Below are 72,089 nucleotides of genomic sequence, written 5' to 3'. Positions count from 1 at the left end.
CTTCTATTTTACCTTTTTTTTTTTTTTCTGACAGAAAGGGCATCGTTTTTGGATCTAATAGCTTTCTGTCATACCACATAAGGAACTTTTTCTTATATTGTGAAATTTTTAGTGCAACCAGAGAGATTTGAGGTTGAGCTTCGGTTTTTGGGGCTGAGCGTAACGTGCCCTGTGAGAAGGTACGACTCTCCCGGCGCATCCGGTTATTTGATTAGATCCAGAACTGATGTGGCTGGAACAGGGGCCTCCAACACCCAATATTTCAGATTTGTATACTTTCAGGCTTTATTTTCTCTCGCTGAAAACCTCTTTTCCTGTCTCCGCAGGAGGGGTAAAGGGAAGAATTGGCAATGACGTCTGACCAAAGGCTGTCGGGGGCTTCACGCTGCAGCTCTGAGAGGCGCAGCTTCCAGGCGTGCCACCCACAGCCCGTGCTTGGTGACTGCGCCTCCCAGAGCTGGAGCTGTGCTGGCCCGCCCCGCCTGTCCTCCTGCGGCAGGGGTGGGCAGGAAGCAAGGGGAGCCTGAAGCAGAGCTGGGCCCCCGGAGCACGCTGCTCAGCGAACCTTCCTGCGTGGTGGTTTTACACCCTGGCAGGACACACTTCTCAGATTCATTTTCCCCTGTGTTTTAGTTGCCCAGAATGAGGGCTGCTGCCCCAACCTTTTCTCAAAGCAAGAACTAGCCTGGAGCAGTGATTCTTGTCCCCAACCTCTCTCAGGGCAAAAACCAAGAAAAGAAGTTGCCTGAACCGTATTACGGGCTGATTAAAGGAAGAGAACTTTGCCTTTTTTAAAAAAGTGTATACTTCACATATATTAGAGGAGTGTGTGAGGGAGGAAGGGCATTGTGTGGTGTTCAGGCAAGGAAATAGACTCCACAATGACACCTTCTGACTCACACTTCAGTATCTCAGGAGGTTATCCACTGAGAGTGGCTTATTGTGGTTATGGATTTTCCTCCTCAGCAATTACAAATGTCCCAGAGATTCAGCTGGCTTGTCACTGCAGCCCATTGTACAGGTTCTTTGCTCTGCATTTAATTGCTGGTTGCTTTTTGTGCTGAATTTCAGATAAAGGTGGGGTGTGTGTGTGTGTATGTATGTGAAATGCTTTCATTTCAGACCTTTATTGGTAGAGAATTTTGGGATTAATCCTTGAACTATAGAACAGAGATTTCAAATTCTTTTAGTTGAGGATTTCTTTTTAAATCAAAACTTTCCTTCAGTCTTTGCCTGCTAACCATCACATTTTTAGTATCCGTTAAGAAAATACAAAATGGTACCATGACTTCAGTGTGTTGGAAAATGATTAAAAAAATAATACCAGCAATTAAAAACAGTGGTGCAGAGATGCAGATGCGTGAGGTAGGACTGCAGACTCTTTTGCCCTAGCTCCAAGGACCCTCAGGTTGTGGGAGCCTATGGGCTATAGTAAACGGATGGGCTGGCATGACATTCTTATTATTTTTTATTTTTTCCTTTGCTCCATTTATTTCTTTTGGAGCACTTACACTGCTGGCTGAGAGTACAGAATAAAGGTCATGGATCATAACACGTCTCAGCTGGAAGGAATCTCAGGCATCCTTTAGCCCAGGTACTTCATTTTATGCATGAAGAAACTGAGTCCAAGAGTGGGTAAGTGCCCTGCCCAATTTCAGGCAGCTGATCTTGTGATGGAGCCAGGAGTGTCCTCATGCCTCTTGACTGTCTGTTTCGTATTTTTCTTCTGTGGCAGTATGAAGAACAGCTGTTTGTCTCTCTAGTCCTATAATGCATTGGAAGCAGCCACACTTCGTGTTATCAGTCTAATGCATCTATTTTAAAATTCTTTTAGCGTTAAAAGCCTGATTACCTGAGAAGGCAGCTGAGTTGACCAGCGGAAACAAGGATGTTCTCTCCTGGTTGGTTGCTCCCTTCCTAGCGTGCTGGTGCCTGGGAGAATGTTGGTCAAGGACAAGCTCTCTTGTGGCCTTTACCTGAAAGCTAATGTGACTTTCCGACTCTGATCCTTCATCAACCTGTGTGCCTTGCCGCCTTCAGAAGCACCAGTTGTCATGCCCAGAGTGCCCTGCAGAGGGCAGCCTTTACTTTCCCGTGTTTTGCTGTTGCTGGAAAAAGCCCTGGCCTTTATCTGGAATGGAATGGGCTTGTTTGTCACCTAAGTGCAAATGTCATTTTAGCACTTCGCTGGCCACAACACCCTTTCTGGCCTTTATAGGAAATGACATATTCCTGTGTTCCTTGTCTCCAACACATGCTGCAGGAAGGCATGGGCAGTTATTACGCTTTAAAAGGTTGGAGAGAAAGTGGTGAGACCTGTAGGCTAAATACCAGGGAGCACAGAGAACACAAATCAGGTTTTGGTGTCACCTGGGACATGTGGAAAGCAGAGAAAAGAAAGCATTGGCTTTGTGTCCTGTTGCTATTAACAAGCTTCCTGCTGTCATATCTCTTCCTTGGGTCAGAGGGACATTAAAACAAGATCAGCAGTCCCCTGGCCAGATTGGCTTTCCTTTCTTCCATCTCGCTCAGCTTTGCCCCCAGCCCACCACTTCCCTGGTTGTGTGCCCCTGGCTGGCACTTGGGGCTCTTCATCAGTCCCGTGAGCTGTTCTTGGCACTGATGCAGCAGCCTTGAGGTGCTGCTGAAAGCTCTCCCAAATGACCGGCACTGGCAGGTGCCAGGGAGGCATTGATCCGGCGGCACGTGACAGCTTAGGGAAGGAAGGTTCTGTTACAGCACTGCTTTCTCTTAAGGCGCAGGCTGACAAGCGGCTTCATTCTACCTGGGTCTCTGAGACACTGAAACTTGCTTTTAATTACAGTTGTTGCCGCTCCTGGCCAGGCCTTGTCCACAATGGTCAGAGACGGGGGGCACATTCATCAGTGGGAGTGGTATTCACAGCTGGTTTTTCTTCCCATCCAACATCACATCGGGATAATACTGTTACCAAACCTCACCTCGCACGTCGCCTGTGCCAAGCACGCTCTACGTGCTATACACGTATTACCTCACTTACTCCTCACCTCCCAACGCTCCTTTGAGGGAGGTCCTATTACAATCCTTGGTTTTCAGATCAGGAAATGGAGACACAGAGAGGTTAAATACCTCGCTCAAGGTCATATAGCTAGTGATCGGCAGAGCCAAGCAGAGCTTTGAATGCAGGTGGTCTGGCTCTCCTCCCTGCCTCTCAGCACGTGCTCTGTTCTTTCCAGAGGCAGTAGTGAGCTCACTTTCTCTGAACAGGGAAGAAAGTTTACCTTTAAGAAAGAGTGAGATGTATAAAGTAGAGGAAGATGGGCATGGATGTTAGCTCAGGGCCAGTCTTCCTCAGCAAAAAGAGGTGGATTGGCAGTAGTTAGCTCAGGGCTAATCTTCCTCAAAAAAAAAAAAAAAAGAAAGTGTGAGAATGCTTTGCTGCCTCAGTTTCTCCAAGACAGTGTGTCTTGGGAGGCAAAATGGGTTGACTGCTACAGATGACAGTAAAGACCAGCATTATCAGCTGCCTCTTCCAGTAGGACCATCCTGACTTGCCAGGACTGTCTCAGCTGTTGACAATGCACATTGTGTCATTGGTTCATCATTGGAGACAAAAATATCCATCCTCAACAGTCCCAGGGGGCTGCTGAAGTGCTTCATAGAGCAAAGTCCTTCCCTCTAAGTTAAGTAAACAAAGACTGATTGTGTGTCTGTGACATGCCAGCGCTAAGCTCAGTTCTGGGATGTGAAAATTCATAAGACACAGTTTTGCCATCTAGGACCTCGTGGTCTAGATGGGGGACAGATAGGTCAGCTGAACCAGAAAGCCTGTCTCTGGACCCCAGGGCCACATTCAACGAGCTGGACATAACGCTCCTCTGTAGGGTTCTCATAAATGGGGTTCTCATAAACCCCATTTTTTTTTTACCCGAATCTTAGTACACAGGATGGTAAGTCCTGGACTAAAGGAATTGCCATCTCTGTAAGGAAGCTGTCCTGGCACATAGCAAACTGCACTTCCCCGTAAACTCCTAACAGAGCAAGGAGAGTGACTCATGACCATGTATGGACAGGATAGGGGAAGCTTTAGTTTAAAAAGCATTATACGCTGCTCATTTATCAACACCACCTGCAAAGAATCTCTGTGGAACATTTCTGCTGCAACCAAGTTTCGCTAGATCAGTCTTGCAAGTAGAAGTCTGTTCCCAGGTTTGGAATCTTGACATTTTGAGGAATGTGCACCTCATCGTCCTGTCATAGCTCACACATGCTACCAAGAGGAAGAGAAGAAAGAAAAGACGATACTGCTGGATTTGAACATGGAAGTGGAAGGGAGGGAGAGAGAAGAGAAGGAATTCATGAAGGAAAAAAAGCCAGAAGGAAGAGAGGCAGAGCCACCTGGAACTGTGATTAAAGCACTCAGGTGGTGCTGACTCCGGCCATGATGCTGCTCTGACAGGTGCGGCCATTCACAGCAAGCCTGCAGGGGAGGTTCTGTTATTCTCCCCCTTCATGGATGAGCGAACCAAGGTACACAGTGGCTAGGTAATCTTTCCAGGGGCACATAATAAGCAAGTGGCAGATCTAGGATTTGAACCCAGCAGCCTGGCTGCAGAGTCTGGTCTCCTAAACAGATACCACACTGCCTCTGGAAATTTTGTTCAGTTGCATGAAATGTTCTGCTCAGTAGGGCTCTTTTTTTTTCCTTTTTATGTGTAGGCAGTGGATAATGATGTACTGGTCTACTATTTCAACGTTCAGCTTCAAATTTGACCGAGTGCCTTGGGTGGCCCACTGTTTGGGAAGCAAGCAGGTATTCTTGGATCCTAGGTGAGTGGGGCCTCAGCTGTAACCAGGTCTACTGGCATCAAGCACATCAGTCAGGGACAACTCCTTAGTTTCAGGTCAGAGGAGTCCGTGATAGAAAGGGCTCGTGCACAGATTCTGCCAGGGGTCTCTGTCCAGGCAAGAAATGGGATTTGGAAAAGGAGAGCTCACAGCTCCTAGAGTCACACTGTGCTGGACCCAAGACCCAGGCTCTGAGGAAACCACAGTCTGATCAACACAGATGAGGGGGGCGACTTTTTCTCCCAACGATCCAGGGAAGTTCATCCTGACTTTACAGTACCCCTCACTTCCCCAAGTGAGTATCTGCCCTCTGTGGTAGAATAAGGCACTCTAGTTAATTGTTTAGGACTCTGCCTCCTCAGCTAGCCTGTGAATTTGGAAGCAGGTGACTATGTTTTATTCACCTTGACATTTCCAGAGCCTGCAATGGTGTTTGTCTAGTATTAGGGACTTCAAAATGTTTATTATGTGAATGGACAATGAAGGAATAGGTTCGTAGGTTAGTCCAAGAAGTGATTATGAACAGCAAAGCGATATGTGGATTATAAAGATAATTGTTGTTTTTCAGTAGATATTTTGCCCTGGGTTCTTAGAGAGGAGAGAAGCAGGCGGCGGGGAGGTGTAGACTCTATGCAATATGCATCCTACACTTGCGCGCGCGCGCACACACGCACACACACACACACACACACTGGTGTATTCGCATTCATTCCTGTGCCATTTTGGAATCTGGAAAGGAGGACACAACAGAATGTCACATCAGGCAATTGTGCTTTTGAGTGTTCTCTGTTCAAGAAGCCTGCCATGCTTGCAAACAGTTTGCATAATACCTTGTTCATTAAGACCCATAAATTAGCGCGGTTTTAATTGATTCCCCAGAGGCAGTAAATAAAATGACACAGAATGACATCAAAGGGAGAGAATGACACTAGGTAGATGTTTTTCTTCTTTCCCTCCCTGGATTCCCTGAGGTTTGACAACCTTTCCCGCTCACACACTCTCTGGCAGGCCTTTGTTCCAGCCCATTCCAGAAAAGGCCACCACCCTGAACAGCTTCCAGGGCTCTGAGAGAGCCTCACCTCCTGTCCTTGGCCAGGGCGGGCTGTGCTCGCCAAAGGAGGTGTGGTCAGGCTGCAAACTTGGGGCAGCAATTTTGCTAATTGTGGAAACACCTCTCAATGTGAAATCAAAGTCTGGATCCCTCATTAAAGCAATTTCTGCCATTATGTGCCAGTGTCATTAGAGTCACCCTAGCTCACTGGTCTCTGGCTGTAAACCAGGCTACTTTGGGCACGGAAAGGAAGCTAATATTTGTGAAGTCCATTCTGTGCCAGATCTTACTCTGTGGCTTCCACATGTGATCTCGCACCACAGTCACGGTAAATTGGGATCGATTTCTCTATTTCTGCAGATGAAAGCACAGAGATTCAGAGAGGTTAATTATCTGGCTCAAGAACACACAGCTTGCAAGGAATGGAGCCAAAATTTAAATCCATGTCTATATAACTGCAAAGTGTGTGTTCGTTCTGCAAAATTATGTTGTCATAATAGCTTTTGTGATTTGATCATAGGAGAACCAGAAAGGGGCCACTGTTCCTTAAATAGTTCCCTGTCTCTGCCTAGTGATGCTTGATGTTCACAGAGAAATCTGATGACATGCATGAATAATTCAGTGTTTATGTAAATCTATGTGCTACTTCTCAGCAATATTTGCATTTAAAGGGAGCCCTAATTGTGGAATAAAATATTTGTCTCATATTTTTATGTTTTGTTCATTGCTCTATCCCCAGCTCCTAGGACTGTGCCTGTCACATGTAGATAATCAGTATATCTTTATTGAATAAATTAAAGCAATGTTCATCATCATAGACAGTTTGGGAGAAATTTTTTGGGGTAGAGGAATGCAGAACTGGGGTGTGTTTTCCCCAGAACCCCTGAAATCACACCTTAGGCAGTGGCTCACTCTACTTATACATGAAGCTGAATTTGTGTCTTTAAACAACACTGATAGAAACCTCAGGGGTAGGCCCAAGGAATAGACAGAAGTATGTGAAAACTGCAGTAATTAAGACAGGAAGAAAGAGTAAGAAGGAGGAAAATATGTAGGAAAGGGTATGGGAAAAGGATGGAGAACACTGGAGGGCAGGAGCATGTCACAGTGTTTCCTGGTCTGTCTGTACTCTGCAACATGGATCATATTCCCTTCTGGTCTTCTTTTGGGGCAGTAAGGGGCCCTGAAATAAGGGATACAAGTACTGTATGGAGGCTGTAGGGCTTCCAGGATGGTATACTTTCAGGCCGGTGCGGAATATGACCACCAGAGGGCGAAAGAGGCCCAGGCTCACAAGTGCCTTCCCCCTCCGTTTCTCAGGGCAGTGATTCAGGAGAGACGCCTGGGGTGCGAATGGGGAGAGGGAGGGCACTGGTTGGAGTGGGAGGGCTGTGCCAGTGTTAAAGGTGGGGAAAGTGGAGCTCTGTGGGAGAAGGGGGTGATTTTGGAAAGGAAAAGGGTTTGATGGGGATTTGCGGTTAAATTCCTGTGTGTGTTAGGATAGCACCAGGTGCTGTAATAAATAGAACTCCAAAAGATATACTGGGTCGTATAAATGTCATATACAAAAGACATTTATCTCTTGCTTACATAATAGTCCAAGGCAGTGTCCCTGGTCAGCAGCAGTCATTGAGGGACCAGGACTTCTGTGTCTCTGCCATCTTCAGTGTGTGGCTTTCACTGTCACTCTATGGGTTAACATCACAGTCAGCAAGAAAGGGGAGAGTGTCAGTGCGTGAGGGAAGCTTTGAAGAATTGGACCTGAAAATGGCATATATTACCTCCTCCCACATTCAGTTGAGCTCAGTCACTCAAAAGTAATGTTTGCAGTGGAAGCTGGGCAGTGTAGTCCAGTGGTACCCAGTGAGAAGAGACAAAGGGTTTTGGTGAGCAGCTGATATGCCCACACATCTCCTCTGTTTATAACCATGTATATTTGAAGGAATACTCTTGGAGTGGTGGTGCCAGTGCAAAATTCTCGTGATTGATGATCTGAATCCCTCTTTCCTGAGACTCAAGACAATTTATAAAAGCTTGTTAATTATGGATAGTTGTGCCTCCTGCTTCAAATAACTCTCAGTGCCTCAGATTATTTTTACAGGGTTCCTGTCTACTTTGACAAAGTGGACTTTTCCTGGGGACAAGACAAAGTCTCATACATTTCCTCATCCAGAGTGGTCCCAGGAATCAGGAGATTGCAGGATATTTTAGCAGAGTATCCTAAATACACAGGCTCTGGCATTCCCAGTTCTCTTATTGGGAGGCAATAAGCATAGCAGGTAACATACCTGATTTAGCCTGGCTATGCAGTAAACTTGCAATCCAGGTTAGCCAATATCCTTACTGTCTTTCATTGATTTGAGAAAAATGACTTTTTGTCCCTTGTGCTGATGGCAAGGATAAGATTAGGCTGAGAAAAAGCAGAATAGAAGCAATAGATTTTTACGAGGAAGAGGAGGGGTTTAAGAAAGAAGAAATAATGGGTAGATGAGAAGTAGAAGAGGGAGAAAAGTCAGAAAATGGAAGGAGAGAAGAGACAAAGGATGATGAAAGCGGAGGAGGAGGGAGAAGGGGTAAAGATGTACAGCTCAAGACATTTCAATGCCGTCCTAATAACGCAGGACCCTTGGCCTGCATTTCTGTGCACTATTTCTACTTGCTATTATTGACACTTGTTTGTGCCTTAGTTCTGATTTATTTATCTTTTGAGCAGTCTTGAAGTATCATTTTTGTTTTTGTAATCTACCTGAAGTCTGAAGTGAGGTTATTGATATATAAATAAAATAGAGTTGCCTTAGGAGCCTAGTTAATTACTACTGCCATCTTTCAGTAACAGCTACTCTTAACAAATAATAATACTAATATGTACAGGTCACTCATCTGAAGGTCTCTCATTTATCTAATCAATCCCCACTCCTTCTTGGTCAAGTAGATAAAATATGCATTGTTACTCCAGCAGGGAAAGGATGTCTGAAGAATAACACTCTAATGATGAAACTCACCATTTGGCTGAGAGGTGGATTTCTTCATTAATGTGTCCCTGCATTTATTTATCTCTCTCTCTGTTTATTTATCTATTCATTCATTCTTTTTATAAATGTTTTTTGAGGCCTTGTTGTGTGCGGGATACTAGAAGGGATACAGAAAATGAAAGACAACTTTTTCCTTTAAGAGGGACCTGACTATTGGATTTCCACCGTGTTCCAAGGGCTGTGCTAGATGTGTCCCAAGCATTTAATTCTTCACATCCAGCCTGCAAGGCAAGATTTCATAATTTCTCAGGTAGGGAGAATTTGTACAATGTGCTTAAGGTCACACAGGAAGTTAAATGGAGGAGTGGAATTTGAACTCAGGTTTCATGGACCCAAGTCCATCTTTCTTTTACATTGTGTTGCTTTTTAGTTGCAAGGAGCTAATCTTATACCTATAAAAACAGAATTAACAAGCCAAGTCCACTGCTCATCTCCTTAGATCCGCACGTTAGTCAAACCAAGGTGTCGTTCTTGAGCATTCCACATGTTCTTGCTTCACTACCTCTGCTCATGCCTTAATTTTATCTTAAAACACCCTCCAATTACCTCCACTTATTATAACACTGCCCATTTGTTAATGCGCAGCTTAAATGTTATCTCTATCTCTTTTGTGATGCCATTTTTCTAACAAGTGATTTCTCCCTCCTTAAAACTTGTACTTATCACTTAAGATAATTTACCTAGTTGTTTTTGTGCTTGTCTCAGTGTCTTTGTGGTAGGCAGCCTCTAAGATGGCCCCCAATTTATTTCCACCTCCTAGTATTCATTCTTTTATATTTATTGATTCTATTCTAATGAATAGAATATGGCAGAAATGATGGAATGCCACTTCTGATAGTAGCTAATGAAAAGATTTTGATTCTATTTTAAACACCCTCTTTCACTCTTTTCTGGATTTCTTGTTCTGGAGGAAGCAAGCTGGCATGTAGAGAGGTCCATGTGGCAAGGGATCAAGGTCCATATGAGTGAGGATGGAAGTGGATTCCTTTCAGTTGAGCTTTCAGATGAGACCACAGCTGCAGCTGACAGCTTGACTGCCACCTCATTAAAGACCTTGAGGCAGAGGTGCACAGCTAAGCTGTACCCAGATCTGGACCCAAAGAAGTGGCAATACAGTACATATTTGTTTTCTAATGCCACTACATTTTGGAGAAACTTATTACACATCAATAGATAACTGATATAATTGTAGTAGACTGTAAAGTGCTTGGAGACAGTCCCTTTCCTCTTCATCTTTCATGTGCATCATCAAGCAGGACATTTTGCATCAGTGGCAGGACAAAATGCCACCTCTCATGTCTATGGCACTGGTGAGGAGGATTTGGAATTAAAAAGTGATGTGGGGTCGGTGAGCCGAGGAGTCGAAAGAAAGATTTCTTGGACTCTCAAGATCTGGCAGTAGTGCTCTTTTATTTAGATAATAGTGTGGAATAGCATGGGGACAGGACCCGTGGGCAGTCAGGCCGCTGCGTGGGGACAGGGCCCACGGGCAGGAGGAGCCGCTGCTGCCCTGAGTTGAGGGTCAGGGCTAATTTTATAAGGCATGGGTATGTGAGTCATCTCTTTACAAGACAAAGGAAAGAACATGAAAAAAAGTTAAAATGGTATCAGTGCAGGCGGGGGGTCTGGTCATTGGGTGATCCCATGACTTTTAGACAAGAATCAAATTGGATTAAGTAAAGGTCAGAAGCCACCACCCTAAATCAGTTACATGAGATTGCCAGACAGCAACCAACCCAAGTTCTTGCCTTCCCCATTAAGAGTTTCTAGAGACAAGATCATCTCCCTTCTTCCTGGTGCAGAGGGGGAGGCATGGAGATTTCCTTCACAAATGCAAATGTCTCTCCAAGGGCAAGCAAATTCTGCTCCTCGGAGCCTGCTTCTCATTTGCAGTTTTCCTCATCAAAAAGGATCTTACTGGAATTGATACCATTCCTTCTGGATTGCAAACAGAGAGCTCATCTCAATTACTATGGTGGCTCCTGTAAGGAAAGCTTGGCTCAGGAAAGAGCCAAAAATATCTAGTCCTGAAATACCAGGATGCTTGTTTCACAAAGGGTGGCATCCCAAGTCATGTTTGTAGGAGGGATGTATTTTCTTCATAAGTGATTAGATTTGATTGACTTCAGGGAAAAATTAGTGCTTACCTTGGCACTGCTCGTTTCATAAACTAATGAGAAAAGCAGTTCCAGCCCTCCCTGATAGGGTGGAGAAATGTAATTGGAGTGACTATTTTTGCTTTTCCTTGTGGCACTAGATCTCCCCTCTTCCCTTCCCCCTCTCTTTCTGAGTTTGCACCTGGGCACCTCGTTAAACACCTAGCTAAAGCCTGAGGACCCTAGTGTTTAAGCCACACAAGAAGCTACCAAGAGTTCTCCTTTTTCCAGAGGGGCAGTGAAATTTTCCAAGGGAGGGAGCAAGGTCTCAAGTCTGGCTTGATGAAGGGAGGGATTACTTGAGAGGATAAAGAGTTTAAGAGATGGTGAACATCCATGAACCGTAGTCTTTTTGTAGAGGTCAGAGACTGTAAGCCTTCCTAGGGTTACAAAACAGAGGTGAAGCTAAAATAAAGGAAAGAGGGTCTGTTCCTCCCAGACCATCTTGCTCCTTTGAGAGTTCCTTGACCGTTCAATAAGGATTCTGTGTATCTCCATTGAGTCGGGTGAACCTGAGTGGGTCTCGTGGAAGGTGCTCAGGAAGGTGGGGTCACTGCAATGCTTCCCAATCATTTTGCAAGAAGTTAGAAAGAGCGGGGCTGAAGGGCAGACTGCATCTACCCTCTCTCTCCCTTCTCTCCTTCCACTGTCCCCACCCGCAAACCCTCAACTCTGGGATTACTAGGAGAAGTCCTGTTAGATAAGTGCTCAAGTTCCTTTTTTCATTGTAGACTCAGAACAGTTTCTGGACCCGGTCCTTGCTGTTAGCGTAGGAGGGACTTAGGAGCTGGCAGTGGCTGCAAATATTCCAAAGCACAAAGAACAATGCAATCGAATACCCCAGTTTCTCTCTTTAGGTCAGTGTTCCCAAAGTGGAGGAATTACCACTTTTGGAATGTGCATCTCTGGAATGAGTGTGCAGTATGAATAATTTAAAAAATTCAATGGTTTATATGTTTTTGGCTTTGAGTCCGAGTGTACAGGAGCATGTTGCGCAGAGGAAGTTCATGTATGTTCAAAAGTTAACCCTAAAAATGCGCTAGTGAAAAACCCTTATTTTATTTTGTTTTGTGTGTTTATCACAGTTGTAGCTGAAGTTATCAGGCGGGAGATGTTCTATTTTTTCAATATGTTCTCATTTGTTTCCTGCCAATTTTTTGCAATATTGTGAACACATTTGTTGTGTGTGTATGTTTTAATTAAATCTGCCTTTGTCAGGCTAAGCAGTCTCTCATTATTGGCAAATATGGAAATACTAAAGTTAATACGCTATTTATTGACCATGAAAAGTTAAAGGATAAGATGTTTTATGGGGGAAAAATTCAATTTCTAATCTTCTACCCTTTATGAAGGATCTTGTCTTTGAACTGATCGTAGAAAGGAGAGGTTTTGCAGAGAAAGTAAAAAAGAAAGAAAGAGAAAGAAAACACCTACACAACAAACTTCTTTAACCTAAATAAGCACAGATTGAAGGAACAACCCACAAGAATTGTCTTCATTATTCCACAGCCAGCAGCCAAGGCTTATATCCCATTATGGAAATGAGAAAACCTTTGAACTTTGCATTGTACACTGCCAGGCAGCAGCACTTAAGGCTTAGGCAAACGATGTTTACAGTTGCTTTAGGGAATTGCTAGGATAATACCCCGGCTTGTATTTCTGAGTAGGCTTGATCCTGCCTTTCCACTCTGCATTTCCCCAAAGCAGAGGCTGGAAAGTCCTAAAACTGGATGAAAAAGAGGACTTTTAGGAGAAACACTTCAAGTGAGATTTCCCCCTGTGCCTTAGTCCTTCCCCTTGTTGCTAAGTGGTGGGTGGGCATAGAGGGAGGTCATGTGCCCTGTCCGGTCACGACAGTGCTATTCACTCTAAGTCTGGGCAAAAACTCCTTTGAGTTCATTTTCAGAATCTCTCAATACTCAGGAGGAATCTACATGCAGCTCGTCTAAGCATTGAAAGAACTGACTGGGAAGCAGTGCACCACAGTGGAAACCACGGGGCTGTGGAATCAGGTGGACCCAGGTTTGCTCTCAACCCGGTAACTGACCTTGAACCAGTTATTAATCTTTCAGCCTTTGACTTCCAATCTGCAAAATGGGAGAGGTAACAGGGAAGGGAATAGCATGTTCCGAATGTCAGTGTCTGATGAAGAGCAGATGCTTGTGCTTGGCAAATGGAATCTTCTAAGGAAATGGTCAATCCAATCAAATAGGATGTTTCAATGACTAATTGAATATGTTTAGTTTTAAAGCTGAACTAATTGGAAAGTTTGATTAAAAACCTGATTGTATATATGTGGATATGTATTTTTAGTGGAAAAATATCAACCAAACTAGTGATTTGCCATGATGGGCTGTAATGTTCACCACATAATACGTGGCTTATTGGCTGGATTTCTTATTTATTAACTTATGGCATTAACTACATCTTTAATCTTAGAAGTCCTTAGTTGGCTTGAATGAAGCAATGTGTCTCTGATTTTTAACCTCATAACCATGGAAGAAAGAGAGTATAAATAATATTAGTTCAAAGTTGTTATGTATGTATTTAACCTTGAGATATTGAGAGACATCACAGGGGACAATACTTAGGCCATGCTTAGAAGAAGAAGAAACACTAATTTATTATTGTCTAGTACTATTAAGTGAGTAAGAGATAATTTTCTGTTATATTAGAGCCATTATACATTTTGGGGCCTATTTGTTACAACAGCTAGCCTACTCTAATTATTACATATATTCTATTACTGTGGACTGGAATTTACATAGGAATGCCTCTAAATTTTATCTACCCAAATATTATACTTTTGTCAAGAACAAGATGCCTACTGGGTTTCATAGAGAAATGGAGGTTGAAAAAGGCAGAAAGAGATGTAAAAGATATTTCATAACTACGTTTTCTCAGCTGACACTATGCATAATGTTAAAATTTCTTTTGAAGCTCATTGAGATTATTTCCCTGTGTGGCTGGTACAGAACTGACCAAATTATTCATATAAGTTAAAATTACCATTGTGGTTGCTTCTGCCTGTTTTTCAGGATATAAAGAACAGTCACCAAGATCAAAGTGGAATTTCTTGCCAAGGGGAAAAAACAATGCAGAGAAAGGGAGAGCGAGCGAGCAAGTGGGATTCCACTGGATGTTGACTACATGCTAAGGTAGTGACAACTGAATAGAAGTCGAAGTGTTGAAAAAAGTGCTTTCATGATACTGAGTGCTGGGTGCATTGTCAAAGGAGATGGGTGAGGCCTTGACACAGATCAGATATGTGACTTTGATAAATCACTAAGATTCTCTGGGCCCCAGTTTTCTAATCATGAAAGAGGATCTGACCAGATGATTTCTAAGATATGTTAACTCTAAATATTTGATTCCAAGTCACGTAAGTGAGAGTTTAATGTGCCAAAAATTTTACATTGGTGCTGTAGTATAGTGAATGTCAGAATGCCCCCTCATCCCATTCCTCCTCCCTGAACACCCCATGGCTCATTAATATACATGCATAACACCATTTTCCAGGGCTTGGTGATGATGTTCAGTGACATCTTATGCGGCGCCCCATGGGCAAGGCGTCTGGGGCAGCTACATTCAATTTTAATTGAAACAAAGCAAAGTAGCAGCTGTTTGGCATTAAAGGGAATTTTAAGTCGATATTCCAATTCCACGAAGGGAAGGAGCAAACAAAAGTCAAAAACATTTTAAGCCAGCCAGTCTAAAATATTTAAGGCCTTCTGCATTCTCTCTACAAGTGGCCATCATCTGGAATGTGCTCTCATTTTCCTTTAAAAACAGAATTGACAACGATTTATGTAGGAGAAAAGATGTGTTGGCATTTAAAATACTGAATTCTTAGTTCATTGTCAGTCCCCCTTCCATAATTATGAGTTATTTGTCTAACCCTAATTTTCCATTATAGCTAAAAATATCACAATGAGAGATTCAAGTTGTATGTGGTGGGAGCAGAAGTGGCTCTTGTTTTTCCATAGCAACACGCTTGGCTTTATAGTGAAGTCTGAACCTAAAGGCATTCTTGTTCAAATGCCCAAACCCTGCAACTCTAGTACTGTGGGAGAGTGGGCATGCTCTGTGAGATTGTGCCTGACTTCTGTGTCTCAGACTATCAAAAGAGGCATATATAATTGCCTTATGCCAATGTACTCTTTAAAGTTAGGTAAAAACAGTGGAAGATGCTCACATTTATTCTGAACTCTGAGGCTGAGTACCATTTGTGCTCTTTGCACTGCTGTCCCCTTTTGCTATTTCCTAACTCATTCATTAAACAAATATTTCTTGAGAGACAGCTGTGTGCTAGGCATTTTAATAGGTGCTGGAGATACAGGGGCAAATAGGATAGATTTATTGCCTGTCTTTATCTAGTGGAGAAAACAGACACTGAGCAAGTAATTATAAACAGTAACTGAAGGGTTTGGGAATCAAGAAGGGGTGAGCTGAGCCTTAATGAATGAGTGGAAATTAACCAAGTGAAGTGGAAATTAGCCAGATGAAAAGGGTAGAGGAGGGAGGCATTTGAAGGGGTGGGGGCAGCTTCAACAAGTGAATTTATGCTGGTTTTATTCAGCAAACGTGTATGATCCCTTTGACGACTTTGGTGTTTATATGTCACTGGAATGTGAGAACGAGGAAGGAGGTGCAAGACATGGGGCTGGAGGCCTTTACAGGAGTCTGATCCCAGAAGCTCTCCTGTACCATTTTTGGGAGTTTGGACTGTATCCTGTAGGTAAAAGTCATTGAGGGTTTAAACAGGTAAATCAGATGGTCTTATCTTTTAGAAAGATCAGCATGTGGGAAACGGATGTGAGGGAATTGAAAAGAGAGCAGGACTTTCATAAGAAGCATTGTCTCTTCCCAGGCGACAGTCACAGCAAGGAAGAGATCCATACCTGATTCTCCCTGACAGAAGGTCTGCCTGTGAGCCTCCTCCCGTTCGTGCTTGTTGATATACAGCCCTATTTCAATGCCCAACCCAAATCCCAGGTCCTTTGTGGACCTTCTCTTCATCGTTCCCAGAAATTGCCTCTTCCTTTGAAATTCTATGCTTCTTGCTGGTTCTCTCATTGGGTGTAGAGTACCTCCAGCTTATAATGCTATTTATTTTTTTTCTCTATGAATCTTCTTTCCCTAAAAAACTCCTGAGGGATAGGGAAATATCTATATTTCTTTAAATCTGTAGCATCTAACACAATGCCTTGCAAAGATCAGAAGAGTCTTAGAGCTGGAAGGAACCTCAGAGATCATCCAACCCTCTTCATTTAATGGATGAAGAACTTGAGGCCCAGAGAAAAGAGTATCTTCCCAGATCTCACAGCTGCCAGTTTATTTTCCTTTCAGTTATCCAAACAGATAAGTATTTTTGTGGTGGATGATGATGAATTAGTTATCTATGACTTTATTAGGGAAACATCCTCTTGTTATTGTAGTTTAATGGGTAACATGATTCTTTGAGGATTGAAAGATGAGTATTGTTTATTAATACCCTTTTTCATTAATAAGGAAAGGCCAGGTTAATGTAATTTGTTTTCCTCCCATGAGAAAGCTCAGCAAATTCTACAAAATATTTGAACCCCAAGATGAAGTCATGCATTCAGTGTAATAGCAGCTGCTAACTAGATTAGGCATGTTCCACCCCCTACCCCCTCCAAGCATAGTTCTCAGAGAATAAAATAAGACACAATTTCTTCTTCCTAAATCATGAGTACCCTCACTATACACCCCCTGTCTTTACAAGCCATGATTCCTCTCTCCTATTCTCCCGTAAATAATGGTAAAGCCCATCCCAGTGCCTTCAAATTCGAGGTAAAGGGTGGAGGCCTTGCAGAATGCAAATTATCTGTTCAACCAGGAGCACATGGGAATTTGGAGATGATAAATGCTTTTTTACGATCTTAATGATTAAAACAGATTGCAAACTCTATACAGAGAGGACATGCAGGTAATGCAAATGAGTAAAGTTGGCTAGGTAGAGATGGCGAACTTAGTCAATGAATGAGTACGAGCTGACATGATAGCTCTTGCTCAACTTTAGTCATGTGTTGCTGTGAAAGAATTTGTACAAATTCTACCAGGTTGTCTGATTTTCCAAGGTAGTGCATAAATCTGGATTTTTATATGAAATATATCAAATCTCAACTAACGATTGTGGCTTTAAAAATTTAAAACTTTGTGCATTAAATATGGGAACAAGCAAAACGCTCTTGTAGTTGGGCCTGAAGTCTCATTAGTTTGCAACTTCTGGCTTCAAAAATTCCAGAAACTTACTTCTAGTTACTAGATATACAAACTAACTAATCTACCAGCAATAATTTTGGGGTACTTTGTGTCAAATATTATTCAAGATACTTAAGGGAACCTGTAGAGATTAATGACATGTTTTGGCTCACAATAGTTGGGAAGTATGAAACCATATATAAAAACAGAACTAGTGGCTTGAATTACTGTGCAAACTCAAAATGAGGCAGCCTATAAGTTAAATAAGAGTCCCGAGACCCCACCTCTTGAGGCCAAATTAGTGCCCCACCTTTGAGTCACATAGTATCCTCTGGAAACCCATATGGGTTTCCCTGCTATTCGAAAGTTTGCTTTGCACCACTTCACTTTAATGAAAGACCTACATAAGTAACTACTTTTGCAACCTGAAAGAAATCCAAAGAGGATTTTCCCTTTTACGAAAAAAGATGAAAATTGAAAATAGCATTCAGTGTTTGTTTTGCAGCAAGCCTTATAGAGGCTAAGCAGTCAAGCATACAGTCATATTTCAAGCCTGCCACATCAGCCACATCAGCCACATCAGCCACATCAGCCATGGCTGACAGGGAACTTCAACCTTTGACATCAAGGCAGGCAGACATAGAAGACGGTGTAGACATTAGTGACCTGCTTGCCCAGATGTATTCAGATGGTGATGAGATGTTAATAGTTGACCTCTTCCTCTCTCTCCTACATCCCAGTCTCCTGTACCCCCACCATCCCAACCTCCTGTACCCCCACCATCCCAACCTCTGACAACTCAGCCTAACACACCATCATCACCAACACCGCTTCTCAACCTTCCAGTGTGCTCACTGTCTTCCCAATGCTGGTAAGTGAAACTACACTGTACATACATTATTTCTACTTTCTATAGGCTGTGTATTTATCATATCATTCTTGATTTCAATATATATTAGTGTTATTTTAGGTTTCACGTGTTACTTGGTCTGATCTGGTAGGTTATTTTTTGGTCTGGGAATGCTCAAAATTTTTTCCCATATAAATTCATCCTAATTACTTCTTTGCTCTATGCCATTTTGGCTTACGAAGGTTTATAGTAATGCCCTACTTTCGGATAGTAGGGGAAACCTGTATGTCTCTCTAAATTCATTCAGCTCATTATAGTATAATTAAGAATTAAGAATCCACTTGATCCTCTTAAAATTTAAAACCTTGAGGTCATGGAATGCAATTTATATTTGTACCTCGTACATTTACCACAGTGACTATACATGATAGTTGCGAATTAAATGTTTGTGGAATGAGTCAGTAACAAATTGGAGCCTATAGGAGTAATTGATCACTTCAAAACACAGTAGAAACTCAGTATTTACTTGTTTAATAAGTGAATACATTCATTAAATGGCAAAGAAATGGTGCCAGATGGTAAAGAAAGACTTTGTGGAGAAAGTGACATTTTCACTTGACTTTGATGTGAGTGAATGGGATTTCCATACATAGAGACCCTCTCAAGGACATTTTAGGCAGGGGACAGTTTGAATGAGGTTATGATGAAACTAATTAGACTGATTTGGAATATGGAATTCCATTTTTATACCATAATTTTATTTGAATATGGTTTTTCTGTGGTTCAAATATTGTATCTCAATGTCCTGTGTCCATACATTTTAGGTTGTTCCCATCCCAGTATTTAGCACACTTAGTAACAAGCCTGTAATCCTCCAGGGAGATGAGGCTGAAGGTGGGGGGGGGGGGGTCCATGCCCCATTGCAGTGTTAGGCTTTCCTTCATCTACTTGTTTGGCTGGATGAATACTGGGCAAGGGGAACATGTGTGAATTATTTATGTCACTTGCTATGGTACTGATAAGAAATAATTCTTAGAGCTGTCTAATGTGGGAAACTAATAGCTTTTGGTGATTGGGTTTTATTCTTTCAAGCATTTCCCCATTTTCTCTACTCTGGCTAATTAGACATGCTCAAGAGGCCTGGCGTGTGGTGGTGGGGTGGGAGTCCTTCCCTCAGGATGGTGCCTCTTCTATGTAACATGCCCAACCAGAAATTGGATTGAGAAATCAGGAACTGAGCTTCCAGGCATTTTCTGGGTTCCTCGGTGACATGTGAACCTGGTCCATGAAATTCCCTGCCCCTGAAATTTTCTCTGCCCCTTCTCTGTTGCCACAGACTTATTCTAGAAGCTTCTTGAAATTCTTTTTAAAGCGAAGGGTATTTACATGTCAAAGGACAGATCGTTTTTTGCTATAGGCTTTTTCTCAGAGATTATGACAAAAATATTTCAAGAACCCCCCAAAAGTAAATTGGTCAGTCAGTCTAAAGGCTTATTTTTTACTATAATTTTATATATTCATGTGTATTACACATGATCAATCATTCTGGCAAACATCTTGTACTAAATGTGCTAATGAGCTAGAGAATCAAATATTTTGAAATTATAGACATGTGTAACATTGATTTTCAATATTTGGATCACATCAATAGTCCGCTCAAGGAAAACAACTTTATTAGGGTGGATTTCCATATACCTTATTAATAGTTGACAGGCAAAACAACGCTTGCTACATTGTTGATTTATTTCCTTTAACTCTCCGTACCCTCAGTCCCCTGACTCCTTAGTGATAATATTAGTAATAACAGAATTGTACTATTCATTATCTTTTGGGCACTGGTGAAGCCTTGCTTTTGGCTCACACATATTTTTCCTCCAAGTAATGCAAATGTTTTTCAGGTTGTTTTAGGAAATAGATTGTTGATGCCAGTTGAATGCAGGTGGGAAACAAACGAACAACAACCACCAATAGTGAAGGGAAGAATTAAGTGGGGAAGAGGGTACTGTGTGCCCTGGTGCAGAAGGTGCTGAGAGGACAGAGAAGGAAGAGGATTGAGTTCTGATATGCTCCAGCTCTTAACTGGGTCAGTCACTTAACCTCTCCAAGTCTTGGTTTCTTCATCTGTAAACCAGGGATAATGAGACCTATCTCTCACAGGAGTGTTAACAATTAAGTGGAGTGGATACAAATATCTGGAAAGACTTAACACAACTTAGCCCAAGGTAATTTAATTCTATTAATCTTCCTGCTTTTCTTCACCCTCAATCTCTCCCTTTCTCTCTCTTTTTCACTGCCTATTTCTTCTTACCAAAAAAAAAAAAAAAAAGAATAAATCTGACTTGTATAAGTAGAAATAGATATATTTGTTGTGTCAAATGACATGAGATTTTAAGAAAATGATGATGCTAACTCAGTGTACTAACAAGAACAGGCAGTCAGTTCTGTCTGACAGCCAGGCTTTCGTATTTTCTGGGATAGATAGAGATAGAAATAACATTTGTGGGGTACTTATGATGTATCAGGTATGCTGTACATCTAATTTGATCTCATAAAAATCCCATGAGATAGCATGTCCCATTTTACAGATGAGGAACTGAGGCAAAGACTGACTATTAATTTGTCTGAAATCACACAGATAATGAGTGGCATCAGTTGTTATTCAGACCATGCTGGCTTTTACTACTAAACCACACTGCCCACCTCTGTGGTTCTGAACCGGGGAGAGGAGCACATCTGGCTTATCTGGGGGAGCATATGAGTGGTTTGAAAAATTTCCTCCAGTAATTCTGATAGGCGCTTCTCCAGGTGAGAATCTTGATGTGGGATCCCTGAGCGTCTTGGAGGCAGAGACGCTGGTATTCTGTGGCTGCTGCTTCCCAGCCTGGCGAAGGGTAGGCACCACCTCTACTCAGTGATCATCAGAACAACCTGCAAATCTGAAACAATGCTGCTTCCTTCTTAATGGATTTTGAGTCTTTTATGTATATTTTCTACACCATGTTTATTGAAGCAAATACATTAAGAATCAAAAACTTGAGTGGTCTCTTTAGGGTCTATTTTAGAACAACAAAGAATTAAAAATAGGTAACAATGTTTGCATATATTTTTTTTAAAGCAAAAGGAGCCTCTTTCTTATAGCTTGGCAGGAGAGATGAGGGGTATGTTATCATGGGCATGGTGCTGTTGTTTACTAGCTGAGGTGCCAAAGACATCCATCTGTCAAGAAAATGTGTAGGATGTTGATCAAGCCTGGAGCCTCTGACACTGAACACCCTGCTGGGGACTAAAGATGCCTTTCCAATGAGAGCGCGCCTGCCTGATGGTACACTGCCTCCGTGAGAAGGGATTTCCATCCATCTTTCCACTGAAAAAAAGGCTTTCATTCCAGCTGAAAAAAGGGCACGGGAAAGTTGCCTTGATTTTCACAACAAGAGATGCAACCTAAGTGTTACATACATCAGAAATGTTGAAAGATCATTTCATTTTAGACTTTGACAAACCAAAGCAATTGGTATTTTAATACAATGAAAATAGCCATCCCTCACCCCAACCACTATGGAGGGTAGGTCTGAAAAGGAGAATATTTGAATGGAGCAGAGATGTGGCTTCAGCCTTCTGTGGCCTGTATTTCCTTCTCTGTTTTTGTCCCTGGTTGATGCTGTAAGTTCTCTCTAATAGCCTCTATTTTCTTATCCATAAAGAAAGCCACCTGGTGATAAATATATAATAGATAATTCACATTCTTTTGTTGACTGATATTGGACTTTGGGAAGAAGACTTGGAGTCTAGGGTGCCAGCTTATCAGGAGCTCCTAAATCCACCTGAGACTTTTCCAGCACTACTGAGTAGGTGCCATGTGTCATATGATGCCCAGAGCCTGTTCGACAATGATAGGGATATGAGCATCCCCTTTGGAGGCAAAAGTCCTCCATGCGGGGTGAAGATAACATTTTCTTAGCTCGCTCTTCCCCTCTTTTCTGTATAAAAACCAAAAATACTGTATTTGCTTTGGATATGTGTTGTCATGATGACAGAGGAAGAATTGCCGAATGGACAAGGGGTTGAGAAAATATGGGAAAGGGTTTTATCTCTCTACAACTCTGTCAATGTTCTCTTTATTTCTGAACCTAAGACATTGCATTACGCACACTCATGTTGCTAGCAGGCATCTTGGGGACCATAAGGTATGCTAATCATTGGAAAGCCATACAGGTAGCCTATGATTCCAGAGAGTCTGAAATTACCAAAGACAGGGGCTGGGGCAGCCTCTTGAGAGTAAGAGCACAGATAAGCCAGGTATTTGGTATCTTTTGGAGAGAACAACTAGTAATAAATTAAACTCTTTCCTTTTCAGCTAATTCCTATGGTATTGTTGAGTTGTATCATTATTTCTTCCCACTGCCTGTGCCTCCTACACGTCCTCCATTGTTTTTTCCTGACTTTCTTTGGAGGCAGTGTGAGGATCATTTGAAAGATGTACTTCTAGAGTGCATCAGGCTTTTGTGTAAACTCTTCCCTCTATCTGCTCACCCTGTCTCCCCGTTCCCATAGTCAAGTCTTTCTTATGCTTTGGATCTCATTTCAAATGTCATTTCTTCAGGGAAGTCTTCTTTGGCACCTCTTCCAGCCCACCTTGTGTTTTTCCTTCAGGGTACTTGTAGTTAGTAATTACAATTTATTGGAGGAGCACAATTTCTTCCGCAAGAATGCATATTTCATGAGGGCTGAGACGACTCCTGGTTTGTGGCTACTGACATCCCAGTATCTACAGCAGCGTCTGCCACATTGTAGGCTTCAGAAATTTTTGTGGAAAGAGTCAATGAAATGTTGCATTACACTTATTAAGCAGTATTCACTGGAGGCTTAACAGCTAGCCATGGATTGAGTTCTGGGCCACGTAGGGTATTTAAAAGAAGCAGAAGCCCACACTGTGTTCCCAAAGAACTTACAGTTGGTTTGGAAAAACTGGTTCCTCAGGAGAGCTAGCTAGTGACTTTTAAATTACATGATTTTCTAACCACACTGCTTCAAAAATCATAAATACGAGTAGAGTAATATTAATGCTAAGTAAGAGAAGTGGAGTAATTAAGACATAATTTATGTCAAGTATGTAGACAAATTTCTCCAGCCTCTGTTTCTACATTGACTTGTCATTTTCTGTTCTCTCTTTTGGACTTATTATGAGCACAGCTATATGATCTTCCTTTCTCGTTCTTCCCATCACCATCATGTCCTTGCATTTATTTTGGTCCTATCTGTATACTGTTGTGACAGGCGACTTGAAAAGGAGCTAGTAATTCAGGGACAAAAAAAATCTATGTGATGCTTAATGTTTTAGACCAAGATAAATCCAGAGAGTTTAGAAAGACAATATTTAAAGGTAGAGGGAAGTAGAATTGGATGTTTGTTAAAACCCTGAAAAAGATATTGATTTTCCCTGCTTTGAAGTGAGAGAAGAAATGATAGGAATAGACTTATAGATTTTATTTGATAAAATCCTTAGTATCCTTATCAGAAAAATGTTAAGTATGGCCAGCATAGAGTAAATATCCCAAAATGTTAATTATCATTTTACTGTAACAATGAAAAAGGACATAGGCAAAATAGAAATGAAAAAAGCAACCTAGAAACACTTTTTTTAAAAAACAGAAAATATGGCAAAGTATAAAGTTAACAGTTTTATTGAGGAGTTCTTATTATTAATAAGTGGGCAAAAGATCCCATAGTCATAATGTGCCAAAGAAGAAATTCTAGAAAACATATGTATAGAAAAAATATTAGCTCCCTAGATTTGCCTATTAAGTTTAATGAATAGGACAAATTAAAATGCAACTGAGAATACTACAGTAAAACTGGAAAGAAATTCAAAAGTATGCATGAATGATAAACGATGCTAAGAAATCATTGTCTAAAACATTGGAAACTTGTATTCCCAGAGACTTTCAACATAGCATTTTTTCATATTGGTGGAAAACTAGAAGCCACTTAAAATGTAATAACAGAGAAATGGTTAAATAAAGTATTCTTTATCTATATGCCCAATATTGTGCAACCATGAAAAAGGCAGGATGCGCAATTTTAAGTAACATAATATAAAAAATAGATATTAACTTTGGAAGATGATGTGGCAGTATTTGCTGTAATTTAAAATATTCCCTGGCCCACTACTTTCAATTCCAGGTATCTGTTCTATAGAGCGTGTGAACAAAAATGTATGTGCAATGTACAGTTGCTTGTAGGAGTATTCATTTTAAAGCAAAAAGTAGAAACAACCTAAATACCTAACAAACAATAGGGTTGTGTTTAAATTAAGTTTTAATTTTAGTGTGATGGAGTATTATGTAGCCAATCAAAAGAATGATGTGCCAGCATGGGAAAATTTCTAAAATATATTAAGTTAAAAAAAATTGAGTTGCTAGATAATGTATACAGTATGAACAAATTTTATTTAAAAAAACAAGCTATATATTATATTCAAACACATGACTATATATAAGTCCATAGAATAAATCTGAGACTAACACATACGGAAATGTTAACGGTTCTGACCTCTGGGAATGGGAACAATGGGAATGAGGAGGGGAATGATGAGGACTTTCATTTATTACTCTCTAGGCACTTCTGTGTTGTTAATTTCTTTTCTTATTTTAAAGATTGGCACCTGAGCTAACATCTGTTGCCAATCTCCTTTTTTCTTCTTCTTCTTCTCCCCCAAGCCCCCCAGTACATATTTGTATATTCTAGTTGTGAGTGCCTCTGGTTCTGCTATGTGGGATGCCACCTCAGCCTGGCCTGGTGAGCGGTGCCATGTCTGCCCCCAGGACTCAAACCAGTGAAAGCCTGGGCCACCAAAGCGGAGTGCGCGACCTTAACCACTCAGCCACAGGGCTGGCCTCGTGTATTGTTAATTTCTTTAAAACAATGGGCTTATAATAATATCTTTCATGTATAATGTTAAAAATAATGTAAGAATGAAAGCTAAAACATGCAAAGGAGTATTTTGCTCTTTCCATTGTCAAAAAAAATATTCATTATTTTAGGTCATGAGATTAAGGGTGATGTTTTCCCCCACAGCTACTATAATGTGATTAGACTCCTTTTCTGTGTAACATTTGGAAAGAAAGATTTTGTTACATACGGCTTTTCCCCTGAGACAATAGCTTGCAACGCAGGGTTTTATAACATGTAATGGGAAGAAGGTAGGGAGAAATCTTTGGCTATTCCAGCTGGAATTGTAAAGTTCCTCTAAATCAGAATAGTTCTAATTTATGTAAAATCAAGGTTCACGTGATTTCAAGCTCTCCAACCCTCCTTCCTATGTTTTTGGTCGGGGGAGAGGTCGGGGTAGGGCAGTTGTCGTATAACAAACAATAGGAATTTTCAGTTCTCAGAAGGTTGGACATCGCTGCCTTAAGAACTAACCATCTAAGATGGATGACATGTGACACAGACAGTTACAGAAAAAGGCACGCAGACAAGTGTACCAGCATGGAAAAAATGAAGTATTTACATTATGCATGAATAATATATCTTGTGCACATCTCATGGGTGAGCTTGTCAAGTCGTCTTTCTCCTGTCTGCTCTGGTGTTTATTTTCAAACCATTTCTACCCTGGAAAATCTTTTTGTCTTCCTTTGGATCCTCTGGAAATGGCTGACTATGACACACACTCTCCCCCTATTCAGTGTGTATAGGGCTTCCTTTCCTCATAATTTTCACTTTCTGATTTGTTAGTTTAATTGAAGTTAGACATTGACTGGGGTAAAGATGATTCCATCTACCTTATAATGGTCTCTGTGTCGCCTCCACCACAGTCTGGCATCTAATAATGGTCAAATCATTTACCATCATGACAGGAAATATTGTGAGACTTCACACTTAAACTGGTTTGAAATCCCTCCTCAGTAAAACCCAAATGGTTGAATTCATTCCTAACCACATTATTTTCAAAATAAGAACAAGAGCTAAAAACACCAAAAAGTAAAAGAGCAAAATATTTATAAATAGTAATGGCTATTTTAGGCTGTAAGATTAAGGGTGATTCTCTCCTCTCTTTTCTCCCATAACTACCATAATATGGTGCGATTTTTTTAGTATTTAAAATTCAGAAATAAAGATCCAGAAATAAAACAATCGTCATTGTTTGCTTTTAAAATAATGGCTGCAGACTGGATCAACCCCCAGAGCCCTTCCCCATGCCTCTGTTTCGTGCTGTAGAAACTGCATTAGATTTGTGGGCTGCATTTGTTTCTCCATGTTAATATTTCTCAAACTGCATGGAAATTCCAGCCAGGATTTTAATAATTCAGCATACAAGAACAATATTATAGTAGAAAATTAGCCTAAGAAAGGAGAATATAACCCTTTTATATAAGAAAAATAGGAAGGGTGAGAAAAAGCCAAATTAGCTGAACAAAGAGATGCATAATGACCTGATACACAAATAGGAATTTCACATAAGTTTGGAACTAGAGTGCTCACTGACGAGGAATGTGGAGACAATTGCTTTTAAGTATAAAAGCAGAAGAGTTAGGGCCAGAGACAGGGTGCTACCAGCAAGACATTGAAGAGGAATAATGTTTCAGAGGCTTATTCTCTCCACATCTCTTTTTAAGCTCAGGTACCCAGCAGGCCACCCAAATGTCTGGGCGTAATGGGAGTGTTTGAGACCATTTTTCTTCACTGCCAACCGTTGGTGCCAATGAAAGTGGATGGCTCACTGTGGGCACCCATGTGCTGGTGTCTCAGCCTGTGTTCTGATCCTGAGCTGCTGCTCCTGCGAACTTTGCACATTCACAGCAGCACCAGCAGCAAAGCCAGGCCCCTGGCACCTCTCCCTGGAAGCTGAACTCGGTCCTGGGCAGTGCTGCTCCTGCCAAACCCCATGCCTGGCTCCTGGGGGAGTAAAAGAAACAAAAGTGGTGAAGGGAAAACCCCATCTTTTCCTAAAGGCTGGCCTCCAAATAGAGCTCACTTCCTCCCTTTCTGTCTGCTGTATGTGGGGCTGGAAAGGAACTGCATTACTAGTGAATTTCATATTTGGAATTTCTGGCTTTGTGCTAGTTTTTGCACTTCCCCCCATGGTAGGCATTTCCTGTCTTACCCTCAGGAGCCCTGGCTTCATCCTCTCTCTCCCTTCTCTCTCTTTTTAAAAACTATGTCCACAGACAAAGATCTGATAAGCTCACTAACTCTAAGGTAAATTGCCAATAAGGCTGGAGTTGTGACCACTCCTTTTCTGATGTGCTTGCAGTTGGCTTGAAAGCAAGGAAGGCAACGAGGGTCTAACTTTAGGATTTTCCCAGCTGTTTGTTCAACGATTCTAAAAGTATTCACCCCAAATAACTGTTTTTATTAAGATTCCACCACTTACAAATTATGTGTTTTTTAAAGACTTTTCTTATCAAAATGAATTTGTTTCCCCATTAATGATCTTGTAGGTTGATATGATTTTAATCCAAAGCAGAAACTTGAATTAGGATATGTAGTTTTATATTGACCTGATTTATTTGTTGGGACCAATATGGTTGAATGAGAGGAAATGCCACTAAGGAGAAAAGAAAAGTCTCAATGGAAGGTGTTTCCCTTGTAACCTACATCTTATCAATCATCAAAGCCTGTAAGCTCTACTGCCAAAATATATCTTGCATTTTATCACTCCTCACCAAATCCATAGTTCAAACATAGGCTGAAGACAACATAATTTCTCACCTGGAATTCTATGGAAGTCTCCTAATTATTCTTCCTGCTTCCACATTTGTATCCCACCTCACTTCACTCCATTCTTCATTCAGCAGAGAGAGTAATGGGCTCAAAGGACAATTCACGTCACATCACTCCTTGCTTAAAACCCTCCAGTGGCTTCACAATCCAATTAAGATGAAATCTGAAGTCCTTTCCAAGACCTATGAAGCCCTAAGTGATCTGTCCCAGATTTCCTTGATGACCTCACCTTCTATCATCCCCTCCCCTCATCTCCTGGATTCCAGCCACAATGGCTTTTTTCCTTGTATCTAAACAGGAAAAGTTTATTCCTAGCTCAGGGCCTTTATCCCAGCTGTCTGCCCTGCCTAGATTACTCTTCCCTCAGATCTTCATGTGACTACCTTCTTCTTAGGATTTATGTTTCAGCTCAATGTCTCTCTCTCAGAGTTTTTCTCTGACCCAAACTTCCCCCCATCTCCTGCTCACTCTATCTCATTGTCCACTTTATTTTTCAGAGCATTATCCTTGTCTGGAACCATCTCATTCACTATTTATTTGTGTGTTTGTTACTTGTCTCCTCCCCCCCTGACCATATGCTTCATGAGAGCAGCGACCTTGGCTTTCTTGGTTATTGCTGCAATCCCAGAACCTAGAACAGTGCCTGCCACGTAGTCAATGCTCAGTAACTATTTGTTGAATTTGAAGAAGAGTACCAGAAAACATATCAGCTTAATTTGCATAGACACAAAGTATTAGAACAAGTCATCAGGCATTATTTATAAACAATGAACAAAACACAGAGCAGTGTCTGAAAGCAAGATGTTTTGATGAAATGATTAGTCCAAATGAAACAAGGGGGATTTATTTTGAATAATCCAAGACTGAATGGACGTAAATCATGCTGGTTGGATTGGGTTGGTCATCAAGTAGCAAAATAAACATCAGTCAAATTGGAGGTTTTAGTATGTTGTGTTCTCTTTTATTAAAACAGGAGTATTTTTAAATGACTTGAAGCTTGCTGTTCTGTTACAATGACTCGTCAACTTGAAAAATGTGTTTCTTCAGGGTGGGAGGAGAGTTTTAAATTCATAATTCATTTGTGGCAATGTTCATTTATTAAAGCACAGCTCTTGCATTCTTTCCTTTTGTGACATTATGCCATTTTCCTCTCCTTTTATCATACTTTATGCTTGTATCTGCATACATATAAATAAGAAATTACGAAATGCAGTTTGTGTTAGTAGAAAGAGCATTTTTAATACTTTCACGTGTAGCGTAGAGCATGCTTTCTTATATTTCATTATAATTTGGCTTGCGGTTTTAACGTATGGGAGAATATGAACACAAAGGGCATGTAATTTTTTTCCCTCCCTATTTATGGCTTCAAACAAGAATTTCATTGAGTTCATGTTTGGAAATATGACTGAAACAGATCAGAGAATAAAGCTCACAGAGATCTCTGAATAATTAATTGAATTATTCACTTTCATACTACCCCAGCAAAACAAAAGATCCCCTGTGGGGTAGAGGGTATAATCTATGCATTCATATCTGTGCACTATCCTTCTCGCGAAGGTTCTATTAAACCATGACAATCATTAAGCTAGTGCGCAAACCCCCAAATTAAACAAAGAGGCTATTTTTACAGAAGTGGATAGGAGGCAAGGCAAAACATTTTTTAAAATAAAAAATGACTTTTCCTCAAAGCCCAGAACAGTAGCAGAAGGCTTTAAGAACATAAACGTAACCAATCTGTCTATTCCAGGGGATAAAGGCTGTGTTTCTTAAACATAAAAGAACAAAATTTCTAAGTAGCAAGCAAGTTGGGAGTATTTGCATAATGGATTCTATTTACATAAATTACATTGCTTATATCACTCATCTGATAAGACTTGACAAAGGTGGAAAGCAGAAGTTGAAGTGGAGTGAGAAGGGGTGAAAGTATAGTTTTAAGGCTCCCTTCAGCACCTTTTGGCTTTTCCCCATTCTTGAAGTCCGTGCTTCCTTAGGGGCTTATAGGTGCAATTGTCCCAAACTTTACAGCCATGAGTGTCAAGAGGAATTAGATTTGGTCCTTCCTGATCCCTCTGTACCCCTTACCCTGTTTTGTTCTCTTTTTTGAAGGTAAAAATGAATGTATCTGTCAACTACTGGAGCATGTTAACTCCTGAATGTTGGGACTTGACAGCCACTGGCTGTGAATTTTCTTGCCATAATAACCAAATGAAAATGTCAGCAATGAATCTTGCTGCTGAGTGCCAGATTTTCTCTTTCTCATATGCACCATTTCCCTTTGACTGCATAGGAAATTTCAGTTGTTTTTCATAGCTCCAAGGCAAAGAGCTTATTTCCAGTGGTGTAAGATGATAGCTCACAATGCGTAGTCCTTCCAAGAATGAGTGGGTAAGTATTGGGGGTGTTTTGTGGAACCTTAGGTACCTTATCAGGACCTCAAGTTCAAGGAAGACATTCTGGCCTTGTAGATATCTGGATGTACAGAACTTTTCAGTCTAAGAGGGCTATTCCCTAAGAAATTTTTGGCTTTCTGTCTCAGATCTCCAGAAGCTCTGATGCTTCAGCTGAGGGCAGGATGTAAATGATGGAGACACCGAGCTGCTCACATTCTGCCCTATTCTCCTAACTCAAGGTCTTCGATCTGATGAGAACTGGGCAGAACAGAACTTATTAATTCCTCAAGCTCCAGACTCCAGAATTTCATAAGCATTGACTTACACCAATTCATCTACAATGAGATTGGTCTTTGCAAGTGTGTAAACCTTTGGCCATGTTTATCAGATCAATTAGGAATGTATTTGACTGCAGCTAACAGCACACCCAGCTAAGGGTGACTTAAGCAAATAAGTATTTATTTTTATACTGTAACAGAAACTCTAGAATTGTACAGTTTCTGGCATTGGTTCAGCTGCTCGATGATGCCACAAGAAACCCAAGTCATCTTTTTCTGTCTTTCTACTCTAACATTCCTAGTATGCTAGCTTTAATCCCCATGCTTGTTGCTTCAGGGTTGCAAGATGGTTGCCACAGCTTCATAGGTAGACACGTTGTTTGATACAGAAAGAAGGGGAAATGGGGGAAATGGACTAGGCCAGTAGCATCTTCCCTCTTTTATCATAAAAGAAACAATTTTCCCCCAAAAGTCACCCCCTCCCATCCACCTTGCTCTCAAGGTCTTTTTTTTCTTTTGCATACATTTCATTGGCCAGAACTGTGCCAAACGACCACTCTTATCTGTTAGTGAGGCTGGAGAAGTAAATATTTAACTTTTACAGGCATCCAAGAGGAGGCAGACAAGGGATGATGTACCCAGTGGGCCCAAGCTACAAGGTGAGCCGTAATTACCTAGGCATTATAATACTCCAGATAGGTAAACATTATTCTACATTCAAAGTCAGGAGCTGATGTTCTTTTGAGTATTCCAGGACCAGTTCTAACTTTTCCACATCCGCTAATTTCTGCTTACCTCTTTGAACAATGCGCATGACTCCTTTCTTCCTCTGTTGCCTTCTCAGAAGGATGGCTGAGGCTCTTGATGGGTTACTTTCTCAAGAAAGCTGAAATGTGATTCTAAATACACTTTAACCTAAGGGATATCAGACACAATTTTGAGTAGAAAAAAGGAGATATTCTTTTCAGTACTTAAACAAATTTCATTGTCACAATTTTGAAGTCAATGAAAATCTGAGAGGAGGAATGTTTGTCAATCTGTAAACCGCTTTAGGTTACTGACTTATCAACACAACTCCCCATTGTTTGTTCTTCTTCACCGAGAACACATATTCAAAACATGTGAATAGAAACTCTTGAAAACATTTATTCTCTTACTGTGAAGAATGCACATGAGGAAGCTCCTCCTTGGACGTTTCAGTTGAGTCACGAGGCAAACCCTATGGGATATTGCACCGTTCCCAGCAAAGCCTTCCTAACCAGGGCTGCGAAGACAAAACAATGTAGTGAGAAGACCAACACTTCCCCCTCCTTCTGGGCCTGAAGCAGGCGGCTGCCCAGGAAAGGTAGCTGGCAGGATTCCCAGAGACAGGACTTGGGCCATGGGTTGGGCAGAGGAGCAGTTGCCGTCTCATTATTTCATTGTCGTGTGGTTTCGGGGCACACTAGCTGACATGCAGAATCAAAGTAAAAATTACTACTGTCAAAGAAATGATACTAATGGCAGTGACTCTGTTCAGTCCTTCAGTGTTTTCCTGGGACAATCACCTTAATTTAGTAGATGCACTTCCAGCTGCATTAACCCCCTAGGAAGGTGGGTGGAATATGCTTCTTGAACTGGTGACACTGAGTGATTTGTTTTAATAATGTTTTGAGGGCCAGATGAATTAGTCACTGTCACTTGAGGGAGGAGGAGGAAAGTGTATTAAAAAGCATCACTATATTACGCCAGCAGGGAGGAAAAATAAAAAAAGTTTAAAGCCAAAGAAACAAAAAGGCCTTTTAAGAGAAGGCACAGAAACACACACCTTGGAGAACCCTAATGTAGAAACACTAGAGAAGTGAAAAATTCACTCATCATGATGTTTATCAATAGGAAGTCAATATTTGGGCAATTGGTGCTTGTGTTTATTAGTCTCAGTGCCCCTTCCCCATTTCTCTCTCCTGTTTACTCCTGTTTAGTAGGAGTACTAATTATTAGGAAATATTTGAAATCTCTCAGGGTTGAGTGAACAAATGAACAACCCAACAGCAGGCAGTGGTGTTCCTGCAAGTCGGCCCTGGTGCTGAAGAGAGGTTTGTTGTATCTTCCAACCTTATCTCCCGTAATAACACCACCTGCAGCCCTGAACACACAGTCTTGTCTTGGTTTGTGTGTCTGTCTGTGCTCGAGTGCCATCGAGTCATAAAGGGGCATTAAAAGAAGAGTTTCATGGGCCAGTCTGGTGGTGTAGTGGTTAAGTTTGCGTGCTCTGCTTCGGCGGCCTAGGGTTTGCAGGTTCGGATCCTGGGTACAGACCTATGCAACTCTTATCAAGCCATGCTGTGGCAGGTGTCCCACATATAAAGTAGAAGGAGATGGGCATGGATGTTAGCTCAGGGCCAATCTTCCTCAGCAAAAAAAGAGGAAGATTGGTGGCAGATGTTAGCTCAGGGCTAATCTTCCTCAAAAGAAAAAAGAAGAGTTTCATTATACTCTGAGCAAGTTTCCCCATTATGTATATGCATGTATATATGTTTGTGATTCTGTGTACATAACTCATTAAAAAAACCCAAACTTAAAATGTATGAGTATATAGGACCACAAGATAAAGAGCGAATGAAAATGAAATCAGAATAAAGGAAAAATAAAGGTAGAAAAATAAGATAATGTCCCAGAAAAAGAATATATATGACCAATGGTGGTCTGAAATCTAGATCATTCACTGGAGTTGGACTGCAAGTTTGGCTCTGAGCTTTCTAGCAGCCAGAGAAAAGAGAGAAATTTGGTATGATTCTCGCTTCTATATAACGGAAACAAAGCAATTGCTGAAAAGAAGCAAAAAGCGCTGTTCTACTATAAATCTGAAATAATTTTTTCCTACTCCAATAGATTTTATTTCACAGGTCTAGGTGTTCTGTGTTAAAAATGTGTTACTTACGTATAAAGTGCTGAGGGGTAGTGGGAGCCAATGCAACAAAGAAAAATAACGAGTTTTTTCCCTTTCTTTGAAATGTTGAATTGTCATCAACTGGGTACTTGGGGCTCTGAACAGGGAAGTAAACTCCATTAAAAGGAGAGCTTCCTACTAACATTTTTAAGATTAGATGGCATAAAAATAGTCTGGATATGTTTATTTTCAGAGAATCAGGGTGATTCAGGGAACTGAAATGAGTCATTGAAAAACCTTAAAGGAGAGAACACACTTAAGAAAGCTAAAGAGAATCAAGCAACCTGAATGTCCCTCGCTCTTTAAAAAACGTTCAGATGACCACCAGAGCGTTGCCACGGGATGTGCTGTGGTCATTCAGTCACCAGCCAGAGCCCAGGGCCGGGGGCACATCTCCCAGGGTGGATGGCCATGGTCTGTGGACAGGAGGTTGGCTGATAAGTGTTGCTCCAGTAGGCCCCTTTGCACTTAGAGTCCAACCATGTCTAGAACATTCTACCCAGGACAGGCAAGGCATAATTCCATCATTGGGAATGCCTCTCAGGATGCATATGCCCTGCCAATGACTGTTGCACTTTAGTCATTTATACCTATTCTCTTTGCTGAAGGAATGGATTGACATTTTAACATTTTCAAATGGAAACATTTAAGTTGATCATTTGGATTCCCTTCAATGTTTAGCATCACCACATCCTAACAGATAAGCTGAACCGATTGCTAAATAACTAAGACTAGAGTGTACTAAAGCCTTTAAAAAAATCTTGACTTAAATTATTTGAAATAGTGTCACATGGAGAGACCCATAAAATGGGCAGAGTTTAAGAGACAGGACAAAAAGCCAAATGAGTGAAATCAGGTATATATAATAATCTTTATTTATATATATATAATGTATACATATACATGTAATAATCTTTAAAAATTACTAGGATGTCACCTTAAAGCAGATCAAACTATACACACTTAGATTTAGCAAGTTCAAAAGAAATAAGATAATCTGAGAAGCACTTTTAGGCCAGGACTACTAGACATGGAGCAATCAATAAGCAAGTAAAATAATTAAATAAAAAACCTATTCGAGAAGGCAGATGTTTCAACTCTACACTCAAGCAGTGGTGAAGGCAAATATTTCAGGCACAAACTAAGAAAAAAAAAGAGAAGTATTAGGAGACCAATGGACCACCGGTGTTCTACATGATCTCGCTTACTGCTGACAGAATAAACACAACAAATCTGTGTGGGTCTTTGGAGACAATTTGGCCACCCTTACAGGTAGAATATTTTCTTTCTGGATGTGAAGGTAGCCATGCGTAAATCCTGGGATTGAGGCAAAGAGATAAAATGGCAAAATGATGAAATGGAGCCAGCTATCACAAAATGCCCACTTCTGGCTCAGATGTATTTTTCTCCCCATTTGATTTCCAAAATTGTTCCCTTTTCTCCACTTTCTTTTGATTTCATGCAGCAGAGTTAGAGATCAATAGACGCTGCTTTATAGAACATTTGTTTGTTGTGTGGGTGTAAAGCAAGGGGAATAAGGGAATTGGACCAAGTGGGGGTGAAGCTAGGTCATTGTTGGATACGGTGGGGTGATGGGCTCTTTAAAATGTGTTGTTCAAGGAGATTACAAGGTTAATTACTGGGACGTTATACCAAGCGGATGCTTCTGTGGGGAGGATTTTATTATATTATGCACATATGAGCATACTCTGAAATGGATCAGCACTAGCTGCTTGTTACTGGTGAACTATTGAAGCTTAGGAATCAAATATTTTTGGCTGACGATGTTCATCAAAAGATGTGCAAGTTTTATAAAGGAAGGCAGAACACTAATGACTCATAAAAAACACCACCTTATCTTTTAGCACATCTGAATTTAAAAAAATAAAGCTTTCCCTATGTATGTGGATTAGGAACTTTGGGTTTCAAGGAAAAGCGTCACTGAGGTAACTTTCAAGAATGGGAGGGGAGGAGTGGTTATTATAGCACATAGTGGAAATAAGTCTGGCAGGAGCCTCAGCCACGCAGCAAAGGCTCTCAGGGGCCCAGGGAAATGCTCACAACCAGTCCTTGCAGGAGAAGCAAGAACACAGAGAGCAGGAAAGCTTGCAGCTAAAAGTTCCCTTGGAAGTTGAGCTACTGCCTGAGAATATTAAATAACAAATAAATAACTAACCCCAAACCAGCCTATCAACTTCTGATGGGTTATATTTACATTTGAGTTCTTTCCTGTAACAGTTTTATAATCAAGGGAAGTAGCCTTTAATATATATTTTTTTTCTTTTGAGGAAGACTGGCCCTGAGCTAACATCCCTGCTCATCTTCCTCTGCTTTACACGTGGGACACCTACCACAGCATGGTGTGCCCAGCAGTGCCATGTCCGCACCTGGGATCCGAACTGGTGAACCCTGGGCCTCCAAAGCAGAACGTGCGAACTTAACCGCTGCGCCACAGGGCCGGCCCCAGCCTTTAATAGTTTTAAGGGATTTGTACATTAAGCAAATTTGTATGTTATCCTAGCTAATAGATGACAAGTGCAAGTTTAGTTACATAAGAACAGACACATTCATTCAGCAACACATCTTTACATGTATGTCTACTATGTGTCAGACACTGTTCTGCATCCCAGCAGTGCAGCCTGAGCCCCTTGGGTGGAGGGCCTCGGGCAGAGTGAAACCAATCACAAAAGTAATTTTTAGTAATACATGACTTTTGTTACCTCTTGCTATGGTCATTTTCAGGGGCTTAATTCCTTATTTGCTTATTTGGAAAGTGACATTCCTCAAAGGCAAGTTTACTTAGTTTGCACACATTGTTTTTCTTTCACTCCCAATGTATTACTGTTTGTCAAGTATTGCCATTGAGTGTCCTTACACAGGCACTGCGGATGGCTTCTCAGCTTCCAGGCATCATGTTGTGTCTTTTTATTCTTTAGTGGTATTGCTTTAAATTGTGGGCATCCTCGTAATGGGTTTTCTTCTTTTTCTAACCCTTAAAGAAGACCCTGATATAATTTGCTGAACTCTGATCCCATTAACTTAAAATTTTAGTTATGAAAGGTCAAGGTGTTATACTCATCACTTTTTTCAATCTTAGAAATAGATGAGGTCAGCTTCATTCTCTGGCCCCAAAGGCACATGTTAGTCAAAGCAGTATAAAGTTTGACTTTAAACCACTTACAATGGACAACTAGTTAAACTCAAGTTTAAATCATTAAATTGATGGTCATATACTTGATCATAAGCATTTTTTAATAGTTCAAAGTTCAGTGCTGGGTGAGATGGAGGCCAAGATAACTAGAGTTTCCTAAATACCGTATCTCAGACACTATGCCGGGTGTTGGAGGAATAAAGATGAATTTAACACAATTCTAAAAGTGTAAGTCCTCAAAGAGTTTTGAATATACTTTTGATATCAAATAATTTGAAGGACTAAGTGGCTAAGAGTTTGCCTTTTGACGTGAAATATGTTGTTAAAAGCACTTCCTAGTGAGATATGAGGATTTTTGGGATACAGATTATGGAATAAATATAAGGGCTTGATGAAGAAAGAGAGATATAAGGGTGAGTCAAACAATAAAGGCTATATATTTCTTTCGTGAGACTCATTCCCTCCTACTAGATTCTAGTATTTAAAAAAAAAAAAAAAACAGAAAATCAAAACCAAAAACAACTATTGAAAAGAACATTTGAAGGTCCTATAATTTGTAGAAACTCCACATTTACATAATGCTCAGTTGGTAGCTAACAAGAAAAAAAAAGTTAGGCAACTGAATTATCTTTACAGGTTAATAAGACTGCCAGAAAACAACTGAGAAAGTACTTTTGAGAGGCAAATTATTTAACATAATGACATTTCTTTTCATGCAAACCAAATTATTTTCTGAAAGTATGTTAGAATGCATTCACCCTTCCCCCTTTTACAAGTTTCCAAGCTAAATTGTGTTAGATCTAGAAAAACGCTAAATAGCTTCCCTGCCTGTCTTCAGGAGTCTTTAAAATGAAAATGTGTGTGAATAAGAGTAGAAAGAGCGATGACACAAACCAAGAGAGCTAGAAAGCCGATCCATATCGAGGAGCAAGCATAAGGTCTGCACTGTCAGTAATTAGCATTCATACTGGGAAAGAAATTACATATTAATATACTGTGTGTTCTTTTATTAGGTGGCTCATTTTTTAACAGTGACATGCTTGTGGACAGAAATGTAATTCTTCAGAGAGATTTAAAAGGTTGGGACTACATGCAATTCACCACATTAATCATGTATTAGATCAAATCAACACCCATTGTGGGTTTTTTTGTATTCATTAAGAGTTCAGAAGCAGAAACATGTTCTGTTCCAAAACTGTGAAAAAATAAAATCTGAACTAAAAAACAAGAAGAGAACTGAAGGACCTGGAGAATCAAGCAATGTTTCTTATTTATTTCCAAAATCCATCTTCTATTTCTATAGTTGAGGTAAACTTCGGACTAATCTTGGAGTCATCCATCTGGCTGATATGAAAGCTTTGTTGTTATTAATTAGTGTAGGAGATGATAGGATAAACCAAAATGTGTAACGTTATTGAAAAATAATTTTAAGGGTTTGCCGCTATGTAATCAGTGTTTGAAAGACATTTTTGTGCTGGTTCAACTCTGGCTCCTGTGTGTTGTAAAATGCCTGTCAGTAGGAGAGAAGGAGAAAGCCTTTGTTTCTGATTATATAGTGCATTCCAATAGAAGCTTATGGTGCACTAAGAGTGCGTAAGGCTAATCATCTTTAAATGCTGTGATGCATTTTCGGAGAATTAGAACATATAAGGGCATAGGACTCATAGTTTATCCTTTAAAAGATACCAATGTTGGAAATATATTTTAAAGCACTGTTTGTGAATTCACATTGTGGTATTGTTTAAAATAACAGGATGTGAAGAATGAATTGCATTCATACATGAAAATGAAATCTGAATGCATTCTGCTAATGGAAGGCAAAAGTCAATTGTCATTTAGGTCACCATGTGATGGTAGGAAATCATTTTAATGAAGCTGGCCCTGTTCAAAACAGTTTGGATCTCAGCATATAAAGGAACGTGAGTTCCCAAACAGGATTTCACTGGAGGCAAATACTATCAAGCGAGCAACTCAAGTGTACAGTAAAAGCTCCCACTAGCAAAAGGTTGAATAAGCTTGAATCAACAAAATAGATGGTTTTAAGTATTTTATTCTCCACATTTTTGATGACTTTCAAAGAAGTACCCAACTGCCTGCAGTGCGTGAACTTTGGAGGCAGAATTATGCTCATTACAACCCTTACAATACTTAAAGACTATGCTCCATTTAATTAAAATTGTGCCCCAAAGTAAACAATGGAGAACATAGACTCTTCACTGGAGAAAACAAAGGCTGAAGTGGGTTAATTTTGTCGTTCCTCATGGAGGTTCTCTTCCTCCTCCTTTTCTTTCCCCAATCAGAATCCCTGTATCAATTCCTGATTCTATTTTTTCTCTCTCCTCCTTCAAAATTGGCAACCAGGCTGTTAAGAGATGAAATCCTCAACAAGCCTTCCAGTTAAAGGGACTCTGTGGAAGATTTAATGGTAATAGGGACTGCAGGTTCCTACATTGACAATCTTTTTCAAAAGACAGCAAATTTTGGCGAGGAGCTAAGAAAGTACAGTCCTTAGTTCAATCTGCATTTAGTCAAGGCCATGCTGTATGCCCTTGGGCAATCAAAGAGTTTCAGAATGTGTGCCAAGTGTCATGTCATGGAGCTGGCTGCTGCCATCGTTTTCTCTCACCCAGGAAGGCTGTGGGGGAAGATGACAACCCCAGGGAAATCAAGTCAAGTTTATTCAGTGTTCAGTCTCAGGCTGTTGGTTAAGGAGATAATGGGAGTTCTGGATACAAAGATTCTTCATTCCTCATCTCTCCCTTCTCTCCACTTATTAAAGAGAGGCAGTTGAATCAGTGGGGTCAGATTTATTAATATGTGAAAATAAAGAGGAAGAATATATGTCCACGGTAAGCCTGTGCATCAAAACTTTGCATTCTTTTTCATTACATAAATTTTGTAGAAATTACAAATGTTACAAAAATTTTGTTTTTGTTTAGGAATAGAGAAGAAAATAATTCATCCAAATTATAGAACAATGTAATTTGCAAGATATTTGGGCGTTGCTGGGAATCCTGCCCCCTAGTGATTCTGTGGCATTTTACAGTTAAAATACCTGTGTTAGTAGACAAGTAAAAGAACTATTGGAAAGAGAGACAATTGACAAGTGTATAATGGAGTGATTTAGACACTATGTAGTAATTTGGTATTAGGAAGAGCTGTCTGATCTTGGCACATTACTTGAATTCCTCTAAGTCTCAGTTTCCTCATCTGTAAAATAGAGATAGTAAAGTTAGTGCCTTTTAATTAGATGAAGTAAAACGATGTATCTACAGAGCGTAGAATATTGTCTAGAACAATTAAATGTTGGCTATTAATAGTTCTAAGATATTATGATAAAAATCCAAACAATTACATTTTTAACTTTCGTTTAGGTATTTTGTTGGAGTTAATCATTATTTTGCAACAAAACCTTTATGATTCTTCTGTGTGTCTGTTTGTCTTTCTCTGTAGAGGGGTATTTTCTGTTGCCCAGGAATTTGCATTAGAGCCCATAGATGAAAATAACAGGTGTTAAGTATTTCACATTAAAAAAACCCCCACCATATTTGGGGCCAGACTTATGTCTGCAGGGCTTAATAAGGGGTATAGATTACCATAAGCCATCATCCAATCACCCCTTTCTCAGCACATATAAAAAGGTTGGAGAGGGGAGAAAGAGCCTTCAGGTTCAGCCTCGGAGCAGTGTCTGCAACATGGCAGCAGGATGGGGGCTTACCTCTGCCCAAAGCCAAGTGAAGGGAGTCCTTAAGAGAATTACCAGCAGAGTTTGAGGACATCTACGTTAAAGGACTTGAGAGAATTCTCATAGGCCATTTGAGGAAGACATTCTCCAAATTTGGTGGTGTGATGATACTCTGGTTTCCCATGTATCAAGTAAATAGCGTGGGAGATAGCTGAGCTTGAACCACTTGAGCCCGAGTGGGTAGAGAGTGGATAAGGGAGCCCAGCAGCAAGTGAGGGTGGGCTGTTGTCATGAATGGAGGATGCTGAGGTTGAATGGAGTGGCAGAGGTTGAGTTGGACCCTGGCCTCTCACATTAGGGAACTGTGCACTGCGATAGCCCTGTGTGCCTCTCTAAGGAGTGTATATATATGTTCCACAAGTGTGAGCCAGCATCTGAATGCCTACTACATGGAGGTCTTGACTAAGGGGGGCTGTGTGACACCAAGGAAAGAACTCTAACTATAGGGAATTGCATAAGGGCGCATTTGCTTTTTACGTTCATCCTTTCTCCCTGCCCCCAGCCATGTAAGAGATAGACCTAGGAGAGAGAGGAAGAATTTTAGAATTTGTTGTGTTTTTATCTGTCCTCCAAGTCATACTAGCTACAGAAGTGAAAGAGCAGAGAACATTTCCCTCCCCACTTTAGGTGCCTTACATTATGTGTCTGGTGCATGAGGGGATGGCAAGAGTTGGAAGTTTTGAACTGGACTGTTTTCTCTATCTCAATAGACAGTCAGTACCTAGAAAGGGTTTGCTTTTACCTGGTAGGGATAACCATGTACCCTCATCACCTTTGCTTTAGAGATATGTCAACTCTCCAGCTCTGTGCCACAATTTAGTTTGTGGGGACTTTCATTATCCCACCATCCCACAGGAAATCATGTTGCTGTCCTATATTGGTGGCATGATACTAGTAGACCTGTAGAGTAGGTACCTTGAGAAGATACATAATTACTAGAGGGTGGGAAATAACTCTCAAAATACAGGGCTCTACAGCTTCAGTGAAATTTCTGAAACTCTAGTGGTCTGAGAAATGTCTGGAAATGTCTTCAAATTGGAAAATAATTACTAGACTTCTTTTTCCTCCATCAATAAGGCAGAGATAATGCTTGAAGGGCTTCTTTGCATTTTGGAATCAATACGTGCCACATATGACTCATTTACAAAAGCTGCTACGTTTTTGTGGTGTTTAGAGCAAAAGACACTTCTCTAGCTGGTCTAAACCGCAGTGTAAGCAACTCTTTCAGCTCTTACTAGTTGGTGGATCCCATCAGTAGCGATCAGAGTGTCTCAGACAAATTTAAATGTTTACTGAAGCCTGTGGCAGAGAAGTGAATCAGAGTGGAGATACCTAGGCTTTTGGAGCAAAACTATGCAATTTTCAGTAAATACTTATTCTCTCCGAAAAACAGATCTTGCATTGTTAATGGACCCTGATATAGAATAAAGTCTGAGCAAAGACATGAGGTGACCAAGCCACCCAAGCTGTCCAGTATGAACTATGTGTTATCTGAATCATGAGCCATAAATTTGGGATGCCTACCAATACTCTTTGATCAATTGAAGCGAGATGTATGGGACTGGGCCAGAGTAGGTAGTGAAGGGAAACTAAGATGCATGATCAGGTGGATTACACTTGCAGAGTGTTCATTAGATCCCTCAGCCTCCTTTTCCTAAATCTATATTTATAGCATCATTGTGGGTTCCCTATAATCAATTGGTTGAGAAAGAAAATATTTGAGCCTATTTTATAGATGACTCTAATCAATATGCTGGCACCAGTTATGTGTCCTGCTGTGATATTCTCATGCAGTGGTAGCTTTGGAAGACAATGAAAAAGGAAAATTTCTCATGGAACAGAGTTTAATAGTGTATTCCATTATCTAGTATATCTGAAAGGAAAGGTGGCTTGAAATAAATATATATGTCTATTCACAGACAGTAGCAAATGATTTGGCTAGATGATCAGAGGTTTGGAAGGAATAAGATTGGAAGATTGGTGACAAGAAAATTTGAAGAAGTGTAGGTGAACCTCTTGGAATTGGTTCATCATGTCTATCAGATTCTCTATCTATCTATCTGTCTGTCTGTCTGTCTGTCTATCTATCATCTATCTATCTCTATCTAGCTATCTATCTTCATCATCATCTATCTATCTTTCATGTGAATGCTCATAAAAAGAACCTCATTGAAAAGAAGGCTCTTAAATCAGGACAAGATGATTTACCCTGTGCCTGTCAGCAGCCTTCTTCACTAGCCCCTTTGATATACTTTTTTAATGGGATCTTGAAAAAAGTTTCCATGAGTGACGAGGATGGTGGCTCTGCGTGAAATCAACAAAACTGATTACTCTTCATCAAATCTGACTTGGCTTCTCTCACTACTGGTGTCAGAGTTCAATTCTGAGTCCCTGATAAGCTATGTTCCAGGTGGCCCTTCTATCATTAAGGGGAAGTGATACATTTCTTTGGAATAGACACAGTGTGCACTTTTATTTTTCTTCCTATCCTAACATGTTCTTCAGCATCCATAGACGTCCTTAATACTTTACACAGCATTATTACAATTAAAACTGCTTCTGGGGCTGGCCCCATGGCCAAGTGGTTAAGTTAGCCTGCTCCACTCCGGTGGCCCAGGGTTTGCTGGTTCGAATCCTGGGGGTGGACCTACACACTGCTCATCAAGCCATACTGTGGCAGTGTCCCACATAGAAGAACTGGAATGACTTACAACTAGGATATACAACTACACACAGGGCCTTTGGGGAGGAAAAGAAAAAAAAAAAACAGGAAGATTGGCAACAGACATTAGCTCAGGGCAAATTTTTCTCACACACATGCAAAAAAGCTGCTTCTCACTAGGGAGCTCCATCACAGTGAAAGAACAAAATCATGCTCTTTTCAGTAAGTAATTATTCACAGTGAAAGAAATAAGACACTAGGCTAATGCCTATGATATTCATCAGTCTTAATATGTTCTCTTATCATCCAGTACCGTGATATAGCCTATGGGAAACTCAGTTACAGTAACACTTAGGAGATAATATCTTACAAGTTTAAGATATTATTCTACAGATTGTGATTTGTCAACTGAATCAGTGACCAATACATGGAGTGATTTCTTCAGTAGCCAGAATGCCCAGATCTAGACATGAGGAATAAAAGGGGAAGGGGTTTTATCTCTCTATTATGCTTATTGATCCATTTATAAACAATTTCTTAATTGTCCCTATGACTCTGGATTTTGTTGGTTTAGATATTTTCTACCCATGCAGGGAATATTTCCAATTGGGGTTACTACTATAGTTTCAATCATTTGGAAACTGAGGCATTAGCCACTGGTGCCACTGGTGAGTAGACAGAAAAGGGTCACAGTATTGGCCATGATGATTGATTCTGATTGTCAAGGTTGAAGCTAGCCAAAGGGAGTAAGGGAAGAGTGGAGAGAACCTATACCTCCCCCTGTGCTTCCTCTCATTATTGTTATGTAAAGCCTACTAGTTAAAGAATCCCAACAATCTGAAGTGCTGGTTGTGGGCAAAGTGATGGAATGGGGAGTGGGAAAAAGCTGTAATAGATACAAAGTATGGCCTTATGACCAAGTGCAGAAACATACAGCTCATATTCCTTGCTGTGACCAGGATTGAAAACTGTAGGTATGGTGGATTGTATTATTGTTCCCAAGTACTTGCTACTTCTCCTTGAAGAGAGAAAATATGTTATATTTTTCCATTCCACTAACTTCAGACTTAGCTATCTTAATATCTTTGGCCAGTGAAAAGTGAGGAGAAGTGATGTGAATTACAACTAGTGGAAATTTAAGTCAGTGAATGGTTCTCTGTATTTTTTTTTTTGCCATGAGATCAGCAATATTTCAGATAGAGCTTGTTCCATCAACATGGGTTTCAAAGTATGAACTATGTGGAGAGAGCACATCTAACTCATGATAGACATGTAGTGCAAGTAAGAAGTAAGTCTTCATTGTTGGAATGATTGAGGCTTTGGAGTTCATTGTTACTGTAGTGTATCCTAGTCTATCCTAGCCTATACAGCAAATCTTTCTAATCTTAACACGTTTTTCTATCATTCTCATTCCCTTACCCTAATCTTCTATAAAGACAGTGTTGGTAGTGATTAACTTACAGTCAAGCCCATGGGTTCTAGAATAATAAAATTGGACTAAATAAACCTAGATGAGGAGTGGATATCACTCAGTGATTCTGGATTTGACACTGGATACAGTGACTGATAATTTTGGTGTGGATAGCGGGCAAGTAAATTTTTTGGTTATATAATAAACAGTAATTTGTAGTATGTTAGAGAGGAAAATTTTAGGAGATAGATACTAAGTATGGAAAGAAGAGTATATATTGGTGTTGGCAGCCAAAAATGTAGATTGTAGTAGACATTTGCCATTTTTTTCAGTTATCTGCCTCTGAACCCAGTTTCCATGTTTGTGATTTCCACGAGCATAGTTGAGAAGCAGAGCCAGTCTCCCACCAAAAAAGCCGAAAATACCAGATATTAGCTGTCCTCGCCTCTCTCAAACCTAGGTCAAGACCATGTGACCCGGGATCCACCAATTAGACGCACGGTGCCAGACATTTCCCCCCTCAGAGTGGGGATTTGAAGCGTAGTACTGTGCCCTCTGAGGCGCCAGGATTTGAACTCAAATTTTTTGTGATTCCAAAACCATGGTGACCCTTTAAAATGTGTCACTAACAAATGGGAGTTAAGTGGCTCTGCCTCCTACTGGCTTTGTGACCCTGGGATAGTCACTCAACCTTTCTGAACCTCAGCTCCTTGTCTGGAAATTGAGGGTAATAAGTATGCACCTCCGTGGAGGACTTGTGAGGAATAAATGAGATAATGCATACAAAATACATTAAATGAAACAATGTGTAAAGCAAGGACTAAATAATTGGGAGCTTAGTCATGTGGACAGGCAGGGATCGTGGGAAATATTCTTTCAAAGTAATGGTGATAACAGTGAGCCTGAGTTACCAGGGCATCCGAGGCAGCTCCAGCCTCTAGTGCCTACACCAGCTCAGGTGGCTATTTCTTCCCTGGATGAGTCCTGCGGTGTGAGGAGGCACTGCCCCTGTCTGGGAACCTCCAGCTCAGATCTCCAGCCCTCCCGATGATTCTCTGAACTGCCTGGTAGTCTTTTATTAAATTCCTGGTCTCCTCTATCTGCCAAGTCTGGTTTTTGTTGCCTGGAACTGGGAACTCTTGCCATTTTAATAGGCCTGGCTTTATTCCTGGTGGTCAAAAATGCATGAATTAGAAACCAGAAAAATCTGGTTTAAACCCCACTGTGTCGCTTACCAGCCTAAGTAACTTGTTCAAATTTCTTGAACTCTTTGAGCTTCCAGCTTCTATCCTAAAGGGGAGATAATAATACTTACTTCAGAGGGTAATCATAAAGATAAACTGAACCAGTATGTATAAAAAATGCCTATCGCTGAATCTCATCTCTGATAAGCACGCAGGACAGGTTAATTTCCTCCCCCAAACCAGTACTGTCTGTCTTTGTCTCCTTCAGGATAGGACTGAGCTGTATAGACGTTATACAAATAACTATTGGTGCTGATATTGGCATGAGTCAAAGAACCTGGGGGAGAGAGATGCCTTTGAGAGGACATGGAAAATAATTGGAAAAGGGAATTTCTCTAGCTCTAGACCAGTCTTAACTGAGAAGGAATGGGGATGACATAGAATGAAGCATGTTACATCTTCGATTGCCTTTTGCCTGCATTCACTGGTAATTGAGTCTGCATTATTTGTAATTTTCTGCATTATTTGTGTTGAGGCCATTAGGCGACTGCATCATTAGTATCATATTCACAAGTGTTATCATGCAGTTACAGCCAACAGTCACTTAATAGAAAAATCCACTTTGAATCATGGTGATGTTTTCTTTCTTTCCTCCCTATTTCCTTCTTTCATCTTGCTGCTCACACACACCCCCCCACACACACACACTCACCATAAAGCACATTGTATATGTCGAGCTCTCCTATTTATGATAAAGGATCTAGCTACTAAGTGTACTCAGGATAATGATTCAGTAAAGGCACATTAACTCACTTACTTTGGGTATTAGAAATATTTTATTTGCTTTTTTATTGCTATTCTTAAAAACGTTACTTTAGGGCAGTGATTTTTGAACTTTAGGGTGCATAAAAATCATTGAGATCACTAAACATGCAGATTCCATGGCCCACTCAAATGATGTAAGTATTATTATAGCTTCGCTTCCACAGTGTGGAAACTGAGGCACAGAGAGGTTAAATGACTTGGTCACAGTGACTGATGGAGTCAGAATTCGATCGCAGGTATTTCTCATCCTGGCTCCGTAGGACATAGAGTAAAAAAGCAGAGTACTGTGCCCTCTGAAGGGCAGGCAACTAAGGACAAGTTTAGCTTTAGTAACTTGTTCTTAGTCCTGCGACCTAGGTGGAAATTGTTGTTGTCTTTTTGATATCAGTTAGATTTTTTTACCAGTCTTCAATAGGGGATGACAATGCACATACTCTCATTTCTATTTCTTCTCTCATTATACTTTTTCCTAATGGAATGAAAACAGATATCAAATAACTGTACCCCAAAGCAAACACTTGAAAGAGTAATCGCTTACAAGAACCTGCTTATTCTTCCAGATCTGTCAAACTTTTCTATGCATTTAAGATCTAGGATTGAGAAATAGACCCTTTGGGACTGTTAGGGGATTATGATCTTGGGAAATTAATCCACAGTAAAAATGTATTTATAGTGCTCGGACTTTCTTAAACCGTCATCTACAGAAAGTTCATGACTTTTCCACCCACCACTGTCCCATTTTGAATTTTTTCCTTAACATTTGTTGAGTACTTTCTGTACGCAATTACTTTCTTTATGCTATCCTATTTAATACTCACAGCAATCTACGGGGTAGATCTCATTCTTCCCATTTTATAGACAAGCGAAAAGAAGCTCAGAGAGAGTAACCTCTCTAATATCACACAGCTAATAATTAGCAAAGCTAATTTATTATTATTGACTCCAGTTCCATCTCACTCTAGAATCTGTGCCCTTAACTACCAACACTGGCTGTCTATTCAGCAGAATCATAGGGTTTTATGTTCTCAGGACAAGCCAGCAATAAATTCGACAATAGCAACAACAACAGAAACTAAACAAATGGATTTTATATCCTCCAGCGTGTTATGGAACTGCTCTAAAGAGCAGAGAGTTAAACTTCAGTGGAATGAGAAGCTCGGGATCTCTTTATGACACAGTAACTGTTCTCATGTCAATGACAAAATGGCAGAAGAGCTGCACGCAGGTGACAGGAGCCCCAGTACAGCACTCTGTTTGTGCAACCTTTATTAAATGGAGCCGTTGGCTACCACCTGTGGTTTTGTAGTTGTGCCTCCCACTGAGCATGCATTTGATCTTCCTATTAATTAGGTGCACCTTGGCTAGAAGCCCACGATCGAGCATACATATTTCAAAGCTTAAGCTGGTTTCCTCCTAAGATGAAAGCAGAATGTTTCAAAGTACAGCATAAATCCTCATGTCATCTTCTTGGAAATTGAATGACATTAAAAATATTAATTTATTGATAAAATTAAAAACATTATTAGGAAACGATGCACTTCAATTTTTACTTCTAATCGGTATTTTTATGACAAGTTTTTTATTGGAGTAAAGTGGCAGTGATCTTTTTGGGGAGATCTTTGATTAAAACATATTAATTCCATCCCTCTGGCATTAAGAAAACAAAAAAATTGGACTCCCAAAGATATTCTCTCTGAAATGTTTAAAAGTCTGCCCACATTCTTTCTGAGATGGAGTGATTGCATTGCTTCTAGTTTTTCTTAAAATAGTTCAATATTCTATGAGACAAGTAACATTTCCCTATTTAATTGCTATTCTATCCAAGGGCAGTGTCACCAAGCTTCTTCTTTTTTAAGAGATTCCAACTGTCTGAGTTGCCTGTTTATTCTCCGTTTCTTTGACTTTCTTCCAAACATGTGTCTTTCATCTCTGCAGTGAGCAATGAATAACCAGCCAAGACTGTCTCCCCCATCTTATCCCCTTTCTCCATGCTAAGGTAATCTCACTGTGTTGTGCTTCCTCTCTCTGCAGTTGGCTAGAGTACTGCCAGCATGTGAGACACCACCAACTCATTTCCAATCTTCAGCCACATAATTAACAGCAAAGATGAATAGATAGAACAAGGATTCATTTGCACAGCCTTGGTGGCTCTCTTTGTGTGTTATCTAGGATGAATGGTGTCTATTTTTATTTTCCTGTTCATTTGCTTACCTTAATAGGATGCCCTGATAAATATATAGTAGCAATCAGACATTTGCTCATCAGCTCTGTGGTATAGACCATTCTTTGTTTAAACTAGTCTGTGCGAGGCTGTTAGATCCAATGGGGGCTAGCAGAAAAGATCCAGGAAGAATATAATTTGAATTGTCCTTTCTATGTCATCTTTTATCAGTTGTCTTTAATAAACCTTCTAGACTTTTTCCCTTTAGAGTTTTCGTTATTATATTAGAAAAAACTTACTAATGTACACGCACTCTTGTTATAACAAGTAAAAAAATAAAAGCCTTTGTAAAGGGAAAGCTAATAATTCTGCTTCCCATCTCCTTAAATAGAATGCCAATGCTAACAGCCAAGGGTATATGTTTTTATCCCTATTTCCCTGAATAAATACATACATATATATATTAAAAACATATGTGTGTATAGATATGTTCTAATATTTTTACAAAACTGAAATAATATGTTCTTCATCATAGTCACTTTCTGTTTAAAAACCTATCCATTCAAAAGTAGTCATTGCATATCTCTATGTGCCAGACAATGTTCTAGGCACTGGGAATATGATGGTCATCAAGATGGGTAACTTACTGCCCTCTTAAACTTACATGTTAGCAACTCATGGATATCCCTCTGTCAAAAGACAAAGACCCAGATGATTTAACAAATGGCCAAGGCTGGCCCCATGGCCAAGTGGTTAAGTTCATGTGCTTTGCTTTGATGCCCAGAGTTTCACTGGTTCGGATCCTGGGTGCTGACCTAGCACTGCTCATCAAGCCAAGCTGAGGCGGTGTCCCGTATAGCAGAGCTAGAAGAATCTACTACTAGAATATACAATTATTACTGGGGAGCTTTTGAGAGAAGAAGAAGAAGAAAAAAGATTGGCAACAGATGTTAGTTCAGGTGCCAATCTTTAAAAAAAAAAAAAGTGCTTAAAAAAAAAAAGAAAAAAACCCCAACAAATGGTTTCATAATCTTGTAAATTTCCTTTCCTACTGCTAGACATTTGTGTGTTTTCCACTTTTATTGTTATTGCCAACAATGCTTTATTAAGCATCTTTGTGTGGATATTTTTTACGTACCAGTGCTTTTTGCTTTAATAGGGTAAACTTTTCACAACTGGAATTTCTGGGAAAAATAAATGCTATGCTTTTCATTTTAATGAACATTGTGAATAACTTTCCAAAAGGTTTTCCCATCCCTGAGGGCACTGCTTCCACCATCACACATCCACCAAAGATGCAGAAGAGTATTTGTTTCCTTTCATCCTGGATAGTAGCCGTCTTACCATTCACAAATTGCCATTTGTGAAAAAAGGAGTGCTATTTTGAATATAATTTACAGTTTCCCAGTTACTAGTGAGGCAGAGCACTTTTTCATGTGTATTATCCATTTGCATTCCTCTACATTCTGGTTGGATTTTTTTCTCTCAGTTTCGTTCTTTGTTCTTTGTTTCTTGATGTACAAGAGATACTAGTCCTGTGTGTCTTCTACGTGTTGCAGTTATTTCCCCAAGTTCATCATTCGTCTTTTCATTTTGCTTTTTGGCATATTTTTCCACATAAAATTCTAAATTCTTTATGTAGTCAAATGTGTTTAATTTTCCCACTAGGACTTCTAGGTTTCCTGTTTTACTTAAGAAGTTCTTCCCTACCCCCACACCATTCAGATCTTATCCTAAAATTTCTTCTCAATTTTTTATGGTTTCCTTTTTAGATTTAGATACTTACTGCATTAAAATTTTGTTTATGTACGTGGGTTGGGGTTGGGTTTCAGCTTCGTTTTCTTCCATATTGGCAGCTAACTATGAATGTCAGCCATTACATAGTCCCCCACTCCCCCAGGACAGATTCACCACCTTGCCATATAGATTCCCAGGTGTACTTGGATAACAGCTTGCACCTCCTGTTAGGTTTCATGGAGTTTCTAGATTTCTCTAAGTTTGATAATACAATCAAAGGAGGATAGTGAGCAACAGAGAGTCTGGAAATGTGGTGGTAAGTTCATTGTCATCAGTTTCTCATTAATGAATGAAGACTCAAATGCTGTTTTTCTCAGGACTTATAATTGATGATACAAGTGCTGTTACCTTGATGACATTTCTATATTATCAAACATGGCTCATGTAAAAATCTAAATTCCCTGTAGTGTGTTTTGAACATAATAAAATAAGCTTAGATTTTCTCATATTATAGTGTTATAATGCTTTATAATCAAGTTAACATTAGCCAGGGGTATTAAAAAGGCTATAATTTATTTGTTTCTAACATGCCTTGTAGTTGATTAAATTGACATTCATTGTTTCAAGCCTGTAACACCATAAAAATCACATGGAAGCCAGATACTGGAAAGAGCAAAAAGCCAGACAAATTCTCCTCTGCAAACACTGGCAAGTTCTACATCTCAAAACCCTTTAGCTCAGTATTTCTCAAACTGGGTGCTCTGGAATACTAGATACATAGGATGTAAGTTAGTTTTATATATAAAGGAAGTTCTGTGTCAAAAACTTTGTCAAGTATCAGATCATATTTATTTAAATAGGGTTTTTTCTGCAGGACTTCTCAGAGCCTTTAGTATACTCCTGTGGATTGTAGATCTCCCATAGGGTATATTGTATCAGTATTTCCCATGGTGTATTTACAGAGCTGATGTTTCATAGAACATGCTTTGTGAATGCTGCCCAAGCTTATTCTTGTTGGTTATCATAAGCTTCCAACTTCCCCAATAAGAAGAAAATTGTAGATATGAAAAAATAAGAATACACAGTTATTTGAATTGGATTAGTTTGGTCTTGTACATGTGAAAAATTGCTGATAAAAATTCCTGGTCCATTACTGGCTTTTTGCGTGACGTCTCATCAGAAGCTTCATGCTTTCCTGGATCTTACCATCATACCCATTCTACTTTCTGAGCCATCACTCAATTGTCTTCTTGATAATGGGCCTTACATTATTGCTAACATTCCCGAAATCTACAAAAAATAAATCCCTTCCCTTCTAACGTTGTATTCCTTTCAGTTTTTTTCCTCCCCAGATGATCTTTCTAGACACATTATGAGCATTGAGTGGTTGCGGGAGCAATTGCTTATTAAGGTTTATATTCTGCTATTTGAAACCTATTTGTGCTGTTGTAGGGAAAACTGTAGGAATCTATACATAAGGGGTTGGTCTTGCTTCCTTATTCTCCTGAATCAATATTATGATCAATTCTGTATCTTTCGAATTTTTTCTAACCCAATTCTGTCCTCCTGGAAGTCACTGGTTAAATGTCAGTATTTTTCAAGTGGAGATATTCACTGATTCCGCAATTCAGCACTTTTTACTTTTTCTCTAGAGAGATGTTCACAAGAATGCTCAAATAACTAACTTACCTGTCTTGGTTACTTATGTGATGGCAACAGCTAGTTCACAAAGAGAAAGTGGGCTGGCTCTTGACTCTCCCATCAAAAACATATTAAAATTAAATATGTGTTAGTATTTCCATGAAAATAAGTATTGAGGTCTAGAAAACCAGTAATCATTTTTTTTTCCTTTTCTCTCTCTGTTTCTTCCTTCTTTCTTCTTTCTTTCCCCTCTTGCCCCCAACTTCCTTTGTTCTTTGATCTATACTGTTCATTGATACAAAGCTTTTACTGCAACTTCAATAGATAATCTGGGAGAGAGGAAGAGGATCACATTAGGGAAGCAGTAGGCTATGAATATATAATTTAAGACACAGGTGCTGGTCCCTCATTTCATTTTACAAGAAAAGAATTGACAATGATAAAAACATCATTTCATATCTATTCACAGTAGAGTTAAGTAGAAAGGGAAAGGTTCCACACTATTTTCTCTTTGTATGCTTCTCAGAGAAAAATTTGCCAGCTTTACTGGCAGCATCTTATTGTTGTCATTGAAAAACCCCTCTAATTGTTTCTAACTCCCTTAGTTTTTCTTGTCCATAGATATTGCCTGTTAGACTACTTTTCTCTTGTATTTTAGTTATCTTTTTTATTTGCTCCCATGAGGAATTTTTTTAAACAAGGAAGCCTATTTATATTTCAAACACAATTTGCTCTATCATGTGTTTTCTTTCCCAACTTTGGGGGTGGCAGAATACAGGTGTGATAGCATCTATGAACAAAAGGGACTCTTTGTATAATCTTATTAATTCACGGTGATAGCCAGCAGCCAGGAAACTTGGGTTTTTATTTCTGGCTCTGCCTGGTACTTACTTGCTTCTTTTTCTTTTTAAAAAGTCATTGGCAATAATAATTTTTGGTCTATACATCTCACAGGTCTATATAAGGCATATGTAAAACATGAGATGCTGAATATAAAAGAAAGGACTTAAACATAAAAGTTGTAATAAGATACTAATATAAATCTTACATGCATTATTACTGTCTGGAATCATATTATTTATTCATCATTTATTCATTCAAGTGAATTCAGGACTCAAATGTGCCAGGCATTGTGCTACATAATGTGGATGCAATGATGAATACTATAAATTTTTGTCTCAATTCATCATTAAGATTTGATGAACCATCAACTTATAATTGTTATAAGAATTTTCCTGATGTAATTTTGTGACTTCACCTAAATTTTAAGTTTCCTTATTGTTCAAGTCCATTTGCTTATTTTTTTTGGTAGAGGGAGAGTAGAGGTTGCATAATTTAAATAATGGGGTCAATATCTAGACACTGTCAAGATTCCTATGACTTGTCCATACTCTACCTCATTGCTAATAGTGATGCCAACTTTATTATTTATTGAGCACTACTCCTTTTTCTCTTTAGTGTCTTAGCTTCTCTCTTTTGTGTTTTGGGCACATGTTTTAATTTTCTTTGACAGACTTTGATATCTTTGGCTCAGACTATCTTGTTATTGACTTTAGGTTCTCCCTATGACAAATTACATATTTCATTTGTCTTTAGTTTTTGTTTTCAGTGGAGAATTTTAGTTTCCACTCAGTAGCAAATGTTTCCTTCAGGAGACGATTATACATTGTTTTTCTTTTTTTTTGTCAGGGCATATGATAAAACATTAGTTAAATGTTCACAGAGCTGAATGAGAGTCCATATAATCTGCCTTCACTTCTCTGTGTGTACATATTTGTGCGTGCAGCTTACAACCTCCATTTACCAATATAATCTTGTGATAGATATTTCCTAAAGGTCATGCAGCACATATAAATTAAATACATCCATTGTGGCCTTATTTTATTTGAATATACTCCTTGAAGATACCTGGAAGAATGTCTATGAATAGTTTGAAAATTGTTGCTTAAGGAAAGGTACTCTTAAATGAGTCTTCTAGAATTATTTCCTCTTCTGTTCTCAAGAGACCATTGGCTTTGGCAGCATCTTCCATTACAATTGGGACAATTACCCTTGGTTTGCTAAACATATTTGTGAGGAAATTGCCACATTCATTCCTATGATAAAAACCTATACTTGTAAGACTGACAATGAAGGAAAAAAAATCTCTTCAATGGAGGAACAACTGGATACTAGCATTATCTCCTGTTATTCAGGAATATTTTGGTTGCAAAACACAGGACTCAAGTAGAACTAAATTAAGCAAAAGGATAACTTATTAAAAAGATCCTGATATAATTCTGAAAATCATTGGAATTGAAGAACAATCAAGGTTTGGAAGGTAGAAATTTGGAAAGTTTCTCAGGGATTTTATTAGTTAGGATATCAGTTCAGCTGTTTTAGTAGCATGGCTTAGACAAGACAGATTTATTTATCTCTTTGTAAAACTATGAGTGAGTAGACAGTCTAGGGGGAGGAGGTCACCTGATCTATGTCATCCAAAGTCCAAGGTTCTTCTGTCTGATTGTTCTACCATACCTAAGTGTGTTATATTTTTTACATGATTTATTCTGGATCACTTCCTGTCAAGTCTAAGCTCTAATCCCTGGGGTTGGAAAAAAATGGAAAAGTAAGCTGTTTTCTTATAAGAACATGACACAGAGGTTGCTCACATCACTTCTGCTCACTTGTTTTTGCATGAACTTAGTCATGTTGCTACAAGAGAGGTTGGGAAATATAGTCTCTAGCTGGTAAACCGTGTGCCCCACTAAAACTTGAAAGTTCTGTTACCAAAAGGAAGAATAAGAGAAAGGATAGCAGGGACAAATTTTAGTTTTCACCACAGGACTAACAACCTTTGGACATGGTCAAGGGTCTATCTTAGTCACTTGTCTCTTGTTCTATCAATGGACTTCATTCTATCCCACTATAGGACACAGAACAGGAGATATGGTTATCATTTAACACATATTTATTAGGCACCCATGTGTCAAGCAATGTTCTAGACTAGGGCCAAATCTGACCTGCCACCTGTTTTGGTAAGTAAACTATTATTGGAACATAGTCACACCCATTTGTTTCCATATTGTCTGTGGCTGCTTTTGTGTTACAACAGCAGAGTTGAGTAGTTGTGACAAAAATAGCATGTTCTCAAAGCCTAAAATATTTATTATGTGGTCCTTTATAGAATAAGTTTGCCAACCACTGTTGTAGAAGTAGGGGATACAATGGGGATCAAGACATGCAAGGTCTTCATCCTTGGGGAGCCGATATGCACAGGATCTGCCCTCTGAGATCCAATTTTCTGGGCGATTACTATGTCTTACTAGGGCATCTGAGAGAAGAGATGATCTGATTGTTATCTGCATTATCTGCATGAACTTTTAGATTTTTGGGGGCTAGCTCTACATAACATAGTATGTCCATACAAGGAGGTTTACACCATTGCAATGCTCATTCAGTGTCCTTATGAACTTATAGAAGAGATTTCACAGTCATCAAAATGACCTTTGTACCTTTGGTTATGTCTTGTGCTTGGCTTCTGGTCCTTCTTGGCCCATGAATAATTCAAACTATCGTTTTGTTGTGTTATCTGTTCGCATTACTATTTTCTTGCTTCTGACCATTTTCCATATGGCTTGTTCCATTTTTCTTGATCTATATTCTCATGGCATTTGGGTTATTTTGAAAATGAGGGTGTCACCTGTGGCTGCAACAGTAATATCCTTTTTGTCTCATTTAAATATCTCCATCCTCTCCATTTTGTTCTTCATTTTTCTTAAAATCTTATAGAGGTGAATTCAGAATGTAGAAATTCTTTCACTTAGATTGAGGTTACTTATTACAGGTCTCACTCAATCTGCAAAGTAATGCAGTGCATTAGTTTAACACTCATACGCCCTCCGCTGCAGGGTGACATCCCGCCAACGTCTGATTATAAGTATCAAGATTAGAGCCTTCCTGTAACACAGCCATTGGGAGTTCAGAACTTGTCTGCCTCGAAATATGCTGCCATCAGGAGGAAATAATTAACATAAGGGGAAGTAATGAAGTAGGGGGTAAAGGTACAAGAGCCTCGTGTCAGTAGAAATTTATGACAGGGAGAACTTTATAATGCGAACAAAGTGTACATTAGTAAATTCATCAAAGGGTTGAAAGTGAGAATCTATTGAGTATGGTGTGTGCTCGTTGACTTCATCTTCAGTCCAATCAGGACCGAGAGGATTACTGTGGCCTCATTTAGTTTTTTAGCTATCAGCTTATTCTTCTTGACTTTGCACTTGCCTACCTCCCTCCCTCTGTCACTCCCTCTCTTCCTTCCTTCTTATCTTCCTTCCTTCCAGCCAACCTGTCTCTCACTCTGTCTCCCTCCCTCCTTCCTTCTGTTGCTCCTTCCCTCTTCCCTCCCTTCCTTTCTTCCACAAATAATTATGGAGTGCTTACTATGTGATAGGTTCTAAGCAAGATACTGGAAATGTAACTCTGAGTAAAAGAGACATACCTTTTATCCTCATGGAGCTTATGATCTCACAAGGAAGACAGACAATAAAACAGAGCAATTATTGGAGGGGATTGTGGAGGCACTTTCCAGGAACTAATAGATTCTTTTTTCTAGTTAAAATGCATTAGTAATTATATAATCATGTTTTTGTTAATATGAATTTCATTAGTTCATTTTTTTCTATAAATGCTGAGGAACTTTCCAAATGACTACGTTAAGTACTTAATAGCACCCAAGAACTATAACATGATAACTAGACAGTATAATCATGGCCCAACATCGTTAGACTGGTTCTTTGATACCATTAACTACCAATTAAAACAGTATCTTCTTTTAAGGCAATACTGATTAGCTTTGCATTAGTGTGTATAATAAATTTGAATTTCTTTAAAAAATTCTATAACTCAAAATTTTTATTAGTTTCCCCTTAGATTCTGTTTTTTTTGCAGTTACATTAGAGCAATGTTCCTCGTACTCCCAGCATGATCACTAGAGAGGTGGGAGGCTGATGAATGTATCACACACTGTAGACAGTGTGGACAGATTTCTAGGAATTGCTGTCACCCTGGTTACTTGTACCTAAGTAGGGGTGATGATGGTTAATGATAATAATGGCAAGAGTGATAGTGATGAATAGCTAACCCTCGTTGCTAAGTTATACGTGCTTTACACGTACTAACTCATTAACCTTCACAGCAACTGTAGCATTAGCTCCATTTTATAGATGAGTTTACTGAGGCCCGCAGCTGGTAAGTGACTAGACTGGGGGACTCAAACCCAGGCTCTGGGGTACACACTTGTAAACAATTTTCTCTACCTTCTTTCATAGCCGCCAACACCGAACAATTTTCTGGTGTTGAGAGAAGAGGACTGTCTTTGGAATTCGATGATCGGAGTTCTAATACCAACTCTCTAGCAATACGCCTTTTGCCTTGGTTTACATAACTAAATTGAGGGATTGAGTTATGTTGATATTCCACAAAGTATATCCCTAGACCTGTTCTATAAAAAAGGGCTTAGTAGTTAAATAAAGCTTGAGAAACACTGCAAAGTATATTCCTCTGTTGGAAAGTTGCAATGTTCCAAAGAGTCCTGCAGTAAAGATACCTATCTAATCTTGTTTGACCCAATTCTTCCTACATTTTTGATGTCCTTTTGGAGAAGAATGGAGGGGATAACACATTTTAATACACTAGTGAACTGGCGGTGTGTGAAACTATTTTCAAAAACTCTGAACTATATAATCTTTAATGTCTCTTTCAACTCCAAAATTCCTATGATTGTAAATATCGATTGTATATCTACATATATTTGCCTATCTATTTGTATTGACCCCCAGCGTTGACACCAAACTGACTGAGAGTTTGACGAACCCACAGAATGTGTAATATGGTGGGTGGAAAGTATACTTTATACTCTTTGCAAACAAACACAACCCAGTAGTATCAAATTTACAGTTTGAGGCCCTTCCAACTGCTTTTCTGGCATGCATAACTCATGTTCCCCATCAAGCTAAAGTAGAACCTGCCTTAACTGTAGCTTATTAGAAGCCTTAATGACAATAATTTTCTATTGAAGTTAACTGAATTATAGTTTTGCTTGCAAACGGGTGTACATTGTAACATTCTTGAAGTCTTGGTGTTAGTAATAGAAAGTCGTATTCACAATGTTTGTTTCACCATTCATGGAGTTTTCTGCAAAGATCTGCCTCTAGCACAACAGTTTTCTTACTTCTTGCCAGGCTGTTTCAGGGTAATTAGTTTAGACCTTTAGCTTTAATTCTGTGAATGCTAACGTGTGAACCCACCGTTCTGTGTGTCTGCGAGAGCACATACATGGAGGACTTCCGTGATTTCATCAGTGTAGCTGAAGTTCAAGGCTGTAAACAGTACACAGAATTGCTTTTAGAGCAAGTATGTTGAAGCCCCTTATAATACAGATATTGAGGGACTTGAGAACCTTTTCCAGTTTCCACCCACCTTCAAGAAATGAGAAATCACAGTTAGTAGAGGAGTTCATCACTTAGGGTGATTAAATTGAACTTACACAACTTGTTATCCCTCAGTCTTACCCACAATCAAGAAGAAAGAAATTAGCCTTGCTAAGTAACAAGATGTCTTCCTGCAGAATTGAACAAACAGGCAATTAGACGAAGTGCCATTGTAATATGACAGGTTAGCTAAGACCTTCAGAAATGAGACACTCTGTAGTACAAATGAACTCTACTGGAAAAAAAAAAAAACGGAAGAAGAAATATCTTGTGCAGGAACACTGAACTGAGTCTTTCTCTCATATAAGAATTTTTAATGGTTCTAGTAAGCGTTGAAAAGAAACTTAACGGCATAAGTTGGCCTCTTTTATGGAATTTTCAGCTGGCACACCCTTCCAGCTTTCTGTCAAACATGTAACGCTAGTGGCTTAAACTGAAATTACTGACAGACATTTCACCAAATATTTTCTCTCTCTTTGTTAGAGACAAAGGACAGATCTTTAGCTGCCCCACAGGCCCCTTTCTGTTCAGGAAGTGCTTTTCATTCATGGCAGGACAACCTTGGTGGTGATTCCACACCTGGCCTTATGGAGGGCTGAGATATTAAATTGGTCTGAGAAAGATTAGTCACTTATTATGATAATCTGAAAGTGGAAAGGAGCAGAAACATCCAGCAAAAACTCTCTCTCGAGGGGAGTCTTTGGCATGGTACCGCAAATAATTGGAACTGCATTTTCCAGCTCCATCACTTTCTAGTTGCATTATCTCAAACCAATTACTTCACTTCTCTTAGCTTCAGTTTTCTCATCCATAAGATGGGGATTGTGAAAATGCCCCTCTGGCAGGGATGTGGTCAGGATCAAAAGAGGCATCATATATGTATATGATGCCCTGAGTGTATTATTGTCACTCGGAAATGTTAGGTGTGATTATCAGTGGCTGCAGAGATTCAAAGGGTTTTCATCAAACTTGTTAATTCAGAGAAGAATATCCAGTTGATTCATGAGTAGAACCTTTGTAGGGCCTTGAAAAAAAATTACCACATGTTTTCCTCAAAGATAAAGCCAATGCAATTGTTGAAATTGTGACAGTAGCAATTCTCCTCATGGTTATAATGTCACATCACACTGAGGTTCTTAAATATATCTTTTAGTTTCAGCTTATTATGGTTTGAGAACATCAGGAAGGGGAAGAAGAATCCGCATGAGGTTGATGGTTGAGTGGCAACTGTAATTTTCTATATAACAGAATCTTTGCTAGTATAAAAGCTACCTTCTGGTTATGCAAAGTTTAATGAAATATAGGCACAAAGTAGTGTTTTCTATCTGACAAAGAGCAAGTGCAGTCACAGAATTTAGCATGTTGAGTTATTTTTTTCCAAAAATCAACCACCTAAGGACCAAGGAATATGATTTAAAACAGAATTTCTATGCATTTCTTTTTGATTGAACAAAACAGCTTGTATAGCTAAACTGGGGTAGCTGCAGTGTAATTTGGTAATGTTTCTATTTGTTGAAGAAATGCCGAATATTTGCAGTAAAGGCAAGAAACAAAACATAGCCCTCATCTGTATGCAACATAGTCATAACATAAAATTATGAGCTCAGAGATATGATTTCTGAAAAGATTGAATTAACATTGTGAAAATTAGAGCCCCCTCATTTGCATAAATCTGGGGAATGCCGTTGCATGACAAAGCTAGCAAGTTATTTGGTGGTAGCAAAGAGTGAAGTCACATGGCAGGCATTCCATTCCAGTGCTTGGGCACCCTGCTGGAAGTCAGAGTGGGAGTTTGCTCTTTGTGGAAGGGCCTGGGAATCAGTATACTTCAGATGCCACTCCCAACTCAAATCTCACCTGATATAAAAAGAAGCACCTTGCAAATGCTGCTGGAAAAATGATGAGTAAGTTCTGACATGTAGTTACTTGTAGTGAAAATTTCTCTGGGAGAGAAAAACGTAACTATCTGCTCAACACAAACCCTTGTAGCCTTTTTAGCTAACTATAGGTACCCCCAGGTGACCTCTGATTCCTTGAGCTTTCAAGGAGAACCTGATCTGGAGGGAATCAAAACTTTTGTTTGGAAACCAAGAACCTGCAGACATGTCCCTGAGGTCATCTTATCATTTTCTATGCAGAGAGTCTTAGCTAGAAAAAAAAAATCACTGGTGTTCACAGAGCCAACAAATTGGTGTCTCTTTCAGTTGGCCAATTTGGCTGATGTTGCACTCAGGACTAAGACCTTTTCTGTGTTATAGCTCTTCTGTTTCTTAACTAACGCCTATTAATTCTTAGGAATGGAGGATCAGAGTCATGAGTATGGAATGCAGAAGATGAAATGGCTGTCACGATGTTACATTGTGAAGATGGAGGAGAAAGGAAGAGGATGTAAAATGAATAAAGGTACACAGATACAGGTGTCCTCCTCTGCGTTTAAGAGATCAGCTCTGTGGGGCTGGGGTGTATCACATGTAAGAGATAGGATACGTCCCAATGCATGGCAAGAAGAGTTTGATTTAGGATGGTGATGTCTGAAAAGCCAGAAGTTGATCCAAGTGGGAAAAAAGGCTACTGGAATGAAAAACATTGAGGTTGAAAGTGAATCTGTTTTCTGCCTGCTGAGATGGTGGCTCCTGTTTTCACCTCAGGCAATTGATGTTGGCACTGTAGGGTTCTGTTCTACACTGAACCTGCTCACATAATGGGAATGGTGCTTTTCCCATGGATTCTTTTTACCGCCCAGAGAACTGGTCCAATCTCTGTGACATTCATAAAAATGAAAGTTAAAAATCAAAGTTAACAACTAAAGTGGGCCAAAATATCTCTTCCTCTCACTAAAACAATCCCCCTTCATTAAATTAACAATTAAGCAAACAAACACCAATATACAGTAACATAACTAACAAGGATTCTGAAAACCATAGATCGGAGGTGGAAATGGCTGATTTGTTCACTGTACATCAGGTAAAACTGATTCTGCAGCCCTGAATAATTCACAGTCCCACATTTTATGGAGTGTCCCGTTTTTAAGTAAGACATTAAGTGCTGATAAAAGCCTAGAGTGCTGTATAAGCAGAGGATGGGGAAGTTAATTTTTAGCTGGAGGAAGGGACCACAAAGAAAATTCGACAGAGAAGAGGACCTTAGAACTGGACAATTCAGAATGAGTAAGATTTTGTTTGTTAGAGAGAAAAGAAGTGGTAGACATTCTAGGAGATGGATCAGAATAAGTAAAGACAATATGTGATCAGTATATGAGCACTCATGATGTGTTCAGGGAAAATTAAGCAGGTTCATGTGGCTAGAATAGAGTGCTTGAGTAGGGGAAGGGGCTAGTGATATATAGTTGAAAGTAAATTGGAGTTATTTTGTAAAAGGGGCTTGCAAATAAGTCATGCTTTTGGTTTTGGATTTCATTAAATACTTGAAGTGTTTTAAGCTGGACAGTACTATGATTAGTCTCGGCAGATTAAAGGATACATCTGGGATGGTACAATCTGGAGAAAGGGAAATGGATTAAGAAGCTATTGTTATAGCCCAGATAAGAAGATATGAAGGCCCAGTATAGTGGGAGGAGGTGATGGATTTGAACAATATTTCACTAGGATAATCAGTCGGGCTTGGTGACTGACTGGATGTGAAAGTGAGTTAAAGAGATGAATCCAAATGACCTTGAGGTTTCTATCTTGGAGATTGGGTGGGTGGGCATGCCATTAACAAAGACAAGGAACATAAGTGGAGGAAAACAGGGATTCAGGGGAATGTTGAATTCAGTTTTGGACATGATGAATTTTGATGCTTATGGGATGGTTAGGTGAAAATGTTCAGTAGGCAATTGGAAGGTGGATTGGGAACCCAGGGGAAATCAGAGGTGAAGAAATAAATTTAGATGCCACTTCCATGATAGACAGTTGAGACAGCAAGAGGTAATGAAGTCACCCAGAGAGACGGTGTAGGGAGGTGGAGAGAGGAAAGAGAAGCACATCAGGGAGGCACTCCGGTGAGCTTCCAACATTTCGTGGGGCGTCTAAGGAAGAGGAGCCAAGGAAGGAGATTTAAAAGAAGCCAGAAAGGCAGCAACAGAACCAGAATAAAGTAGTATTTTGGAGAGTGATATAGAAAAGAGTTTCAAAAACAGGGAGTGGTCAATAATGGTAGATATTGCAAAGAAATCGTATTGGATAAAAGCATCTTTCTATTGTTTCCAACTGTGTTTAGTTACCAAATGGGCCACAGCAACTCAAACTGTTCATGTCTGTGAAATAGAAAAAGGGCATGGTAAGCAAAGGTTACCTTTGCGTGCATTAGACAAATGAGCCCCTCCCTCCAGTTGAAGGCAGCACTTAGAGCTTGGCAAGCAGGGCTTCTTCTTCTCCTTGTCTGAACAATCTTGTGCAGGGCAAAACTTGTGCAGGGCACATGCTGCAAAACAGTACTTGGCTCTGGCTAACCAGGGGCAGGGTGAGTAAATGCATGGTTATGCGTCAGGACAAGGATCCAGGAGAAGGAGATGGGGGAATTGAGGTGATGCTGAATATTTATTTAAAATGCTTGCCCTTGGGTCCAAGAAGGCTAGGGAATGATGCGAAGAGAAGAGACTAGTCAGCTTGAGAAAGTGAGGTAGGAAGTCAATCGAGGTCCTGATGAGATCAAAGAGCAGAGTTTCTAAAGATTGGTGAGGGTGAAAGAATTGATTACAAGATCAATTGGGAATGGATTCTGGAGCAGAAGTAAGGATTTGAAGTGGAGAATGTCATGAAATGATGGGGTCAGGGTGTTGGGTGGTTCATCAAAATGTATATTGAAATCACTCAGAACGACAGCAGACAAGTGAGTAGAAAAGACAACTGTGATTCTTAAGAAATAAGGGGGAAAGATGGGGAGGGGGTGTCAATAGATGATAATGAGGTTGGAAGGAGGTTAGTATAACCTGATGTCGTAGACTTCAGCTGGTGGCTGAAGCAGAAAAAGCAGAAAAAGCACTTTTTTCCTGCATGACTGGTTCAATTTATAATTTAACAACTCTTTGGTTAGCTAAAAATTCTTACTCTGGATCTTTTGTTCAGCTAGAATGAGTAAAACACACCAGACCAGAGAAAGGCAATAGTAGGGGAAACCATGGATTTAAAAATGACAACTGGGGCCAGCCCTGTGGCCAAGTGGTTAAGTTCGCATGCTCTGCTTCGGTGGTCCAGGGTTTCACTGGCTTGGATCCTGGGCACGGACCTAGCACCGCTCATCAAGCCATGCTGAGGCGGCGTCCCACAGAGCACAATCAGAAGGACCTGCAACTAGAATATACGACTATGTACTGGGGGGCTTTGGGGAGAAAAAGATGAAGAAAAAAAGATTGGCAACAGATGTTAGCTCAGGTGCCAATCTTTAAAAAAATGACAATCAATAAAGTGGGTGGTTTCAGAAGTTAAAATTTTAGATAGAAAATAACCAGTCTGAAGGTGCACACCTTTTAATAGTATTTCCTCATGTGGCAAAACTGAGAGTGAGAATCCTGTGCATTTCTCTGTGGAGGGTATTTCAGCTCAAGTAGACATTTTGGCTAAAATGCTCCAACTATAAGAAAATCTGGGATAATCCTGAAGTTTATCGCTGGGAAGATCTGATATTCTATCAACATTGTGCTCTACCCCATTCACTCAGAGCTTGAGGACTTCGAATACCAGTTTGCAATTCCTCCTTGATCAAAATCTTTCGTCTGGATCTTCAGTTTATTTGGGAGAGCTGAAAGCCTTGAGCTTGCTGTGTCTTTCAAGGAAGCAGACACCTGAACAATGTATTGATGTGAGAAGAAGGAGTGTCAACATATTTTTACAATCAGATAAAGTATTATTTGGAATTCTTGTTCCTCTCTGCTTCTAAGGTATTAGGAGTGAAAGTGCTAATGACAAACAACAAAAGAGGTATCACCAGCCTCAATTATTCCCTTATTTGTGTTCTCTAAAACTCAATCGCGTAACTAGTAAAAATGGTTCTGATACAAAATTTGATGTGATTCTCCATTGTTGTATACCTCTGGACACAGTAAAAAGAGCTCTTCTCTTTTGGCCTTGGGGTAGAAGAAACGGATGAGTTTGGCTAAGTAAGGTGTGGGTCACGATTGGGTGATGGGAAGATAGGATTTTGGAGAGACAAAGTGCTAGCTGGAGGTGCGAAGAGAGACCTGGAGGAAAGGCTCTCCAGGAACACAATCTCTTTCAAATCTGGGCTGATAAGAAAGGGTCCTAAGACCCACTGTGAACGGCATCACCTCTACTCCGTTGGCTTTGCCTTACTAAGTAAAAAAGGACTCGAGGTAACCTTTTCAAGTTACTTATATTTATTATAGAACTATTTAACATAACACAATTTCTTAGGATACCAAATATCAAATCTAGCTAAAGTAAACCTTCCAGTTCGTGCACACACTGCACACTTACATATGGGATTAAGACAGTTTAAGGTTAAGATACCGCCTGTCTAAGTGAGTGTTTGCCATGGTCCATTAATTGCCTTGTAAATGTGGCTGCTTTGGCCATCACAATGGAGGAGATTTCACAAGAGACTCTGGTCAGAGTGAAGTTCAGAGCCTCTGTCCACAGACTTGACCTTCAGGCATTTGTAGAGTGAAGAGACGGCCATGAAAGCTCAGGGTTCTCATTTTTGGTGAGCCCTAATATGTTGTTCCTAGATATGGTTAGTGCATGTGCTGGCTCTGCTACCACCACTCATCTGGCTGCATATTTTCCACATATGCAATTAGATAGTCCTAGTCTCCTGGGTCCTACAGTTATAACCCTCTCTCTCTCACCCTCTCCTCTCTCCAATCTCATGTACCACAGCTCCTGAGGGGCAGGGAGGGATAGTCATTGTCTCTGGTCAGGCTGGGGTAGAAGTTGCCTTCAGGTCTGGCTCTTTCAGCCTCTAGAGAGAGATCCCAAGTTTTTAAAAACATACATGGTGTTTCATCCCAGTTTCTGCACTTGTCTTGTACAACTTGCAGACCTGGATGCATGTATTAGTTTTTGATATTAAATTAACATATGCAGTGCAATTATTTATTTGCTAGACTGAGTACCTTGAGAGCAAGCATTGCATCTTATTTGTCTTTGTCTCTTTTTTTTTTTAAGATTTTATTTTTTTTCCTTTTTCTCCCCAAAGCCCCCGAGTACGTAGCTGTATATTCTTTGTTGTGGGTCCTTCTAGTTGTGGCATGTGGGATGCTGGCTCAGCATGGTTTGATGAGCAGTGCCATGTCCGCGCCCAGGATTTGAACCAACGAAACACTGGGCCCCCTGCAGCGGAGCGCGTGAACTTAACCACTCGGCCATGGGGCCAGCCCCCTATTTGTCTTTGTCTTTTCACCACCTGCTATAGTGCTTGGTACTAATAGGTGTTTAGTAATTTGGCTGAATTAAATTTAATTTCCTACCCCACATCTTGAGAAGGTGGAGTGAGGCAGAGATGAAAATGATGATGATGATGATGATAAACTGTTGAATGTTTGCTATGCTGTAGGTGCTGTTCCAAGTGTGTTCATATTGGCTTATTTGAGCAATAATCCTATAAAGTAGGTTACTGTTTCTTCCATTTTACAGATGCGGAAACTGAGGTTAATTAGCTTGTGTAAAATCATTCATCTAATAAACGATAGAGCTGGTCTGGCTCATGGTCTGGCTCCAAAGTCCAGGCTCCAAACTGTATGCTATGTTGCCTCGCAAGAGGTGGAAAGGCTGATTGGAGAAAACAGTTAAACAAATTCCATATTTAACACTTTTTTCCCCACATGAGTTATTTGTCTCATTTCTCTTTCTTTCTCCTATATCTAGCTTTTCTATCTCTCTCTTTCTCATTCTCTCTCTCTTTTTTTTTTGGTGAGGAAGATTGGCCCTGAGCTAACATTTGTCACCAATCTTCCTCTTTTTGCTTAAGGAAGATTCGCCCTGAGCTAACACCTGTGGCCAATCTTCCTCTATTTTTTATATGTCAGTCACCACCACAGCATGGCTGATGAGTGATGTAGGTCCATGCCTGGGATCCAAACCCATGAACCTGGGCTGCCAAAGCACAGCATGCCAAACCCAAACACCATGCCACGAGGCCTTCAGCATGTGATCTTGAGCAAGTCTGTTGCATCTTAAACAAATAAACAAACGAACTTCTCTTAACCATATAACTTTCTACAGTTTCACGGTGCCCATGAGAAAAACAAAGCCAGTTGCTTCTGCAGAACTGATTTTCCTGAGCTGTGACCTAGAGAAATGTGTCTGATCAGTCTTCATAAAGGGATACAGTGAGATAGCAGACACCTGCTTCAAGGATGTGTCCACAGTGACTACATTGTAGGACTATATCTACAGAGTCCCTTAATGTGCTCTGAAGTTATAAAGACAAAATATCGTTCATTAAAAGCAATTTCAAGGTGGAATAAAAACAATGTGTTCTGAATTTGTAACTCCCTGATGATCACTTGAACTGAACGCCCAGTTCTTTGTTACCTATGTGGATCTACATTGCTCTGAATGGGTGGGACATTTAGTATTTTACCATTTGCCATTTACCGTTGCCATGTAAATGCCAGTGCAGGCCCTTAAGTTCCTGATTTCAGTTAAGACAGAGATCAACTTGGGAGATTCTGTTGGCTGTGTGGTATCCTCCATGAATGGAATCTAGAAGTGTCTTAGGCAAATGTAATGCAGAAAAAGTGCTTTTCTTTTTTTTGTGGATGCTCCAAAATTAAAATAGCAACTGAAATGTCCTCCCCACAATTTCCTCTGCGCCCAAACACAATACACAAACTCAGGCATCTGTGTGCCCAAGGGAAGAGGGGACGAGGGGCTGGGACTCATCAGAAGATGTTACTTGCTGCCATGACCTTCAGAGGCTTAAACAAATAAAGGGATTTATTTTTCTTATTAATAAGAAGGGTGGATATAACTGACATGGAAGCCAATGAAGGAAAATTTGAAGGCAAGGAAAACTGAAATGACTAGAGAAAGAGGCTCTGGTGATTCTAATTTTAATATATTTTTTCCTTTTTAGTGAAATATATAAAGAGCTGGCATGATTTGGACATCCATCTGACTTCTCCTAGACTCCTAATTCTGTACGTCTGAAAGTTTAAGATTATATCTTTATTTTTCTCAAACATAATAGATTAAATGTCTGGGAGAAAACTTTTATGAACCCTGTCCAGAAAGGTTTGCTGAACTCTATTTTGCTTACTGACATGAAGAGAGGAAAAAAATAGCTTTTCCCTGTAATGATTTTCGCACTTGAAAGATGAATTAAATAAGAAAAATTTCAAAATACCAAATATGGGGCCAGCCGGGTGGTGCAGTGGTTTAGTTCTCGCATTCTGCTTCTCGGCGGCCCGGGGTTTGCCGGTGCGGACCCCGGGTACAGACATGGCACCGCTTGGCAAATCATGCTGCGGTAGGCATCCCACATATAAAGTGGAGGAAGATGGGCATGGATGTTAGCTTAGGGCCAGTCTTCCTCAAAAAACCCCCAAAAAACAAAAAAACCCCAAATGTGACAAACCTGGTAGACTGGAGTGAGTCTAATGGATGCTTTCCTTGAATCTATGAAGGAACCTATATTAATAACTTATTTGGAAGAATGTTGTATGGACATGGAAAACGTCACGTAATTTGTTTAGTTAAAAGGCATAAAGGAAGCAGCTAAATGTCAGCCCCAAACTGCTACATGTCAACTCGATGTCAATCTAGTGAAAACAATGGTCAATTCAGAAACAACGTGATATAGAGGGATAAACCGTGGATTCAGAATACCTAGGTTTTAGCCTTAATTCTACGACTGACTTTGTGAGGATGAGAAAGTCATTTAACTTTTCTGGCATTGAGTCTCTTCTTTGTAAAATAAAGATATTGAGTTAGAGGATTTCACAAGGTCCTCCCCCATCTGAAATCTCATGTTTTTCATTGAGACAAAGATTATAACTTCTACTAGCTATGCAGCTTATACTTGAATAATTCAATCCACAAAAATAAAAAATCATAATAAATTAGCTTAAAAAGACAAATTTAGGTAAATTATATGCAGTATAAATAAGCTTTAATAAGTTGGAAGCCAATTTTGTATTACCCAGCTAGAGACTCTGCCACCCATATGTTCATAAAAACACTGTGGTTGTTTTATTGTTCTCTCTGGCAGTGCCAATCATAGTTAGCACTAATTAATGAAATTCCAGGGTGCTGTTTGCCAGGAGGTTCATGCAATGGGTGAAGCAAACTACGGTGGCAAAGTTTCCATCGTTGGTACTGCCGCGACAATATTGGCTCAAGTTTCAGAAACAGTAATTTCAGCTCCCAGTCCCTGTGAGAACAAATGTAGATTGATTTATGTTCCGAGCCTCTGTAGCATATTGTCAACACTGAGCTGGCTGCCAGGGCTCATCATACAAGGTGCTGACATTTTCTGGGAATCTGCTTGCCTTTACACATATTCTCTCTAGTACCTTACATTTGCACACATTGCTGGGGTTTTTATTTTTTGTTTTAAGGTCTAAGGCATAGATTATTGATATTAAAGTCTAACATTATTCATCTAGTTTATGCCCGTATAAAATCTTTTAGGGTCAACTTATGCTCAGAAAAGACCATAAGCTTTCTTTAATCCATGTGGTATTGCCATCAGCAGCATTTAGACTTAGTTGCTTTCCTTAGAATCATGCTTCCTTTTTAGTAAACTCTTTCTCCATTTTTTTCTGGCTTTATTTCCCATCTACACCCATCAATTAGTGAACCTCGCTATTTGGGTCCATTTCTTCTGTCCCACCCCTCATTATCATTGCTGCCAAGTCTAGGTTTTTTGGGCTCTGTGATTGCTTTCTGGCTGCAGTCATACACATAGACAGTCAGACATATTGACTTTTTAAAAAAAACATTTCTGGAGAAGAAAAAGCCAAATATTCCAATTGATTGTTATAGTGAATGATAAACACTTCAGCTCAATAATGAAGCATCTCTGTAAGGGTTTGATCGAATACATTGAATAGTTCCCTCAGTTGTGTTGTGGGTAATCAAAGGTTATCATGTTACAGATTTCTGGCACATTTTTTCTTGGAGATATAAGACATTTCAGTGCTTGTTCAAACAAATCATTGAGATAAACTATGGACTCAACATGAGCAGTTTCATTGGACACAAAGGGAAAAATAATGTTTTCCCCATTTTTAAAGAATTGAGATGTTAACTTAGGTAAACTGTCATCCTAGATGTACAGCTTGATGCATTTCTACAACCTCACTCCCACCCTGATCAAAGTATAGAATATTTCTTACTCCCTGGAAGGATCCCTCATCCCCTGTCTCAGTATACAGGCCTATCCTCACCTCTGCAGAGGGGTAACAGAAGTTATTAGTTTTTAAATGAAAACGATTGAATGTTTAAAATTTTTATTATTTATTTTTCCCTTCTATTTTTGCCATTGCAGAATTGCAAAACCCTCTTTCAGCCCAGAAAGAAAACCACACATCTATGGACAGTTAATCTTTGACAAAGAAGCCAAGAACATACAATGGAAAAAAGAAAGTCTCTTCAATAAATGGTGCTTGGAAAACTGGACAGCCACATGCAAAAGAATGAAAGTAGACCATTATCTTGCACCATACAGAAAAAATTAACTCAAAATGGATTAAAGACTTGAATGTAAGACCTGAAACCGTAAAACTCCTAGAAGAAAATAGAGGCAGTACATTCTTTGACATTGTCCATAGCAGCATCTTTTCAAATACCGTGTCTACTCAGGCAAGGGAAACAAAAGAAAAATTAACAAATGGGCGTACATCCAACTAAAAACCTTCTGCAAGGCAAAAGAAACCATGAACAAAATGAAAAGACAATCCCCCAACTGGGAGAAAATATTTGCAAATAATTTATCTGACAGGGGTTAATTTCCAAAATATATAAAGAACTCATACAACTCAACAACAAACAAAACAAACAACCTGATCAAAAAATGGGCAGAGAGGGACCAGCCCGGTGGTGTAGCGGTTAAGTTTGTGTGCTCTGCTTTGGTGGCCCGGGGTTTGCTGGTTCAGATCCCAGGCATGGACCTACACAGCACTTATCAAGCCATGCTGTGGCAGGCATCCCATCTATAAAATGGAGGAAGATGGGCACAGATGTTAGCTCAGGGCTAATCTTCCTCAAAGAAAAAAAAGGGCAGAGTATATGAATAGATATTTTCCCAAAGAAGATATACAGATGGCCAATAGATGCATGAAAAGTTCAACATCACTAATTATTGGGGAAATGTAAATCAAAATTACACTGAGATATCACCTGACACCTGTCAGGATGGCTATAATTACCAAGACAAAAATTAACAAATGTTGGAGAGGATGTGGAGAAAAGGGAACCCTCCTATGCTGCAGGTGGGAATGCAAACTGGTTCAGCCACTATGAAAAATAGTGTGGAGATTTCTCAAAAAATTAGAAATACCACACCATCCAGATATCCCACTACTGAGTATTTATCCAAAGAACTTGAAATTAACAATCCAAAGAGATTTATGCACCCCTATGTGCATTGCAGCATTACTCACAATAGCCAAGACATGGAAGCGACCCAAGTGCCCTTCTGTGGATGAATGGATAAAGAAGATGTGGCACACACACACACACACACACACACACACACACACACACACACACTGGAATACTACTCAGCCATAAAAAAGAAAAAATCATCCCATTTGCAACAACATGGATGGACCTTGAGGGTGTGATGTGAAGTGAATTAAGCCAGAAATAGAAAGACAAACAGCTCGTGATTCCACTCATATTTAGAAGATAAACAAACACATGGACAAAGTGAAGAGATTAGTGGTTACCAGAGGGGAAGGGGACTGGGGAGGGTGGGTGAAAAGGGTAAAGGGGCACATATGTATGGTGATGGATAAAATTAGACTATTGGTGGTGAGCACAATGCAGTCTATACAGAAATTGATAACTAATAATGTACACCTGAAATTACTCAATGTTATAAACCATTATGATCTCAATAAAATAATTGGGAAAAAAACCAACAACCCTCTTTCAGCTTCTTCCCCTGAAGCATAGGGTAGAAATGGCCACTGAGTACTGTGAGTTTTGTTACATATTAGCTCTTACTAGATGCATCTCTAGGGCCAAATATTTCTTGTTGCCTCTGATTAGGTTATTAACAGAGAGGTAGATTTGTTATCTTCTTTTTTTTCAAAGGATTCCTGAAAGATTGCTTGTATATATGAAAGGATAGCATAGTTTTCCATTTGCCCATCAGTGGACGTTTTTCTCATTCACACAGTTGATTTTATTGTTTAGTCTCTGGAGAAGGCAACTCCACCAAATTTTCCTTTGATCTTCATTTTGTTTGCAGTCAGCAATATTAAACTTTTAAGGTCCACTCAGACGCAGAGGAGAGAATGCGGTGAAAGAGCAGTATAGCAGTAGTGGGCCTTTGTAGAGATGGTTCCAGCATCTCCCTGGGGTTCTACCAAAGAGTGAGGTACACTGAGCAGGAGCACTGGGGTTCCGGAGGCCAGAGCCGAGGCTTATATGCTGCCGACGTCTGATTTCCCTCAGCCTTCAGTGCAGCGCTCATGGCTTCCCTGTTAAATCTAGGCAGATTCAAACCCTG

The 72,089-nt window shown here is 39.9% G+C and overlaps 1 long non-coding RNA gene across 1 annotated transcript; it reads left to right on the top strand.

The window, feature by feature from the left end:
- The first annotated feature begins 12,166 nt into the window (after window positions 1–12,166).
- On the top strand, window positions 12,167–71,343 carry LOC138923646 (uncharacterized). The gene is made up of 5 exons (XR_011437563.1): window positions 12,167–13,104; window positions 14,105–14,224; window positions 60,744–60,851; window positions 67,485–67,548; window positions 69,900–71,343. It is a non-coding gene; the product is annotated as an uncharacterized lncRNA (long non-coding RNA).
- Window positions 71,344–72,089: the final 746 nt, after the last annotated feature.

This window comes from Equus caballus, chromosome 3 (genome assembly GCF_041296265.1).
Source record: "Equus caballus isolate H_3958 breed thoroughbred chromosome 3, TB-T2T, whole genome shotgun sequence".
Taxonomy (NCBI): domain Eukaryota; kingdom Metazoa; phylum Chordata; class Mammalia; order Perissodactyla; family Equidae; genus Equus; species Equus caballus.
The sequence above is the reverse complement of the archived record's forward strand: the minus strand, read 5'-3'. Positions and strand labels throughout refer to the sequence as shown.